At 47.4% G+C, this 72,089-nt stretch overlaps 1 protein-coding gene across 1 annotated transcript; it reads right to left on the reverse strand.

The window, feature by feature from the left end:
• Positions 1-3,775: 3,775 nt before the first annotated feature.
• Positions 3,776-16,742, reverse strand: OPRL1 (opioid related nociceptin receptor 1). The gene is made up of 3 exons (XM_051803407.1): positions 16,498-16,742; positions 7,210-7,565; positions 3,776-6,872 (listed from the first exon to the last, which is right to left on the reverse strand). Exons 1-3 carry the CDS (start codon positions 16,722-16,724, stop codon positions 6,349-6,351), a joined length of 1,107 nt encoding a protein of 368 aa, XP_051659367.1. The 5' UTR covers positions 16,725-16,742; the 3' UTR covers positions 3,776-6,348.
• Between the last annotated feature and the right edge of the window lie 55,347 nt (positions 16,743-72,089).

Raw genomic sequence — 72,089 nt, forward strand, 5'->3', positions numbered from 1 at the left:
TTTTTTTTGTAGCACTTGCTGCACATGGCAGACTGAAAACACACAGAGAAATCAATGTTTATAGAGTGGACAGAGCCAGCTCAGGCTTTGCCTCTGCTCCTCTCTGTGGCCAGGAGAAAGGTGATCTGATGCAGCCAAAACCAGACTATGGGAAGGTGCTGATTTTGTTTCCTTGGAAAAAAATCAAATTTCCTGCTTGATTTCTGTCAGATTCATCCTTCATCTCAGTATGCTGAAAATCTACTGTTTGGCAGGGCTGGTTCTGCAAGGCTCCAGGCTCCAGCCCATCCTGCCTGGCTTCATGCCCAAAGGGAAGGGAAGCAGTGATGCTCTCCCTGACCACTGCAGGGAGGCAAGAGACTCCATCAGCACCAGAGCTACATCCTCTCACAGCAACAACATATTCCGGATGAAAAACACCCCTTGCTGCAAGAGTGGGCTGGGTTGGTTGCATAGGATATGAGACCTCCCACTAACAGCTGCCTGCATGGGCTCTGCAGGTGGGATTTCCCTCCTGGCACCCATATACTGCAACAGGAGCAAGGATTTGAGAGCAAAGCAGCAGGGAGAAGCAAGGACATGTATACAACACGTAATCCACAAATGATCCAGTCTGCTCATTACTCAGGAAGATCCCAAGTGATGCCACATACCATGGGGAGCTGGTGTTTCCTCCCAGAGGCCCTTCCAGTAGTTTAATCACAGGAGGACCAAATTCCCAAGAATCCTACACATGGCAAGGAGGTTGGAACTAGATGATCTTTGAGGTCCCTTCCAACCCAAACCATTCTAGGACTGGGTGATTCTATGAATCCAAACATGAGAGATGTTGTCCAGGGGTCTGAAGATGATCCCAGCTCAGTCTGGATATTACTGTGCACTTTCTACCCCAGGGAGTATTTAGGGAGTTTTTGGGCTTCTGAAGCAGAAACCTTGAGTTGGAGGAAGGAAGGCATCAGGTGGGGGAAGGATCTGCCCCAGCACTGCAGGCATCACTCCTTCACTGCAGACAGGCAGGATTTCTCTGCATTAAGGGAGAGACAGCAAAGTCAGTTTACATGGTTGATTAGCATCATCGTTGCCAAGATACAAAACCATGTTGCTCTATGTATTGATTATTTCATTCTGTGATTCAATCTATCCAGGCTCCAGGGTACTGAAAACAGGAACAAAGGGAGTTTGTGAGATGTGGCACCCACCCCAATAGCAGTCCCTTTGCTTAGAAAAATCCTAAAACTCCTTTCAAAATGAGCTGTGACCTTAGTACCTTTGTTACCACGTGTTTTGAGCAAAAGTGGCATGGATCCCCAGTCTGAATGGGCAAGAGGGCAGGTGCATGGAGTCAGCATGGGCCACTCAAAATAGGTGTGCATCAGCTCAGATGTGGCAAGGAGGGGCTGCAGACCCTTTAACATCTCATCCCCATACCAAAAAAACCTGTACCAAAGACCCATTAGCATCACACAGCACATGCTCTACTTTCTTATAGTCTATCTCTTGGGTTATGGACTGATGCTGCCATCTCAGGTCCACCTTCCTTTCATAGAATTCAGAATCACAGAGTGGTTTGAGTGAGAAGGAACCTTAAAGACCAATTCATTCCAGCTCCCTGCCCTGGGCATGGACACCTTCCACTAGATCAGGTTCCAGCCTCCCCACATCACAAGCCATTCTCCCCACAGAGCTGGGACAGCTTTCCCTCCTACAGCCATTGCTGCAGGATTCTACCCTCTATCCCTCCCACCTCAGCTTTGTGGTTCTCCTCAGAAAAGGAGAAGGTGGGGAAGTAAGATCTGGTCCTTCGGACAGCCCTGGTCAGGGCTTGGGAGGTGAGGATCAAGGATGTGATTTACCAGCTGATTCTGCAAAGTCACAGTGAAGAAGCTCTGCTGCCACAGAGATTCACACACGGCGTGAAACCATGAATGCACAATCAGGGCTGAGGCTCAGGATGTGTCCGAAGGAGATTCTCCTGTTGAGGGAAGGAGAAATTTGCTTATGCATAAATACCCACAAAAATAGCTGAGGGGAAGCACAGGGAAATGAGTGGGAAAGCAAACTGGAGTTTTTTTGGTGGAGCCTGCTTTGCTGCCAGTCTGAGAGATTCTCTTTTGAGCACATAGCAAAGGCTGCACCCACACCAGCTGCTGCTGGAGATCCTTTTCATTTAAAATAGAGGCTCTAACTATAGAGAGCAGCCACTTGCCCTATAAAGCATTGCAGGGTGAGAAGCATCCTTCTCTGGGCACACATTGTCCTACCTGGAATTGATATCCCAAAGTACCCAGAGAGAGATCAGAGCCCAGTGACAGCTCTTTAAAGAGTTAACAAATCTTCCTTTGGGTGGAAAAAAAAAAGGGGGGGGGGGGAAGAGACATTTACAGTCTAGTTACTCATGAAAACACCTTGGAAAAACAGACATGGCACCTGCTCAGCATCAGGCAGCATCTTCATCAGGGCAAGTCCTGAGCTGCAGTGTTGGGATCGCAAGGGGCCAACCCAGCTTTGGTCTTTCTGCAGTCAGGGTTTCTCCCATCTGCAAAAGTTGTCTTCAGGACTGAGGGCCAGGCTTTTTGGGGGGCAGAGGCATTCAGAGCAGGGGAAAGGCTTCATGGCTCCTATGGGCAGTGGGCATGAGGAGAGGGATTTCAACTGAATAATTGCCCAAACCAACTAACTGCTGTCTGACCTGCAGTTCAGTAAAGGGTAGCTCAGCACCTCCCTGGCTAAGCTCTTCCCATGGCATAAAGCCATAAATCATAGAATATCCAGAGTTAGGAGGGACCCACAGGGATCACTGAGTCCAACTCCTGGCCCCGCACAGGATAACTTTGAGAATCCCACATGTGCCTGAGGGTGTTGTCCATCCAAACTTTAGTAAAAGTGTAAATTCTGCTCCTTATTTCTGCTGTTAGAAATTGTAATTGATGGGGACGGAAGTTGCTGGCTGAGGGAGAGGAAGGGAAATGTGGCATTTCCAAAGCCAGATTTGCTGCAAACCAAGTAGTTCCTCAGGAGAAAGCTCAGTCACTGGCTCATCCATTCCTCAGCCTTTTCCAGCACTTGACTTCAGCCAGCAGCAGCAGAAAGAACACTTAGTACATTAATAAATCCCATAATACTGAGTAAAGCACTTTGGTTTATGCTTTTGCTATGAGAACTCACCCCTGGACACTTATAATTAACTGAACTAGAAGAGAAATAAAGATTTCCATTTTTGTTCTCACCAATTTTTATTTTTTTTTTTGAGAAGAAAATCACCCCTGCTAATAAAAAACCCTCTCCTGATATTTACCTGCTTGGGTAGGAATATTGATCTCAGTGCAGAAAGCACTTCCCTGATCACACATCTCACTGGCTATTCTTTCTTGGAGAATATGGCCTTGGCTTTATTTTCAGAGCAGCACTGTAATTTATTATTCTCCATGATCATGCCTAACCCTATAACTCCTTGGAATTGTGGATAGAGTATGTGGGAAGAGCTTGTTTTCATCCTGTATCAGACTTCACCTCTTAGAGCAGGCAGCTGCCTGCACACCAGAGCTGCCTGTTGCAAAACCCAGGGACCCTGTGGAGGCTGGCAGTGTGCAGGCAACTCACACTCATCTCCAACCACCAATTTTCCAGCATTTTCACATCCTCTGTTCCTGTGTTAACTACAGACAGAGTTGCCTGTGACATGAAAGTTCCCACTGATCTCACTAAAAAAGGATCAGGCTGAGACATCCCTGACCCACACAGCTAAATCTTGCAGATCATCATTCAGTGCACAAGAGGTTTTATTTTCCTTTATTAAAGCACACAAATAGCCACCTAGGAAATTGTCATTTACATTGCAGCAGTTGTAAAATCACACCAACACAACCATTTCCAAAGAGAATTACAGAGCCAGTGCTGCAGCCAACTAGCTGACCACAAGCCTGTAACTCCATAGGCACAGTACAATGAAGTTCTGCTTTCAGGTTTTTGTTGCTCTTCTTATAACAAACTCCACTGAGCATTGAACAGAATGTCTAAACACAGTCACTGCAAGGGCCATGGAAATATCCAAAAGCTTAGTAAACACACATTTATTGGTACTTGATTATGTAAGATCGTTGCAGCATAGTCATTATAACAAAATCTGTATTAAAAAAATGCCAAACACAGGTATATTTTTTTCAGAGGACATAAATCTATTTAAAAACTCAACCAAGAATGGCAAAGGGAGAGTGGCTGTTCCCTAGCCAGCCACTAAGGAATGCTCTCCTGCTCCCTAACAGCAAGAACAGCAGTCGGTTCCCAGCTTCAGGCCCAACCATACCCAGACCCCATCAGATCATCTGACAGCTGAGGGGCTGAGCAAACCCAAGGTCACTCACTGCCCAACACTGTTATTGCATCCACAACCACAACATCCCACCAAACTCAGCTTTTCCAAGGGCATGGATGCAGCTTGCCAGCAGCACAGTTCTCAGGGAGTTGTTCTTCCCATGCCTGGGGGCTGTGTGGGATTTCCTGGTGAGTGCTTGGGGATAAACATCCATTGCAAAGTGCTTAAAGTGCCCAGATTTCCTCCTCCCCCAGATTAGTCAGGGGAAATGATAATTGCAAAGTTTGCTCTGGTATCCCTCCAGATTCCCAATCAAATGCTAATCACAGCACCAAAATCCTCTCAGCTCGAGCAGTTTACAAGGGATCTGGGTCCTATACATGGGACACTGGAATTTCATCTATATTTTAAGCCCAACCATAAGGGAAACACTCTACATAGAAATATAACATTCAATTCTTTTATACAGCATATGTAAAGAACATGACAGCATTAAAATATTGGCAAATCAATACATTAAAAATACAGAATTTCCTAGACCAGAGCACAAGAAATATATTCACAAGAAATCTGTACAGTCTGGACAACGCTGCCAGTTCTCAGGTTGAAGTTGACCTCCCATCTCCACATGGGGGTCTTTGCTTTGCTTCCCCATCAGCACCACTGGCCACCACTGCCCAGATTTCCCCAGGCTATTGTGCTACAGGGAGAATACCAGTCTGCTGTCCCCTCCAGCACAGAGAGCACTCGGTGGTTAAACTCTTTGGGGAAGCTTTCATTATTGAATGAAATGACACGACATTTCATTTTCCACAAACCTCTGACCTACTGAGAGAGGAAAAATCAATCCACAGCTGGCAGGAGGAGTGGTACCTGGGCAGCATTTCCCACATGCTCTCAGCATCGTGGATCTCATCGCAGTTAAAAAAAAAAAAAAACAAAACAACAAAACAAACCCCAAAACCCCACCTTTTATATGGTTTGTGCCCCACTTATCCCATGCAGAGCAGATGGGACTGTTTTAGGCTGCCACATGCTACCAGGAAGGTCCATGTCTTCTGGAGGAGCTGCCATTCTGACTTCTCCAAAATGGCTTTCCCCTATACATAAATACATTTATATATAGGCCACTTCATTCCTTCCTCCTCTCACTGAGGAAGATCCCCAAGGCATGCTTGGCAAGGTGAAATCCTACCATATATCTGTACCTAGAGCACTGCAGACGTGTATGTATAGACACAATCTGTCCACTGTCACACTGGAAATACAGAGTTTAAAAAAAAAAGAAAAAGCAGTAGCAGCATGTAAACGAGGAACTGTGTTCATTTCCTCCTCTTCAGAGCCACACTCAACATTTTTTACAGTCCCTTCTCACCCCCCTGCTCCCCTCTGAGAGGAGGGTTTTACTGCAGACCCTGTCTGCAGGAGCTGGCGTTGTCCTCTAAGGCAGTTTGAATTTCTCTTTCCGCCAGCTCCCTCCTCTCCCTCCCCGCATCCTTCCCTGCACGATGACTCATCCTGGAGATGATCTTAGGTTTTGTCTGATGGCTCCTGCCCACTTTGGCTGCAGCGAAGTCTAATTTCAGAGTGGTGGCACGGGAATAAAACCCGCACGCGAGCGTCTGCTGAGCCACACGAGCTGTTAACATCTCAACTCGAGGAGGCAAAAAGCAATGGAAGAGTTTACATTCTGTCTGTCTCCCAGCAGCAAAAGTGCAAGTCCCAGGAATGATGCCTATTTTAAATCCTTGATTCCTGAACTCTCAGTAATGTTGCAAACCCCCAGGGTTTCGCAGGAATCAAAGGGCTGATTTCAAACACGTTCTTTAGTGCAGGATGCACTAGAATTAAAAATGCATCAAATGGGCTCACTTCTTCTGCATGCTCTTGCAGTATCCAGTTTTCCCAACCCCCAGAATTATTTCTCGCCTCTCAGTTTTGAGGTCCTGCTAAAGAGCTGTTATCTGAGTTAGTTCTGACGTGGGGGTGGTTGGACTCTGCTGGGCGACAGCCACCATGGGAATTTCCATGCCTAGTCAGGCCGGATTGTTAGTCCCCTCCGAGTTCTTGCAGGCATAGGCCACATCCTTGGCGATGCTGCACATCCTGTTGGACATCTGGAGCTCGGTCCTGAAGGCGGTGGGGAAGCAGAACTTCTTGAAGCACGCCTTGAAATTCTCATCCAAGAAGGCGTAGAGCACGGGGTTCAGGCTGCTGTTGGCGTACCCCAGCGCGGTGCAGAAGCAGGAGATGGCCAGCTCGAGCTCACTTTCTGCCTTGGCACCCAAGCACTGGACCAGCACAAAAATCTGGATGGGAGTCCAGCAAACAATGAAGACTGCCACGACCACCAGGACCATTCGGGTGATGCGCCTCAGGTTTCGGTCCTTCTCCTTGGAGCCTGAGAGGACACGGACGTTCTTGAGCCGTCTGATCATGAGACTGTAGCAAATGGTGATGATCAACACGGGGATCATAAAGGAGAAGAGAAAGACGCAGATGCCGAACACCGGATCCCAGTAGTCCACTGGCGAAGGGAGTTTAATTAGACAATCAATTTCTGCAAGTGAAAAAAGTGAAAAAAATCAAATGGAAAAGAAGATCAACAAACACAGAGCAAGCAAAAAGGCATCTGCACATTGAGATTAGTTTAGACTAGTTAGAGAAGTGGTTGGAGTTAATGTTCTTCGAAGTCTTTCCCAACCTTAATGATTCTGTGATTCTACGTTTAATACTGGGAAGGCAGTAGCAGTGATACAGGGAAGCAAGGGCAGAAAGGAGAGAGTTAAGACAACCTTACAGCAGAGCCCTCACCCCGCTGATGAAACTGGCACCCCGAGCCCATGGGCTCTCCTGGCCATCACCACCTCCCACCCACTGGGTGCAGCTTTACTGACCGTTGTTCTCGTTCTCCGCGGATCCCATCACCATCGCTGGGATGCCGAAGACAGAAGCCAGTGCCCAGATGCAGACATTCACCACCTTGGCCTTGTGGGGAGTGCGGATGTCCAGGGCCTTGATGGGGTGGCAGATGGCGATGTAGCGGTCCACGCTCATCATCGTCAGCGTGAAGGTGCTGGTGAACATGTTGTAGTAGTCGATGGAGATGGCGATCTTGCAGAGGACGTTGCCAAAGGGCCAGAAGCCCAGGAACGTGTCTGTACCCTGGAAGGGTAAGGTCATCAGGCACAGGGTGTCAGCCAGAGCGAGGTTAAAGATGTAAATGTTTGTTGCTGTCTTCATCTTGGTGAATCTGAAATGCAGGAATGAGCAACTGTTAGAGCTCCACCTGATGAGGGGTAAGACATTAAACGCTACTGAAGAGGCCACTCTGCCACTTTAGGATGGAGATGCAGTATTTTCTTATATGAGACTGACCACCCTTCACTTTTCTATCTCCTACAGGTTTATCAACACACAGCTCAACCCAGCTCCTAAAAGATCACACACGGTATCTTCATAATCAGTTCCATGGGCAGGAGAAGTTTATTCCCTCAGACTGCCAGGGAGGACCATGAAAGCCTGAGCCTGTCAACTCACAGTGGTTCTTGAAAAATGACTTCAATAAGGCTAACCTAGGATTTTATCACATATGGCTTCATTATTATAAACGTTGGTGAAAGTTTTACCCAATATGATGATTTGAAAGATCCAGGGCTAAGCTGATAAGCCATTTTGTAAGGGCTCACATTCAAAGGGTGTGGCTAATGTGAGCTGTCAGATCAGAACAGGTGGGATGGCCAGCCCTGGCCAGCTAAAAACTGGTGAGGAGTGAGGTTTGAATCAGAAATCGAAATATCACAATGGATCTTTCTCAAGAAAGAGGTAAAGTCACAAGTCAATTCTACTTCAAAGAATTTTTGTCATTTCGATATTACTTTCATCATATGAACTGGCTGCCCAAAAGAGAGATTCACCTTGCTCTAATGGCAATCATCTCCTTTTCACACATGGGAAATGATGCAGAGCAAACCATAATCACCTACCCATGAGACATGCAGAGTCTGCAGAAATGGAAGCTCAACAGTGCCCCCCTGTCCCAGGGTCACCTAACATTTCAGCTCCAGGATGTTCCTCTCATGGGCAAAACAGGAGCTCAAATAGGTATAATTTTAAAACTATAGCTCATCCATCATTTACTATACTAAAGGCCTTTGCAGAAACGTGGCCAAAAATGGCAGACAGGGATGTGTGTTATTAACAGAGTGCAAGATCATTTGAGGGTTAGACTTCTACTTATAAACTGCCACCCTATTTCACTCTATGTTAGAATAGTATAGGGTCTGATTTGAACTAAAAAGCTCTTTTTGTCAATTTGATTCAGAACAGCAAGCCCACAACTGCCCTTCTCAGCTCTGTGTCCTCCCCTCAGGGTCTGAACTTCAGTTCTTGAGAGATTATTTGAATGCTTGGCAGAACATTATCAGTGGCACACTCTGAACTCTGCTGAGACACACGGTGACATGGTCAGGTTTGCAAGAATAGGAGCCAGGGGAGCCACAATCCAGACTATAAAGTCTATCTTTCTACCTGCTTTGGAGCTTTAAGCTGGGCTTGTATTAGAAATCTGAAAGTGGCTTCAGAAAGGAAGACCGAATGTTCCATTTGACCTTCAAAGCCAAGGAAAGCTTTTGGAGGTGAGCACTGATGGAAACATGGTTGGAAACACTGAGGTCCCTAAAAAAGCCTGTGTCAGACTCTTCTTGCCCCAGAAATCACAGGTTCTTAGAAAGGCAGCCCAGATAAACTTATGTAACCAGGAGTAGTAGAAGAAAAATGCCAGTGCCTTTCCTTTTGTGGTAGGATGAACAAGCAAAACACTTTGCAAATCCAACTCAACAGGCAGCTGCCAGGGCTTTAAGCTTTGGAGTTTCCTGAGCAGGATTACCACAGATTCCAGTACCCTGAACCCCAGAGCAGCATCTCAGGGTAGGCAAGTTTTCTTTTTGTGTTTGAACACTTGCAGTTGGGCCAAGCATGGCAAAGTACTCAGGGGGATGAGGTAGGTCTGTTAAGTGGGTTCAGTCACCTTTCCCTCTCGGTCAGCAGAGGGGAATTAAAATGAAGAAAATCAAATCACTGTTTTTTATCAGCCCCCATAAAAATAAGTATTGTCAGCTCAGGCTTTAGGAAATGATTCAGTCACCTAAGACTGTGCTAGCAAAGGTCTCCTGGGAGCTGTGGCCTTCTCTGCATACCACAGACTGGCTGAGCTGGCTCAAGCTTCCCAAAGGTCAAGGTTGTTGCAGTCCATCCTTTCAGGAGGACTGGAGCTGGAGGCAATTCATCAAAATGCCTCTAACACTGACTGCCCTTACTGACGTTATAACTCAAGGGAATAGCAATTTGGAGCAATGATGAGTGACTTGACAGCAAAACAGAAAAAAATTAAAGGTTGTTTGAGTTTGGTTTTCTAATTGACCAGTGGGAGAAACAAGTAGAATTCACCTATTTCCAGCCCCCTTCCAAAATCCATGGGGGACAAAGCTGCCTCCATGAAAACTCCCGTTTCCTCAGCACTGTGAGAATTTTGGGACATCTCAACCAGCCCTGAGCTCAGGGTGTGAAGATCACAAACCTTCAGCTCCCTCCCACACCCCTCCACCCCTACCAGCCCTTCTCAGCAAGAATTCAGAGTCCAGCTGCAATTGTTCAGCCTGGCCCTGCAAAATCTGCTCCCTCTCAATGCACAGATCCCTCTCTGCTGCTTCCTTCCTCACCACCTCCTCAAGGTGATGGCAGAGCCACCTTCCCTCGCTCCCTCCAACATGGGGATGCTGAGGTGACTGGCCCTTACCTCCTTCAACTCATCTTCTAGTGGATTTTAAGCTGATTTTGTGCTCTTGAAAGGTAGGGAAATTAATTTACACCTAATTAATTACTTCTACTCCACTTTCTCTGCATGCTGAGAGCCAACAGCCATTACCCCAACCAAACAATGTTCCCAAACATTTCCAGAACGTTCAGTACACAAAAAAAAAAATCAATTAATCGCTTCTCTGTGGATTAATCTCTTTTTCTTTTCCTCCAGGAACTGAGAGTGTTCTTTTTCTTAATCTGCGCCAAAAAAAAAAAGACAAATTAAACTCTTGGGCTTTAGGAGGCACCTCAGTTTCCTCCCCCTGTGGCACAGCTCTGCTGCAGATAAGCCTGTGGCCTCCACGGAGGACATTAGTTCCCTGCTGAGCCACTTTCTTCCACTCTGTCATGGAAGTAATTTCCTAATGGAGCATCTCCCACAGAGTGGTTCTTAGCTCTTCATCCAGCTCCACCTTTGTCACAACAGTAATTGCTCTGCAGTCCTGTTCTCTCGGATGCTGAAGCCTAAGAGAAAAAATGCCTGGATGTCATCTCAGCACATGTCTTCCCTCTCCTTTTTTGATGAGTGGACCTCAAGCAACAGTACCTGGAACAAAGCTGGACTTCAGCAAAGGGAAGATGCGATCTGGGAGTGAAGATGGGTAGGACACAGCTCTCTGGGCTTTAAGGTCCTGTTTCTCACAAGGATGGATTCTGTCCCTGGCTGAGACTCAGGGGAGCTGCAGACCTGTTTTTCCTACTTTCCCTCTTCCACCCAGCCATGGCAAGGCTGCAGGACAGTGAGCCACTCTGGATGCCCCAAGGCTAAGAACCAGCTGGCTGCAGCAAAACTGCAACCCAAAATGGGGCAGCAGACACTGGGACAGAGGGACCAGAGCAAAGCCTGCAGCCACAGGGAACCCTGAGCATTATCTCCAGGAGCTCTCTGCCTCCTGGAGTCTCTTGATTTTCATATTCATAGCTCCAGCTAATTGGGATGCAGACAGTGCTGTTCACCTTGAGCAGCTCCCTCCATCCCCACCTCACACCCTGGCAGCAGTGCCAGCCTTTGCCCTAGTCCCTGAACATGCACCTGGGAGCAAAACAGCTCAGGTGAGCAAAAGGCTCAGGGAGAATTTTTCCTGAGCTACTCCCACCCTGTGATGGTAGAAATCAGCCCTGGTTCTCTCACATCTCTGCTCCCAGCCTGCTCCCTGCCCACAGGTTGTGTGAACCTGCTATTTGATCTGGCACGCACCATCGTGCTTTGTGTCCCCCCAGCCATACACCCACACTGTGCTCCCCACATCCCTGCTGCTCTGGTCACCATTTCAGAGCCCCCTCAGCCTCAAACTTCTAACCAGTTCAAGATGATTTATTCTTAATGGTTCAACAGGCCCTGAAAAAATCCAGAGAGTTTGAGAAGGACAAATTTAAATCACTTTGGGCTCTGAGGCCAGACACTACAGCAAAAGCAGCCACCAACACAGCACCTAAAAGCCTATAAATTACGCAGCAGGACAGGGACTGGCTAGCAGGGGTTAGTTAAGGAGTTTGCTGCCAGACAGGGTGAGCACACACTTTGGGACAGATGATTTTTTTGCCCTTGAATCTCACCACTGTGTCCAGTGACAACTATAAAAAACAAACACTGCCCTCCTCTTCTGGGTGCTCTCTGGGGACCAGTGTGGATAGGGACATCACATGGCTCCGACTGCTGCCATGCCAAGGGAGGAGGCTGGGTGGCTGCAAAAGCCTCAGTAGCTCAGCCAGGGGCTCACAGGGATGCTCCCACATCCCTGAGCAGGTGCTTGGCCACCAGGAATGGTGCTCTGGTGTGAGGAGGGCATTCATCAGCCTCCACCCTGCAGCAAGATGCTCTTGTCCCAGTTCATGGGTCAGATCTGCCTCTGCTGAGTTGCTCATATCCAACACGCTGCTGGGAATTGCCCAGTCCATGAAAAACACTGGGAACTGAGTCCCACACTAAACATCACAGAATTACTGCTGCACATGGGCAACTCTCTTTCACCCATCTCACCAAAGCCAGGTGAAACAAAGAGCCCTCTTAACTGGAGCCACAGGATCTGTATTAGCAGGGACCAGACATGGTTCCTATGAGTCATGTAGCTGAGCCCAGCTCACCTGGGCTCGTGGGGACCCAGAAATCAGGGATCTGCAGACCTGTCCTGTGCAGCCACTATCACAGCAGGTTCCTCTCCCGCTCACCTCACCATCCTCTCCAGGGCACAGAGCCCTCAGTGTGGCTTTCACTTCTATATAAATTGCAAGAATTGTCTGTTTATTTTATACTTTTTCCTAGGAAAAACTAAGCAGGACTCAGATGGCTCCACCATCACACTGGGTCCCCTTCGCATTAAGCTCAATTTCAGCTCTGAGACACTCAGCTGGTCGAGGCTTTTCCCTTAGAAAGCTTTCTGTTAAGAAATCAGCATCTCTGCAATGTCATAATTAACTTCATTTTCCCTGTCTCATCACAGCCAGCTGCCCTCACCCCTGTTCTCAGGGACTGTGGCAGTTTTCAAGCAGAATAACAGCTGGCACAGCATCCCCAGGCAAGATCGTGGTGCAGGCACCCCCCCATCACATCCTTCCTTCTTCACCTGGAAGCAGCAAATGAAAGTCTAGGAGCCTGTCAGCCCTCATCTGCCTGAAATATTGCTTAAAATGCTCTGAAAAGTGTTCTTCAACAGAGAGAGCTGAGCATCCCCAGTACTTTGCTGGGCTCCCAACAGAGAACAACCATAGTAAAGAGTGCCCAAGAAATGAGGCATCATCATTCCCATGGGGGCCTGAGCTGGAGGAAAGGAGTCCTCCAGGCCATCACTGCTGAGCATTGTAGCAGCTGGGGACAACAGAGGAGTCCCTAGACCAGAAGCTGCATGTTGTCCCTTCCCTGGCACAGGAGTGGCTGGCAGCAGTTCAGGGGTCTCTGTCACAGCCCTATAACAACACCTGGGTCAGCATCACCTCCGGCCCCGTGAGTCACCCACCCCCAGAGCCACTGAAAGAACAATCCATCCTCCTTCTCCTTTGCTTTCCTTCCTAAAAACAAAGCTCTTGGGCAAGCAGCCTTGCAGAATTCAGTTAATAGCTAAGAAGGATCTCAGCAGCCTTCACTCTCCCCCCAAACCCTCTGTTCAGCTCCTCGTTTCACATTCATTAAAAAGAAGAACAGGAAATATATGCAGAAGAGAGCAAACAGCAGAAGGAGGAGGGAGGGGAGGCATCATCCCTGCTGGCAAGGAGCTCCACGATGAGCCAGCAGAACAAAGCCACAGATGAGGCAGGTTCCCACAATAGGCCCTTTACTGTCTAGGAAATTGTGCTCCTGACGAGAGCCCTTCTCCATCTTACCCAATTAGTGCTGCTCAGCACTGGAAGGGACTGACAGCCACATGATGACTGTCTCTAAATTAATCATTCCAAATTTTAAATCACTCCAAATATAATAGAGATGTAGGCTGGGTTCTATAACACAGGGGAAAACCTAGAGGAGGCTTTGAATTTCTACTTTCGTGTGAAGTACTGGGAGATTTTAAAACTTTTCCCTCAGTGCTGCAGAAGACTCATTCAAAAGGAACAAAAAATGAGCCTTTCTGATGCCTCCAATTTCCTCGAGTGCAGGTATTAGAGTCTTCTTATTTCCCAGCTCCCTCAAAACCAGGAAACAATTACTGTTTATGACATTGTACCATTCTTTTTGTGGAAGATAATACACGATTTTCTTATGGGCTGTGTAATATGTTGAAGCCTGGTTATCCTTGCTGAAGCATGGAAAAAAAAAACAAACCAACCAGCTTTCATAGGCTGCACCATATCTGCAGGTGACAGGGGTGCAGCACAGAGGGTTTGCCAACCATTTTTCCATTAATGGAAGAGGTATATCATTAAGAGTTCCAAAAGCCCATGTTGACTTACCAGCAGCCAATTTTCAACCTACTGAAAAACAGATGCTACTCAAGGCATGAAGCCTCAATGCCCCAATCTGGGGAGAAAAACCTGTGTTTGAGAAGTTCATCAGCATCTTGTATGGCCACTGATGTGGCAGTTCTGCATCAATCCACATACATGGCAAGGGTAAGAATCTGGGATACTGAGCTCAGTTTATCCCCACACCTGCTCCTGACCTCAGCATACAGAACAAGGAGAGAAGAATCCTGAGCAGAGATAACCAGAAGTTGTAGTTACTCACCAACCTAAGAAGGGTCATTTCCTTGGGTATAACTCCGCTCCATACTGAGCTCCCAGGGGACACAGATGGGGAGAACCAGTGGGAACAGCAGGTTCTACACCTGCCCCAGCTCAGTTATAACTTCCCCAGCACACGCTTTTCAGGGGGGCACTCCAGACTCACATTGAAGGTTTTTGTTTTGTTTGTTTGTTTTTTTTAAAAAAAAAAAAAGGTGAATTTCCCAAAAGGAGTACCCAAATAATCAAAATGTCTGTAAGCATCCTTTTTTTTTTTTTTTAATATATAGGGGTTTCTAGATAAAGGGAAATAGAGAAATGGAAAATGGCTGGGGGAGATGGGGGTGGCACCTTTCTTCAGTTTTCAATTGCTTAAACCAAGTAAAACCAGAGGACACACAAACCAGTTAAGTTCCAGGGGAAATTCCAGTGCTGAAATCCCACTTTCTTTTCCTGAGTGCCATTTATCCAACTGGAAGGTATCAAAGTCAAAAAGATGTGGAACAGAAGCCACCATTCTGCACACATGGCCACGGCACAGGTCCACCCTGACCAGGATGCTGTCTTGGGACACTGATGTTATTTGTGATACCCAGTCACAGCCCTGGGCTGGGGCCAGCAGGATCCAGCTGCTCACATCCCACAAGACTTCTGCAGACAGGGAGATTTCTGCCAAGATTTCTTGTTACACACATCTAAGGCTCATGCACGGGGTAAGGACTCCTTTCCTCTGCACACACGCTGGCTGGCATTCCCATGGAGCTGCATCACTGTCAGACAATGACTTCTAACTCCCAGAGCCTCACTACTCACCACACTTGGACACACCCACAAACTACTCAAATGACTGCTACTACACTGAACAGGAACACGAGCTCTCCAGACATGTCATTAGTTTACTGCAAACCTGCTCTCTGCATCTGCAGCTCACCAGGGCTAATGGGATCCCTTCTCTCTGCCATGAACTCCTCTGCAAAGAGAGCACAGATAGGCAGCCTGATGAACAGTTACCTCACTCTGCCCTTGTAGTAGAGATTTAGCCACCCTTCACTGACCTCTGATACCAGAGACTTGAATTTTGCAGCATCTCCTGCAACCAAGTTGTGTGTGTTCAGGGGAAAGATGCTTTGGAAGCACTTGGGCTCCTGGTAGGAGCAAGACAATCTCATCAGTGTCTGAATACCTGCTAAATATTTGCATTTTCTGTTGGAGGATTCAACCTGTCTTTTTTGTGCTGGCAGCATCCACCTGCACCAGGAATCTGCTCCAAGACATGGATAAAATGGAAGTTCCCTCCTTAACATGAAGGATGCAGAGATCAGAAGGGAGGTACTGGGATTTAGCACAATCACAGCCCTAATAGCTGCATCAACTTATTTTGTACTTACAAGGGGAACAAGGTTTCTGATTCCCAGAAATAAGGGGGGGGTTGAACCACAACAGTGTCGGACAGGGACTCCTAAAATGCCAGCAGTGTGCAGGGAGGCTGGACTGGTTCATGGTCCGTGCTCTGTTCCTCTGCAAAGGTCCCCCCACTCTCCTGACTTCAGCACAAGAAGTCAGAGAAGTTACCTTCAACTCTGCAGCATCCTGTCACATCTTATTCATGTCTACAGCTTCCAAAGGGTTGAAAGACTTACATTCCTGACTTTTCCCCTGTACAATTAAGGCAGAGCCTCTGCACATGCCATTCCCCTTACAACAAGGTTCAGCTTTGGAAAGAGCCAGCTCCCAGATGGAACAGCACCTGCAAACACAGCTGGGGTGCCGGACACAGCCCAGGAAAGGAAAGGTCCCATTAAGGAGCCAGCACAGCCTGGCAGCAAAACCCTTCCAGCTCACTGCCCTCTTTAGGGACATCCAGATTGCTCCAAAAAAAACCACAAAACATTTTTTTTCTTTTGAGCAGCTCTGCTCTCTCTGTTCCATTCTCTGAGTTAAACTTTAGGAGGCACCAGAGGGCAGCTGAAAACTGGTGGAAACCTTCATCACAGCCTAGGAAGGGTTAAAAAAACAAATAAAACCAAAACAATGTAACAAATGCTACATCATTACCACTAAAGCACATCACAAACACCAGGGAAGCACCTGCCTGCTTCACCTGCAGCAGGGACTGAGGGAGGGAAGGTCTGCCCCTCTCCCAGCCTTCCCTGGAACCTCCCTGCGTGTCCTACCTGACGATCACATACATGACGGAGCAGTTGCCCACCAGCCCCACAATGCACACGATGGAATAGACAACCACGATGGTGATCTTGATGCTGAGCGGCAGGAAGCTGTCCCCCGTGCTGTTGTTAAACCAGTTGCTGGGGAGAAAGCTCAGGTTGAGCATGGAGGAGTCATTCAGCAGCTTTCTCAGGTCAGGGTCTTCAAAAATATGGGCGGGGAAGAGCGGGTCCATCCTGAAGCACCAGCCTGCGCCAAGAGACAGTTTTAAGATCTGCTGATCAAACGGGTAGCACGGGACTGTGGCAAAGCCTGTGCGTGAGAAGCGCTGGGGAAGGATGATTTATTACCAGGGAGAAGGATGATATATTGCCGGGGAACACAGCCCCCCCCCCGAGCCTTCCCAGGAGCATTCTGATGGTCTGCAACCCTGAGAGCCCGGCGCATCCCGGGCACACCGGGATCGCGCATATCTCCACACGGCCGGCTCAGGGGACGCGCGGGCTGCGCACGCCATCCCTCCCAAGGGCTGGATGCTCCCACCTGCCTCTCCCATCCCTGCGGGCCGGTGAGTCCCCACACGCGGCTTTGTGCCCCCAAACCTTCCACTGCCCCCCCGTTGTCCCCCGAGAGCCACCGCAGCCTCCCACTGGGGCTGGGGTACAACCTCTCCCCCCCCATCCTGGTCCATATCCTAATAAAACGGCAGGAAAACCCCGAAGTTGGAAATAAACCCCAGTTGGCTCCGTACCTGTGGCGGGTCCACTCTAGCGCAGCTCCGGACCAGGCTCCGCTCCCCGCGGCCGCATCCAGCACCCCCGGGCCGGGGGACGAGGGGGGACACGGGACAAAGCCGGGGGCTCCGCAGGTGGAGGAGGGGAAGGGGCTGCTCTCCCAGGCAGGGATGCTGCCAGCGCAGGGGGCTGCACCCCGGATCCCACGTTTTTAAGGAAAAGGGAGGGATGAGAGAGAGGGAGGGAGGGAGGACGGAGGGCGGCTGGGCAGAGCCAGGCTGCTCCCACTGCGTAAGAGAAAAGCGGGAGGGGGAAGGAGGAAAAGAAGGGGGGGGGAAGAAATAATAAATTACCAAACGCGGCAAAGGGAAGGCGAGCCCACACCTGCGAGACACGGGCAGCGTCCTCCCCCCGCCCCGCAGGCGCCGGGAGCTGCGGTGGCCTCCCCGTCCCACCCCCGGCACGGGCAGGGGGGGTCAGCACCCCCCAACCTCCCCAAACCCTTCCTGCCGCAGCCCTCGACCCGCAGCCTACCTGGGATGGGCTCCCAGCCGTAGACGCTGGGAAGAAGGGAAGAATCGTGGAAGGGTGCTGAGGAGATAGGGATTCGGGAAGCAGATTCCTCCCTCCTCTGCGATTGTGCAACCTGATCGCTGTGCTAGCGCAGGAGCAGCGGAATGGGGAATCTGACCTAGAAATTGGCGAAAAAATACAAGGAGGAATGAGAATTAGGGGGAGAAAATTGTTATTATTTAGTAATCTTCTAGCAGCATTAACTAAAGGTCATTTTTTGCAGCGCAAACCATCCTGCACTTCACATCAGAGTTAGAGTAACACATATATTCCAAGAAGCTGCAGTGGTAAATTCATTACCTCAAGGTGAGGTGAGCCACAAAGACCCCACAGGTTCCTGCAGTTCCCAGTCTGGCTGTGAGATATTGACCCTCATAAACTTGGTGCCTGAGAGCTGCAGAGTCCCCCAGGTATGCCACCCCTCAGACAGGTTGCACAGAGGCATTTGGGGTCCACCCCCAGTTTAATCCCAGATCAGAGGTGGATTGACTACCGAGAACTAGAGCCTCATGGTCTGGTGCCTCTGGCCATCTACAGTGTTTCTCCAAAGAAGCCATTTCCCAGCAATCTGAGGAAATCTCCCAGTGTTGGGGACATAAGCAGAGACACACAGGTCAGATTCAATCCGGGGCACACTGTTATTGCCCAGGAGATGGAGAAAAGGGACATGAGCTCTTGCAGCAAGTGCTTTTTCTCTTCCCAAGCCCAACACAGAACTCCTGGGGCCCAGCAGGCAGTCAGGGCTATACCTTTCTGCCCCAGTTCTGCTTCAATGGATGTTTGGGGATATTTAGCACAAAAGCTGCATCTCCTTCACAAGGAGCACAATGCCAAGGTATGGTGTTGCATGGTAATTTTCCTGAATGCTTCCACAGGAGCAGATCTCAGCTCTAATGGGGAACAAGGGGAAAAGTACGACCCAGAGATACAGCCCCCCTGTGGAACAGAGCAGTCCTACTGCTTGAAAAAGTGAGGGGTTTGTCAGTCCGCTAATGAGAGTGTGAAATAAACACTAGACTAGACATTACCTTAATTGTTAATGGATTGATTTTCAAAGGCTGAAGGAAGGACAGCAGTAAATCAGTGCAAGAGCTCCCAGCTGGACAGCCCAGGAGCTGACGGGAAGAACGTTTGCAAATTCAGCTCTGCTCCTCTCTGCTGGCTCTCACCCCATAAATGCTCTCAACCCTTCCCACACTCCCTTTTATGTTAATTCAGTGCAGCAAATGCATCAAGTTCACCTATTTATCTTGTTGTGGTGCTCATTTTCACCTAACAGCTGTGTTCGGAATGGCTGCTGTAAAAGGGATCAGGGTTGCCACCTTGAACTACTGACAGCCAAGATATGCCTTGTGTCTGGGACAAACCTTCTTCCAAAAATTCTCCTCATCCATTCATCCAGTATCTTCTCAGTGTTCATATCCTTTTTGCATGGGAAAAAAATGCAGGATATTCATGCTGCACCTTCAGTCCCAATCACATGATTCCACCCCAATTCCAATTCAGTAATGGAGAGATCTGTCCTTCCAGAACATCTCATGGTATCCTAACACCTGCTCTTCTCAGGATCCCTGGGATGAGCAGAGAACAGTCATCTCAAGAGTAGGACTCTTGCCAGATTTCTTCCTCATCAGAAGTCTTCACCCTGTCTATTGGGGCCTATGCACCAAGGCTGGGAAGGAAGGCCACCAAAATTTTATTTGCATGACCCAAAAGGACTTCTCCCAGCCTGTTTTTTGAAAATCCAGATCCACTCTTCAGCTTGAAGGTTTCTCTGCAGACAGGATGTTAACAAAAGTCAAATAAAAAAAAAAAAAAAAAAAAAAGAACAAGCCAAAAAGACCACCCTTCTTCCAGGCAATGGTTGCCCAGAAAGCACACACAGAAGCATTAGGACACACCATGAACAGAGGCTGGATTTACAAGAGTCCAGAGCATCAACATGCAAGTGAAAAAACACATTCACAGTACAAATGCTTTTTTTTTTTCCCCACCCCACTTTCCACTGAATATCTGCAAAATAAGATTCAAACCAAGTGTATACAAAAGGGTTCTGATGCATTTGGTAAATAATTACGATGCCCATTAACAAATTAAAAAGTGTCTGGAAAATGAGCTGTGTGCATATTTGGAGTATATTTGCAGGCTTTCAGAGGCTTATATTAAAAAGAGCCACAGCTGGGTCCCAAACAGGCTTGTTCTCTGCTCAGTTAATGGACATATGTTGGCAGAGGAAAGAGTCTGGGCTTTTCCCACGTAGAATCATGGCATGGTTTGGGTTGGAAGGGACCTTAAAGATCATCTTGTTGCAAACCCCTTCCATGGGCAGGGACACCTTCTACTTCCACTAGACCAGGTTGCTCCAAGCCCCATCCAACCTGGCCTTGCACACTTCCAGGGACAGGGCAGCCACACATATCTATACCATTTGTACCTCCAAACTCCTGGAGCATCAGTACAGTCTACAGTTGTGGATGAAAACTCCTCATTTTTTTCAGGATAATCTAGTTCAAGTGCCAGTAGTTACATCTTCTGCTATTTCAACCAGTTTAACTTTACAGACACTGTTCCTAAATGTGGACAATTTTTGCTGATTCTGCAGCAAACAGCCCACAGCCACCTGCACATCTCATAATAGCAACAGCCCACAGGGTTTGGGGTTTTTTTGCCTTTCCTTTTAGAAGGAGAAACGTCTGTGTGTCAGAACTGTTTTGTCACCTTTAGCACAGTTTGGCAATCTGTTTAATCAAGGCCATCATGAGCAGAGAATTAATTTTGCAAGAAATGAAATCATTTCTTGTGCAGGAAAAAAGTGCCTGGGCTGGAGAGGAGAGGGAGAAAGGCTGGGGGGTGAAGTGGAGAAGTGGAGCGTGCTTGAAAGGCTGCAAAACAAAGCTTCAAAAATGCAAGTGTCACTCCTGGGATGGTGGGCACCTGGCTAATTACTTGCCAAATGCCAATTAGCTAAATTTGTACCATAGCCACTGGTGGTGGCTGGAATTTGTTCTCAGGACAATGACCACAGAAATTCAGCAACCATGCACCCCAGTCCATGGCAGAGGGGATTGGAACTAGATGATTTTTACACATCTATGGTCATCAGCTAGAGCATCGAAGAATCTGGCAGGAAGAAATGAAAAGTCATAACAAAACGAAAATGCTGTCTCTTGATCCCCAAAAGCCACTTTCCCAGAGCCACCCCTACAAGGGAACTCAATGGTACTTCTCAGAGACAGCACTGACAAGTTCTGTTCCTTTCATGATGTTATAAATCACATAGCACAAGGCAGAAAAGTAGATTCCACAAGTGGATTATCTGCCCTCTATTGCCAACAGACTCATTCAAAGAATGAGAAATAACATCTATTAGGAAGGGGACATTGGCTTCTTCAATATTTGCAATAATACATATTCATGGTAGCTTCTGTATTTGGCTCCATCAGACTCCTTTTAGAGATGGCAGAAATCTGTGCAGATGCTTTTCTGCACTGCTGAGCATCAGAACAGAAAGGAAAACAGAGTAACTCTTCCCAAGGAGTAAAGAGGGGCCTGGGAACAAACACACACTGGGAAAAAGAATCCTGCTGACTTCAGCTTGCATTGGGATGGTACCTCAAACCCAGACCTTCTGAGGGGAATGGAGTCAGAAGGATGTCACAGGCCATGTCCCAACTCCTTCAAGATCCCTATTCCCCTTCCATGATCAAACTTCTTAGGAAAAGTAGATTTGAGGCAAGATCTCAAGATGCACATGGCAGGGTGATGGTGAGGGTCCAGTCCATATCAAAGGTGACTGATCCCACCACTCTTGATGCTTGTTGTCCCAGAGATGTGGGGTCAGTACCTGTTTCCCTCTGTACCCTGAAACCCCACCTCGCTGCTGTCTGGGGACCTCCCTGCCCATTCCCAAGAGTGCAAGAAGCTGATCCATAGGAACAGGCATATTATATAATAAAACAATTTCCTGCAAGAGAGAGCTGACCCCCAGGGCCACCGAGCTAACAAAGCTGGAGTCAATGGGTTCCTCTTTCTAAAACAACAGGACAGCAGAACAAGTCTAATTCATGCCTATTGCAAGCACAAACACAAAGGAAATTTCTCCATTTCTCTTCTACCCATCTACAAGGTGCAGGGTAAGGAGGATAACCAGGATTAGTGCCAGCAGCATTCTGAAGAATAATGTGTGTGGTGCTGGGCCTGATCCTCACTACTTACAAATAATAACAGTTGATCCTGCTTTCACCAAAAATTCATTTAGAGCAAAATCCCTCAAACTCTAACAGGAAAAAGATAGCACATGATGCTACCTCCTTCATTGAAATTTTAATGTTTGCCATCATTATTTGCAATTTCCAAGGGACTGATCTTTTCAGGTGACTGTGGATGAGGCCATTAATCTTCACTGCAACATTAAATTATGTTTTACAGTTTTATTCCTCTTTGCATCTCAAACCCAAATGAGTCCCTTTACTCTTACAGGATGAAAATCCCTCCTTCCCCTTTCATTATTCCTTCCCTAGGACACTGATTTTTTTTCCCCGTTCTGGGAATGGGCCCCCAGCATCCAAGGCTCACTATTTGGGCATCCCAGATGCTGAGAAAGGAGATAGCTCTGGTTTAGGGAAAGGCAACAGTGGTTACAGGATTTACACTGGTAAATCCTCAGTAAGAAACAGCAGCAGATGATGAAATCAGATCTTCTGAGCTCCATCCCAGCACTTTAACCTCTTATCCCTTAGGGAGGAAAACATCTCTGTGCTCAGATGGCGATTTTCACAGAAGCCTTTCAAAGTAAAGATCTGTTTATCACCTCTGTGCTGCAGTCATTTTACATAGCCAACAGCTTGGAGAGCAACAAAATCACTGCAAGAAAAAAGTCTGACACCAAGATATCCAGCGTCCATTTGCTGTCTGCTTCCCTCTGAACTTGCTTTCCCCAAAGAGGGGTCTCTCAAGATCTCACTGTTATGTGGATCAATAGCAGCTGATGCCTGATAAACCACCAACAAAGCAGGTTGTTTTCACAGCTTTAACCCACCTGAACTCAGCCTCAGAAGCCTTCCCTTGCTCCATTTTCTAGCAAGAGGAAACAATAGATGTTTACTGAAAATTTCAAGTAACTGTAGAGGGAAATGTATTCCCATCAGTTTGTCAAAGGCTTGACTATCTACCTTGAAAAGACTCCAGTCTAGCAAATCTATAACTAGGAATAACCACCAGTTAGGTAGAGGATATGTAAATAATATGCAACAAGCAGAAGATACCTACTGTCTCCTCACATATGCTATTTATGTGGCTGTCACGCTCACTCTGGAGATGTCACACAAAGAGCCATTCCAGCAGCACCACACATGCACTCCAGCTCCCCATAATTTTATGTGGGATGGAGAGTCAACAGCCCTGCTGGGATAAGTTGGTTCCAGCAAATCTGTGCTGAGTCACAGAAGCCAAAAACCAGTGCCTGAAGGTTTGACAGGATGGAAAAAAACACTTCTAAATGTGTGTCACAGAGATGTCAGTGGCTGCATCCAGCCATGCCTGCCCCCAGAACCACAAGCACACGTGCACTGAGCATGCAGAGGTGCACTAGTGACAATGAGAGGGGCTTTCCAGCCCCCTTGGATGCTCAGAGTTCACTCCCAGCTGGGGAAGTTACACCATTACCCTTCAAAAATTATATTTAACCCCCGTCAAGAACCTCTCTCACCTTGCCTCAAGCCAGAGCCTTACTTGAGAAGCTGCTTCATCCCACAGGCTGATCAACTTCCACATGCTCCTCACCCTCCACACCACCAAACCTCCTTCCCCAGCCCCATGGAGCCCTTTTATCCCTTACCCATCCAACCCACATCACTCATCATGGCATGAAACCCTGTCACCTGAGGCTGCTCCTCTCCGTGGGCTCTTCCAGCCTCAGCAAAGGCTTGTTACACAAATGTGGCAGGGGCAGCCTGGGAACTGGGAGAGGTTTTCAGACCCAGTTCAGCAGAACCACCAATGCTGAGACTGGGTGTGTGTGACTGAGCCAGGCTTTTGAATGTGAAAAACTGTGTGAAAAGACCCTGAGAAAAATGTATCTTACTGAAATTGCCTCATCTGAATGTGAAAAATTGTGTGAAAGGTCTTTAGGAAATAGAAACCCTGCCACAGCTTTCAGTACTGGGTCCTCAGAAACACATTTGGGGCTGTTATTTCCATGTTTTCCAACCAGGAGGCATAAAGCAGGATACAGCTGCCCTTTGGCACCACATCCTCTCCTTCACGCACAGGGAGATGCTCCTCCAGGCCTGACCCCAGCTCTGTCCCAGTTTCTGAAGCTCATTACTTCCCTCAAATTGCCCTCAAGACCGTTTAGCTTCATTTCTTCTGCTTTTTCCAGGCTCACACCCTCCATCACCTTGGCTGAGCCGGTGTCGGGCTGAGTCCGTCTCTGGAGCAGCGTGAGCTCAGTGCCAGAGGCAGAATCTGCCAGCTACACTCATCACAGAAACAAGGATTGACTTTTTGCACCGTGCTGCTCCTGCAGGCACTCAGAGAGTGCTTCAAACTCTTCAAACTCATTTAGGAGATGGAGGGAGGGGGAGAGATACCAGGAGCCTGGGGCTAAAATGCAGGAGGTCAGAGTAAAGGAGCATCCTGGAGAGGTGAAGATCCATGCCAGAGGAGCTGCAGGTGTCAGAGAAATCCAGACTGAGGGCACCATCATCTGAAAGCAACATCCCATCAGTGAGCCAGGCAGAGACACTGATGGCTTTCCCACCCACCCCAGCACCAGCACAGCCGTGCTGTCCCTTCCCGTTGATCACATCCCTGCTCAGTTCACACCACAACCTCTCACGGCACTTTTGTTTACTCTGCTCCAGATAGTCCATCTCCAGTACAAACCAGACCAGATTTCCCCTGGAAACTATCCCAGATTGCTGAGAAACTCTGACTGCACCCACAGGTGTCACAGCTTCCAGAGACTATGGACGTGTCCGGGGATCCCATTGCTCAGACCTCAGCAGCATCAAAGGGTGGAGCAGCTGTGGCACCTGAAACTGGGAAATTTCCTGTGCTTTTGTGAAACCTTACTATTAATTTGGGGAATTTTGCACTAGAAATGTCTCAGATCCAATCCAGTAACTAAGGGAGGTTTTTTAATCGTTCAGCACACTATGTAGGACAGAAACTTATTCCTTCCCCAGGCCTCATTTTGTCATCTGAGCACCAAACCTCCACATTTTGAAGTGATAAAATAGTGACAGAAATGCCTTGGAGAACGCAGAAACAGTCTTAGACATCTAATTCCTTTAGGATTTCACTGAATTAATTTCTGAGGGAACTTTGGGAGACCATTGCCACATATCTTTACTTTTTATTATTATTATATGTGCTGAATGCTTCCAGTTACCATCACTGATGTGTGACTGAAGCTTTCTAGTTCTAGCATAACAAAATGCTGCAAAGGCCAGGGAAAATGCCAGGAACAATTTTCCTCCCTGTCCTGACACCCTCTGTATCATGACCTCTGGATCAGGCAACACGTGCTGTTCCAGAAAGATGTTTCTACAAGTACTTGTAGGAGGTTTCTCCATTGCTGAGGTTTGGTGCAGGTGGATTAGGCCCCAATTCTGCATTGAGGGTCAGTCCAGGAGAGAAAACAGAGCCAGGAGGAAAAAAGAAAAAAAACAACCTCTCTCAGAGTTTTCAGAAACTCTCTTCTTGAAATAAAAATTTTCAAAAGTCCAGAAATTATAGAGCTCCATTGAGATCTTATCTTTGTATGAGATCACCCTACAAACTGGGGCATCATCTCATGCTATCCATTGGTCTCAAGAAAATCTGAATGAGGGCTGAGGAAAAGGGAAAGAAAGGGAAATGGCACCTTTAAAATTGCTCCTGGAGCTGAGGGGCAATTATACTTTTGGAGGTTTAGATTTGTGCTTTCCTGCAGACTTCGATCTTTCAGACAAGATGGATTAGATTTTGCAATATACTTGGACTTGCTTTTACTAACTTTAAACTAGCTATTAAAGCAGTTCAGTGCCACAGTCACCAAGGATGGTTGTTGAATTTTGCCCAGGGATGCCTTTTATTGCCACCTCATTGTGAATCTCAGAGCATGACAGTAAAATTTAAATGATTTAACCAGCTGCCTTATTACTGTCCTCTTTGCCCTTATTTTCTTCATTTAATCCTTCAGGTAGTGAATTATTCCAAAGAAGCACCCACACATCCCATTACAAATCCCAAAGCCTGAAAAATGGGCTGGTGGACACCTCCTGCCCAACAGTTCTTGAGCTCTTCCATGAGTTTGCAAATCCCGCTGGAACCAGCAGGTGATGCTGAAGCAGAAAACATGGAGTTCATTCTGCCTCCTATTAGGCTTTTATTTTCCTCCCATAAAATTCACAAGTGAGAAAAATACTGCGATCTTGGTGGGGGATTTAGAAAGTGTAGGATAGGAATGATGACATGTAACATATGGCTTTGTTCTCGCTGTCTTAAGTCAGCTCTTCAATCCCAGGGAATACTCACGGCCTTTTTCACACCCAGGATGGACCACTGAACTCATGGCAACTTCACTCTAGTGGAAGGTTAGTGGGGTCTGAGCTTTCCTTGAGCTGACCTTCCTGCAGCACTTGCAAAGCCCCAAAGCTGCAGCTCCGCTGACCTCGCTGTGACATTCCCAGTGTGTGACAGACACCACGTGTCCCTTTGCAGGTCTGCAGGTGCTGGAGTGAACACTGTGGGAAGCAGCTGTGCTGGGAGAGGAGACTCGTGCTCAGCGTCTTGCTAACTTCTAGTGTGCTCCTCTGCAAACATGGTAAATGACCCTGTCCAAAGTGAGGAGATGCTTTTCCTTTTCCAAGGCTTCATCAGCAGGTTAGGGAAGTCACACTCTTTCCAAGTCTTCCTGAAAAATCATCTTGATGGTCTTTCCTCAAAGCTGGAACATTGCAAGGGTTAGCAGCACTACAGATGTGCCTCTCTGGGCTGTTTTTTTGCTTTTAGTCCTTGAGCTAATTCTGCATCTAAATGTTTTGGCTGAGATCTCTGCCTGTGAGAGAGATCACATTTATTAAATAAAGAGAAGAAGGAGAAATGGGTATGTCACCACTCAATACCAACAGAATAGAATCCCTTTCTGTTGCCAGTGTTCTGTGAGAGATGTAAATTCCCCACCAGTCTTCTCCAGCACCACCATGGCTTGGGGGGACCAGGTGCCTGCATGAGCCCCTGCTCACCTCCCATCTCCAGCCAGCCATGGCACACAGCTGGTCAGTCCCAGCCCCATCCAGATGTGCAGCCACCACCTCATCTGCTCCATTTCCACAACAGCTGGTGCTCTCCAGCTGCCACCAAGGGCAGGGACAGCCCAGCCCATGCTGTGGCACCCTCACCCTACAAACATTCCCTCCTAATTGGGGCAGAACCTGTCCACTGCCCTACTTGTCATCACCTTCTGTCTCTGTCATCCCTGTGATGTGAAAAGTAGGATCACATGGACTTTTGCCATCTGGGCTTTGTGTGCTGATGCAGCCCCAGGAGGGACAACTTGTTTCATTCCCCTGATCATTCCTTGGCTTTTCCCTTAACTGGCAGCCACAATGTGTGATATGTGCTAATTCTGTTCAGACAAAATCTAAAAATCAAATCAGTAGTTTTACCAGAAACATTAAACTATGTAAAAGAGACACTTGATAGGCAGCCTCCACTCCAGGGGATGGGGAATGCAAAAGATCTTCCTGACAGGCACTGACACGTGCAAGTGTTGCCAAACTTCAGCAGCCGAAGGGGAAACAATAATCTTCAATATGTCAAGGGAGAAGTTTGATGCCTTCAGTCCTTCCCCACTCACCACAGGGACCAAGGCTCAAACATCCTATTTGGATGATTGGGCCTGCTGGAAAAGTCTAGAGGAGGCCACAAATGCTCCAAGGGTTGGAGCACCTCTGCTATAGAGACAGGCTGAGGGAGCTGGGGTTGTTCAACCTGGAGAAGGGAAAGCTCCAGGGAGACCTTATAGCCTCTTTCAGTGCCTAAAGGGGATCCAAGAGAGCTGGAGAGGGACTTTGGAGAAGGGCATGGAGTGATAAAACAAGGAAGGAATGGCTTCAGACCGACTAGATTGGATATGAGGAAGGATTTCTTCCCTGTGAGGGTGGGGAGACACTGGCACAGGTTTTGTCTGCACAGATCCCATACACCTCTTCCAAGGAACTTCACCACTCGACCCAGGTGCCTTCCACATAAAACTGCAGTAAACTCTAGTGGTCTGGGGGACTGTAGGAGGCGTTTTTTTTCTAGAATGGAAATGTACCAGGCTTAAAAGTTTTGCTTGATGAATATTTCTGTAAAAAAAAGCTTTTAGTTTCTTTTATTTCCCTCCCCCTGAGGATTTAGTTCAGTTGATGTGCAGTGATCTCTCTGAAGGCACACACAACACGAGGATCCAAAAAGAACAAACAAAGATCACAAGTTCAAAGCAAACTTTCATATCCCTTTTTAATTTCTGACTCAATCCTAGATTAATTTCATCCAAATTTTCAGGCATTTCAGTCCACCTTGTACGGTGATTTTCCCAGAAAGAAACGATGCCACTAACATTTTCTTGAAAGCTCCAGCTGAAGTAAGAGCCAGGCCCTGGGTAAGAGGCAGGGTGAACTTGATGGAAAATAAACAAAAGAAATGTGAAACAGAAACAGAGTCCTCCACAGCATCAACCTGTGACATCAGTCACTTCATCTCTGGAAAATGTCACCAGATGGCATGGCTGAAAATTTCTAGGAAAAAGGAAGAAACAAAGAAACAAAAAAGATTTGCTTTCATTCTGAGAAACACCAGGTGCAGCTGCTGTCCTCAAGGAGAGGATTGAAAAATCATTTCCTAGTTACCTGGGGGGCTCTTGGTTTTTTATTCCTTAATGAGACATGACAAAACCTGATGAGGGAAAGGGAGGAGTCACATGCAGCCCCCTGAAGCTGGAGGAGAGCACTGCTCCTTCAACCCCTGGGACATGGGGCTGGCAGCTGCCTGCACTCGGAGGACATCTCAGCCCATGCAATGGAAAAGGGCTCTCGAGAGCCAGCCCAAATTCGGGAGAGCTGAAAATGTTTATGGCAGTGGCAGAATCCAGCAGTAAATTCGTGCTGCCATAAATGTGAGCCCTGCTGGCACCACCATAAACATCCACAGCCATGACTTCCAACTTCTTCCCATTGCCAGTCCATCCACCTTCTCCGAACCTGTCTGTAGTTCATCATCTACCTTGGGCAGGAGTGTTCCCCTTCTCCCTCTGTGCAGGTCTGTCAGCACCATCTTCTTCCTCCCACCCTAAAATGACACAGGGACCTTTTCCACCCTCAGCAACCCCTTTGGTACTGCTGAGCCTACACAGTGGGTGCACTAAAGCACCAGCCAGACCTCTGCTTCATCACAGCCCTAGATGATGGGCTATATTGTAAAAGCATGGGAAAGCCCTTAGGAAGTCATTTAGGAGACAATATTTGTCAGTTCTCAGGTCATCCCTCAGGCTGTGGATCAGTGCCGGGAGAAGGGGCTGTGTCCTTCCCAACTCTGAGCATCTTCAGAAGGGTGCAGCTCTCTGCAGATGCCAAATGAAGCCTATTCCCTGCTGTGGCACTTCGTGTTGGGATGAGACACAACAGTTGCAGAACCCTGCAGGAACAGAAAAAGTCTCAGGGGCATCAGGGTCCAGATATGGGTGTGTCTCTTCCAACCCAAACTGTTCTGTGATTCTGTGATTGCCCCAGACCCAGTTCAGGACCCCAGGATGACCCCAGTGATGGCTCTGGCCCCATTCCAAGCTCTGCTGTCCTGGGAACCCACTTACCCTTGGAGAAGAGCAGGGCTGTGGCACTGATTTACCTGGGACTCTACCAGGGGATTCAGACAGGGGAGGGAGATGCCCAAGGTCACTTCTCCTGGGATCAGACATTACTCACAGCCCTGCTGAGGGACATCTCTGAGCTCTTCCCAGCCCAGCTGAGCAGCGGCTGCTCCCGCTCCGTTTGCCTTCCATCCCCTCAAGGGCACCATGAGCTTGAAATGTGCTACATGGCTTTTTTCCTGGTTCATTCCTGGTTTTGTCTTCTATGTGTGAAGTGAATCTTGCTCAGCTCTGAATCACAGACTCATGCTCCTTTTCCCAAGTTCCTGTCTCTCAGCAAGGCCAGTGCACACGTCTCAAGGTTGCTCTGCAAATCATGCATTTATGTGGCTTTGGGCTGAATATTTAAATGGGCTGTTTGGTGATTTCATCCTTAGATGTTAAGATGCAGCTGCATAAACATAGCTCTTAAATTTTCTTTTTTTTTAATGTGAAAACATTAATGTGTCTGAGGGCAGCTGCTTCTCCCTATGACTGACCCATTTTGAGAGTACAGCTATATTTTTCTGGCCCATCTTCTTTCTGCCTCCTCGTGCAGTATTTTTTTCCTGAGAGAAAACAACAGATCAATTTTGCTTCATTATGTTCAATGCACATTTTTAGAGATTCCTTATAAAATTCACTGTACTGTTCCACCCTGTTTATCTGAAGGGTTGTAGGAACTTGAAGCATCATTAGATCCTTGACAGGAATTATTTCTGCCTACAGTTTACAATCCCTGCTTGGAGAAAAGCCTCAAATCAAAGGCAGGCCAGCTGCCCTGGAGCTTGTTAGCTGTGTGAGGCTATGCCCTTTGTGCAGATCACATCAACAGCTCACCCAGGGCTTCTGAAACCTCCTAATGCTTTCTGGAAGAAACCCCCACGCAGGGCAGTCCTCACTTTTCTTCCCACATTCTGCTCCCAGATCACAACTCCCAGCTCAAAGTGCAGCAACTTTATTCAACACCAAAATCCTAGAGGCTAAAAATCATTCACCTCTTAGTCTGTGTTTATTCCATGTTCTACACAAAAGCTTTCCAAACCCAGTGGGACACAAGCATGTTCAATATCACTGATAACAATAATGGCTCCTATTTGGCCCCTGATTTCTCCTGCTCTCCCACTCCTCTCCCTTTAATCACAAATTCTTCAAAACACATCCTGCTCTTCAGTTTGTGTCTGTGCAGCATCTACCATGGTGTGGTCTGGGACTGGGCTTCTGGATGCTGCTGCTATCCAGCATGTGCTGGGAGCTGTATCCCAACACTGCTGCAACCACCACTTCACCCCCCCAGTGCCAGAACTGAGGGGGAACAGCTCGAAGGCATGACAGTTTATAATTTTGTCAACTTGGCCAGAGAAATTCACCAAAACAAGTTTCCTTTTACTTTGTAACATGTTCTTAAGAGATAACACTCAGGCATTAAAAACACTGGCTACCCTGGACCAACATATCTCTTGTTTGTCCTCTTGGAAGAAGTGACCTTAGAAGACTTGTTCATCAATCCACCCCCTATTATCATTGGGCCACTGCCAAAACAGCTTTTAACCTGAAATCACATCTTACATGTGAAACCAGAGGGAAGATAAGCAGAGCAGCTTTATGTTAGCCTGTAAATGTCCTTAACTTGGGAAATTAATCAAAAACCTTGGAAGTTCACAGAAATGTCACAAGCATTTGCTTGCACACCAATGCTGAGCCCTCATCATGGCCAGTCCCCCAGCAAAGCTCCCACCAAGGAGGAGTGGATCCCCCATCCCTGCATCTCCCTGCTCCCACCACTGCTTCGCTGTGCCCCTTGGGTGGCTTAATCCAAATTCCATGTGAAATGATGTCAAACACTTTGCAAAACCTCAGGAATATTAGACCTACCTAATAACCATGACTAAGCTAATGAATTCAGACTTCTAAAGATCTATGTTTCATAAATCCATTTATTCCTAGCCTTTAATTCTTCATCATTTGAATTCCCTTTCACCTATACCATTATTTTGTCCAGGATTACTGGCTTTTAGTTTTCTGGGACATAATGACAGCCTTTTTAAAATCCAAACTAGCTTTCCCAACTTTTCTGTTGTTGATTAAAAGTGAACATCTGCAGACCTCAGTTTTCTGAGACACTCAAATACAAGTTATATGGACGCTGATTTCTAAGTGTACCCCCTGACAACACAGACATAATTTACTACACTGTTGATTAGAGATGGAACAGGAACGATTTTATCTCACATTAGGGAGATAAAGCACATCATTCTGTCTTTCTAAATGCCACAAAGAAATACTGGCCAGATATTATTGTACTGATTGAACCATGTCATCCAGTGATGAACCCACCAGCTGGCACTATTTTTTTTCTGCTTAATTATATTTAAAGTTTTTCTTCTTACTCTTGATAGTCACAGATTTCAAGCTCCTTTAATAATTGTCCCTCATCAGCAGGCTAAGCTTCATAATTTCTGATACATGTCATTTGTTATCCAGCTTTTTTTACAATCTACCCAGTTTTGTTTTTTTTTAAATATCTTCTCTGACCTGAACTTGTAAGATCCTCAAGGCAAATCCAACATCTCTTTAAAACGAATTCCAGGGGCCTGTCCACATGACAGTCTCCACCTAAAACTTTCCAACATTCATTCACCACTTTGTGTTTATATTTTGGCTTTCAGACAATTCCAAGCACAATTTTCCCTCACGTTGGAGAATCAGCCCTTTGGAAGATGCCATAGGACCATATGGCCATAAACAATGATGATATTGATGAAAATGCCCTTTGTCAGCCCATATTGGAGGTGATCAGGCTCTGATCACTGGTTACTAGGCAACCACAAAATTTCTGTCCAGCAACCAAGTCCAGAACAGGCTTTGGGTTTGTTTTGGCCAAAATATCTTTTATGTTATAAAATTATTAGCTGTCATTATGAGAAACCCTTAGTGTTTTAATTACTGGCTGCACAGGGCTTCCAGCAGAAGTCAACCTCAGTAATGACAGCAGTTTTCTTCCTGCAGGTCATCAGCTGGAGCAGCAGAATCCAGCCTGTTCTAGGATGCAGCATCTCCTCAGGCAAAGGATCCCTCTTCCACCTCCCCAAGGTTCATTAGGTAATGTGCTCATCCACACTCATTCTTCACTCCTCCAGCAAGAAGCCAAAGGTCTCACAGAGCTACAGGCAAAAGCAATCCCTGCTCCTGGAGATGGCAATTTCCCTTCCCAGACTGGTGATTCCCAAATTTTCAGCTTCCCAGCATTTCCAATCACATTTCTGAGCAAGTGGTTATTTGCTGGAGCTGAATCTCTCCAAGTTTCTGCTCCTATCTGCTTGTCTTAAGCCACTTCTAATTTCACCCTGGGCAGAAATTAAATCTGAATAAGGAAATTCTTCATGGAAAATAACATTCTCTCTCCAAAGAATATATTATTTTTATTTCAGTTAATTAAAAAGTGAACTAGACTCATCCTTTTCCACGCTTTCTTGAGGTCTTAACTAGTCTAGAGGCTGTGGGTAACTGAAAAGCAGCACCAAAGAATCAAAAGAGCATGAAACATCTCTCTGCAGCAAGAGATGAAAGAGTCAACACAAAAAAAAAACTCCAACCAACCTCTTGGCACATTTCAAAGGACCTGACTGTCGGCAGCCAACCATCAGGACGGCAACACTGAGACAGAGATCATGGGGAGGGTTTGTCATCTGGATCTGCTCTCAGATCCCAGCAGGGCCCCAGGAGAGTGGTGTCCTGATATAGAAATGCTCCAGACACTGCTCAGTTGAAAAACTACTGAGAGCCACTGTGCCAGGTCTCCTCTGTGACCTCTGCAGAGGGCACGTGGCCACCACAGGCAGATCACGGGCAGGCAGAGTTCACAGCCACCCACAACAATCAAACACCAAACCAACCTCCCTCTCCCTCCATCCTCAAGTTTTTCCAGGCTCAGTTTTAGGGCAGCCATCCATGCTGCATTCTGAGCTCCCTCCTGGCTTTCAGTACATGTAAGGCTCTCTCCAAATCTCCCTGTCCTTCTTCCTCTCAATCCTCTCATGTATCAGAGATTTCCCAGACTTGCTGGACTATGAGCATCAACCCTCATGAGCAACACGTTGGGAAGCTCAGCTCATACTTGCTTCTCTCTGTTGTCCTGATTTTGGGGGCAAGGAAAACTGTCCTACAAGAACATTTCATATCACAGTGATACATCTGCTTTCAGAGCTCCTGAGCCATTCTTTGGGCTGTGTGAAACCCAAAGACTCTGTATGTCCACTGAATTGGAGATTCAACCCCTACTTCCTTCAGAAAAGGGCTTTTTCAGCCCAGCAGGTAAAAAGCAAGGCAAAGTATCTCTGTTGAAAACCCACTTCATAAAAACTCAGCTTTTACTGTGGTATTCCAGGTAGGTGACAACTCCTCAAGTTATTCTCACCCAAAACACGCAGTAGCTTTTCTTACATATAAATGATTCAGCTTCAAAAGTGGAGATTTAAAGACTTCTCTGCAACACCTCCGAGGTCTTCCCACCTGTTAGAGCTGTGCTTCCCCAGAGTGGTGCATCTGGAAGAAAAAAGCCAGGATGCAATACCCTGAATTCAGCACAACGTTGTTTACCCAAGTGGAGAGCAACAATAACACAGCAGAGATTTCATTTCCTTTCAGCACATAAGAAACGCAGTGAGGGAAGGTGAGATTAAATAATACAACAGACAGAAAGAGAGCAAGGCAAAGGAACATTTTCAAGTCCTTTTACTTTGCCAGGAGGTATGAAAACCTTACAGTAGCCTTCACATCTGCATCTCCCTGGTTATCTTCAGCCTCTTAACAAAGGTGGCCCAAATACTCCCCATCCAGATTCACTACACACCTTCCCAGTTGGCTCCAGAAGGACCCAACTTCCCAGCTAACAGGGTTTAATATGTACTGGTTTGGGTTTTGCCACTCAAACCATCGACCCAGCTCCTTCCTTACATTTCAGGGAAAAGGCACTGCTTATTTCTGGAGGACAATGAGAAGTATAAAGGAATCTAAGGTCCTGATACTTTTGTTCCCAGCAAAACATTACAGGTGTGTTGATGTGGGCTTTGCAGACATACCACAGGGCCCTCAGGCCTCAGTTCAATGAAACACTTGGATATGTGTTGAAGTCCATCCTTATCCAGGAAAAAAAATTAAAATAATATATATTTATACATATTTGAGATTTAAGTAGGGGCTTAAACATGTACAGTTTAAACACTGACAGAAAGGGTGGGCAGCTGAGCTCACCCAGAGCTGACAAACTGTGAAGCAACTGATGCTCACAGAAGTGGAGAGAATATACAAACAAGATGCACAGAAGGAGGAGTGACATCTTGGCACTTTATTGTAATCAGAAACCCGGGTTTTGGCAGTGCCTCATGGCTTTACTTTCAGCCAATACAACAGAAAATGTCGTGCCTCCTGTGCAAGTGATTGCAAGGATCCATCAGTCTCATTTGAAGCCAAAATACTCCTTTATCACCAAAGATTTCTCAAGATCTGAATGTGAGCCAAGGACTGCAATGAAATGTAGGACTTAATTATGTTTGACAAAAGCAAGTCAATTAAAGGCTGTTTCACATCTGTGCCATTTGATTGGAGCTCCTGCTTTATCAACTACTCTCTGCTCCCTTACAGAAATTTAATATTTATGGCCAGAAATTAGGTCAAAGCCCAGGAATGAAGAAATGTTTGCAGCTCTATGCAGACCAGAAAATTTTCAGATTGCTGAACATGAAGGAAAAACCACTTTAATTCCCCAAATGGTCAGATAAAGCCTCCATCAGTAGGGAAGGAGCCTCACCTGAGCATCTGCCTTATCTGGGCAACCTGAGCACTGCCCTCCTGGTGGGGCTGGACCAGGGGATGCACAGAGAGAGGCTGATCCACAGAGCCATTGCCCAACTTCGGGTGTTTCATTTCTCTGGCATCCATTAGATTTGCTTTTAAAATTGATGGCAGAAATAACCCTTTTAGAAGAGCTCAGGTACTCTGCAGTTCACTGGTTTTTAAGTGCCCTGCTTCAGACTTCAGGGATCTGAGTCTGGAGTGCTGCTTTGGGAAGTGATGTTCCCACAGTGAAGCTCTTCCCGGCTGTAGGGCTTGCATGCAACAAAATCCCTTGGCTCCCGCCCCTCCACCCCCTTCCTGAGACCTTCTACTTGCACTTCAAGATCCTTGAACCCCATCAGCTGCTCAAAGGAACAGGAAACTGCACAATTTAATTATTTACCAGGCAGGGCTATGTGCTCCAAAACAGCCAGACCAAGTTTGAAGGCATGGGGAGGGTAAAACCTGTGTGCTTGGTGCAGCAGCACAGCACTGACAGCATCACTACACCTTCAAATACAACTGCTACTCCTCTGGGTTCAGCATCCAGTAAAGTAAAATGGATAAAAGTTACTGGTTACTTGTAAAAACTCAGAAGCAAAAAGTGGAAAAACAACAGTTTTCTTTATGATGATTGGTAGCAATTATTTCCCCATATACTGAAATGTAAGGTCTGAATTAAACTTGGCAGAATCCTTTTAAGTGAATTTATTGAAATGCAATGTTTACCTATTCCTCCTTAGACCATTCAGGGATTGTTTCTCTTATATACTTCCCCTTGACAGTTTAATATTTATACCTATATTAAACTACTCACTCTGCTTTCAACACATCTTCTGCCATCATTCAATTGTTGATAACTTGACTGCAACAAAATCCAGTATACTTTTTAATCCTACAGCAATACCTGTGGTGCAAGGTACTAAAAGCTGACACTAATGGTTGAAGGTTTGGACCCAGAAATCCAACAGAAAGGTTTGTCACGCTCCAGAGGAACTTGAAGACACAACATAAATATGGATCAAAAACCCCAAATCACATTCTGCCTTCTGGCTTTTACCTTCTGTGAGAGGATGATGGAACAAAACTTGTAGGTTGTGTTGCTGCCAAATAACTCTCTGAGTTCAGTGCTTGGTTTCCCAGCATTTTGGAGGACAAAGTGTTGAACCAGCTCAGGGATGCTGGTGGTTACCTCAAAGGGGAGAAGAGCAGCATCTTCCAAAGCCTCAGCCCACACAGGAACTGAAAGATAATTGTTTTAAATTAGATATTAGGAAGAAATTCTTCCCTGTGAGGGTGGTGAGGCACTGGCACAGGTTGCCCAGAGAAGCTGTGTCTGCCCCATCCCTGGAAGTGTTCAAGGCCAGGTTGGACAGGGCCTGGAGCAACCTGGGCTAGTGGAAGGTGTCCCTGCCCATTGCAGGGGGTGGGAACAAAGTGAGCTTTCCCTTCTAACCTGGGCCATTCTAGGATCCAAAGAACTGTCCATTAAACTTCCCTATTTTTACAATAAAACAACATACTTGCAGCAAGTGTCTCAAACACCCCGCCAAAATTTCAACACTGGTAGGGTTTATAACGGACACAAGGTCGTGGCTTTTCAAAGCCATCACCTTGCTGATGTTATTCTTTCATACTACAGCAGGAAAAAATGGCCTAAACTTAGGGAAAAAATATCTTTGTAAATTAAACCTAAATGAAATTAGCACTTGATTCTCCCAGATCCACCCACAAAGGCAGGAAAACAATCCATTATTCGCCTGGCTTTAATTCCAACTTCTCTGGAGCTGAGGTCACCCTCTATTAATCACAAGTGCTCTCTGTATTACACAGTGGGCAAAGAGGTAAAAGCTTTGCTGCCTGCTATTTATTCTGTCTTCCTTTTGAAATGGCAAATCCAAAGATAAACAGAAACCATTTACCCTCCCTCCAGCACCAACCACAGCCATGTCCTGAGGAGCTGGGAGCCTGCAGCAACCGGCCTCTGCTCCAGAGGGAAATGTGCTTCAGGCACTCAGGGACAGGCACTTCAGAGCTGCCTCTCACATTTCCCACTGAGTGCTTTAAAGCATATCTATTCTGCTGTATTTTTTAAAATCGTATTTATTTGCTCAGTAAACAGCTCACTCACTGCAGCAGAAAGAAACAAAGTGCTGGGGGATTAAATACAAATGTCCTCGGTGCTGGAGGCACTGGGGTGAACCAGAGCATCCTCCCGAGCTGCACTGGGACCCACTGGTAGAGTTAGCTTATATTAATTTATTGGTTTAAGAGCTTTCCTTTCCCACCCAATTTTTCATTCCTGTGTATCCCATCTCCACTGAGGTTTTGCTGACCCAAAAGGGGATCACCAGCCCCCCAGGGACATCTTCTGATGGAGAGGGTGAAAATGGGACAGCAGGGCATGAACCACAACTATGCAATTACTGCAGGAAAGAACAGTAGGGACTCATTTTGCAATGCTTTATTCTTTCCATGCAAGAAAAAGTCCAGCAAAACCTTTCCAGACCTGCAGTGTGAACATTGGCACAGTCAGATTAGACATGGACCAAGGTTTTAATCACATTCCAGATAATTCAACAGTAAAACAAGGCATTGAGAGAGATAGCACATTCATGAATATTTTATGTTTCTAAGACCAGATTAGATGTCTTACAAAACAAACACCCTAGTTCTCCTAAAGCAAGTGACCTTTTCTGTTAGTGATGTCCAAGCTGCATCCACTCCCTTTCAACACATGCCCCCCCCCCCCCAACCATAATCCAGAGTTGGCACAAGGCTGGGAGTAGTCTCACCTGGAAGTGGGGCAGGGAAGGCTTCAGAGCACTAAATGCTGCCTCCACTCCCACAGCATCCCAAGCCTGGGAAATTATTTCTGCTGCAGAAAGTTCCCAGTTATCTGTCTTTCCAGCTGGGCTTCCATCAGGGGCTATTCATGGGCCAAAAGCCATCAGAATACATTAGGCCAGCCCAGCTGGAAAGCTGAACTCTTCCCTTAGTGTTGTGAGGCTCATTAATATAATGGGCTGTCCATCACCTTCACACTCCTGCCCCTTCCCCTCTCCCCACAGTCTTTGCATCAGGGAAATTTCAGCCTCACGGAAGCGATCATCCTGCTGGAATAATTATATCTGTGTTGAGCTAATTCCTCTCCTAAAGAGCCTGGCAAGCATTAAGCAAAGGCAACGCAGCGTGCTTTGTCACCCAAGTGCATCAGGCCAGGCTCACACTAACACAAACCAGTGCTGACAGCATCAATCTCTGTTTCACAGGTGTTTCTCTTTCCGTTTGTTTTTCAAAGTGCCAAATGGAGTGGGATTTTATTTACAGGCAGGAGTGTTTCTGACACCCTGCCAGTGAGAGTGAGCCAGGCTGTACCTGGGGAGGCACAGAGACACGAGCGAGCAGTGCCTTGTTTCCAAGCCACTGGTCCCAGGTACAAAGGCAGTTTCCTGATCCAGCCATGGGAACAGGGCCATCTCCCCAGTCTGGTCCCAGTGTAGCTCCTCGATAGAGCCCCCAGTAAAATCCACCACCAAATGGAAGCTCTACCCTACGTCAGACACAAAGGAATCAACAAGGGAGTGAAATGCTGCAAACATCCCAGACATGGCAGGCAAAGCTGGTATTCCTTGGCAGCTCCCAGCTCCACAGGAGATGATGTCCTTTCTGCTCTGCTGTCCCCTGACAGCCCCATTTTATATCCACCTTGATCCTCCTTGAGGCTTCCTGCAAATAACCTACAGGTAGGGCAGCTGATTAATGAGCTAATCCTACAGAGAAGTCAGGGAAACCAGTTACACCAGAAAGGAACTGGGAGGGTGAAAATAAAGGCAGAAGGGTTTTTTTTCTCCTTTCTCAAGTGTATATCAATAATAAGCAACATCTACTTTGTTTGTGACAACAGTAAGAGAACCCTCTAGAAATTCAAGATACTTGGTCCTTCTTCAGCTCAGAACTATTTTATATCAAGAAACATTTCAAGGAAGAAAAACATTTTTTCCCTCTATTGATCTCTCTATTGTGGCATTTTCCACCCTTTGTAATTCACAGCTTTCTCCATCCCAGCGGGGTGGAAAATTAGCTCTGCCACCTTGGCCATCCAAAAGCACTGTACAGCTGGCAGCACCACCAATTGCCCAATTTTCTTCAACAGTTAACTCCCCTGCCAAGAGGAACAAAACAATTTGCAGCCACGTGGCCTATGTATCTCTTTGTTTTATGAGGTTTTCTGTCCTTGCCTTACACTATCTGAAACAAGGAAGGGCTGGTTCGTAACCAGTGGTGCTGTCTCCTGCAAGAAGTGCTCCACAGTCCTGCAGTGACACTGGGAAAAAATATGGTGTGAAAAGGGCCAGTCTGTGAGAAGGAAACTTCCCCTCTGGGGAGAGAATCACAGTATTGTTAAGGTTGAAGAAGTCCTCTAAGATCGTCAAGAGGATTCACTCCTTCAGGGCCAACTGGGAGCCCCCAGGATGAGCTGGGATCATTCACCCCACAGTACGATATCTGGGGGGGGGGAAAACTGGCCAAGTGGACTCAGATAACCACTGGTACCAGACTGCTTCTATCTGGGGCTCCCTCCTGTTCCCAAAGCTGTCAGACACCTCCCTGGAGCCAGAAGCATTGCACCCAGAAGGCTGTCATCAACTCTCATACAGTAAAGCCATTTCAGCTAATGAATCCCCTCTAGAATCTGAATTAGCATCTCTCAGTAATAACAAGTCACCCCTGATTTCTGATTGCCTATAAATAACCTACCAGTGACCTCAGGAGCTTTAAGACAAGACTCAGGAGTGACACAGCCCCAACAAACTGCCGAATTCCTCTTCATCCCATGGGACTTGCTGGTCCCTGGACGCCACTCAGTCAGGCTGGATCATCAGCCACAGGAAAATCTATTCAGCTTCTTATCTTGTTGCTGGTAAGAGAGAAAACAAGACCTTTTTAATCCCCAGGAGGCTAGCAGAAATATTTATGGCCCTACCTAATAATTAAACTATTTATGATTTATCCCAGCTTCCTCTTCCATACCTTTGACAGTTCTTTATAGCCTGACGAGTTAAATGGATGTAACAGATCTAGTGCTCTGGTACATTTACATCGTGGCACCTCCTGGCTGGGCTGACAGCAAAGGGCACCCAGCACCATCCAGGACTGACCTCCCACACTGCTTCCTCCCCCTTCACAGAAAATAAGGCTTTTTGTCTAAACCTTTTAATTTCTCTGTCCTGCTGCCTTAATTTAATTCCCTTATTCTTATTTAATTCTAAAAACTGCTTTTTGAAGTCTTCATATGTAAAAAGTTAAGTTAAATTCTCTTCTGGTCAGTGAGATATAAAACAATATACATATATATATATATACACAAAAATCATTCATCCTTTTATATTTGAAGGGACTGAGGGGCATTGCCTCAAGATGAGCTGGGGAGCAAGGACATGACAATGGTGTCAGAAAAATCAATTTTTAATGCTTGTATTTAGTAGTTCCTGGCACTGCACCACAATCTGTCACCTAGAGGAACAGAATTGTTTCATCAATGTGCATTAATGAGGCTCCACATCCTGCTGGGACCCCCAGTTTCTACATCATAACACAGGGCTGGGCTTCACTTGGGTCTTCTCTGCTTGCCCATCATCACCAGTGGGGTTCTTTTTTTAAGTAAACCAGTGTCTGCAACTGGATTCCTTTTGTTTTATAAAAGGCAGTAAACAGTAGCACAAAACCTAGCTCTGTAATTACAGAAACACTCGACTGTTAATCACAGCTTAATTGTTTTGTACCTTTTGTCAAGTCCTGAACTACTCAGACTGTGATAATTCCTGTCATTAGTGTATGAACCTTGGGGCAACATTATTCTAACATCTTAACATTTGCACTCTCTCACTAGAGAATGGCATCAAATATGCAGAACAGCAGCCAGGGTGGAAATGAAAGGCCTTGCTGGAATTGCAAATGTTCTAATCAGAGTTAACGACCTCCCTCCCACCGCAGTGGAGGAGAACTTCAGAGCCGGGATCGGCATCACTTTTCACACCGGTGCTTATCCGAGTAGCATCTGTGCCTCCTCTCCCCAAAAATGTTGTATCCTCCATCCTCCAGCACCAGCCCATCCACAAGAGGAGAAAAAAAGGGTATCTCATACCCAGCTGCAGCACTGAGAGAGAATCACCACCCTGAAATAACAGCATTTCAATTACGCTGCCCCGGGGTACATCCACACCAAGGTATGGCACTGGATCAGCACTGAGGCAGAGCAGGTGAGCTGGGACCCGGGACATGCAGATGCCTCATGAGACTAGAGAGCCATAGAGTCAAATGCCAAGTAGTTTCAGCTCCCCAGGAAGGCCTGTTATCTATCTGATTCCACTTGGTTTGATGTAGTGTCTTTCATAAGCTGTCTCTCAGAACAATTTGCAGCCAGAGAGGAAAATAACAACTTCAGGCTTTGGTGAATCGCATCCAGCAGCCCTCTGGATAAGCAGCAGAGCTTTTTATCCAGCTCTTGTTACGTTTTTGTAATGATTGGGTAACACATCTCAGCCCGTGTGGTTGCACAGATCACTCCATCCACACAAACTCAGCAGCTGGATGAGGCAGGATTTCTCCCTGTTAAAATGTGCAAGTGGTAATACCCTTGAACTAAAGCTGGCAACAGCTTGTTTAAAATGCATGGGCTAAACAACCAGCTCTGGGCTGACTAGGGCTCTGCATTTGATTAGAAAACGTGCTGGTGGTGTTCACAATGTGCTGTGAGCTCCATCCGCAGAGCTCTGAGACACAGAGAGGGCATCTGTGCACAGACAGTCAGCAGGTCCACGTTACAGAGGTTGGGAGGTGTGGTGCCAGCCTGTCTCATGTTCATCAGTGGTCCAGCACCTCCTTCCAGGGTAGGAAAGCATCAGGTAGTTAGTTATTCAGCTGCCCATCAGCATCACAGAGTTTGGGTTGGGAAGGTTCAAAGAGGAAAGACAAGCTGCTGAAGAGCCAGCAGGGAGGTGGGAAGGGCACGGCACTGCTGGACAGACAGCACTACAGATTCCTTCCTCCCGGGCCACCACACTGTGCCTTCTCTCCTTTTAAGATGACAAAAAAAAGTATCCAGGTGAGAATTAGCTACTCTTTCCCCCCTAGTGCAGCTGCAGTCATCTTCATCCCCCTCACCCTGCTGACCTCTGCCTCAGCACCCTCCTCCGGAGCAGCTCTCCCGCTTATCGCCCTTTTCCCAGAGTGACTCTGACACGAGCCCTCCACACACCATCTCACAGCTCAGCACAGGTGTTGAGTTATTCAGAAAGCTTTAAGGTCACACCGTTCTCATCTAATTCCACTTCCTGTAGACAAGAGCCATCTATGAATCCACAGCTCTCCTCGGGAGCCTGGTGTCCTCACACACCTCGAGACATGTCAGCGACAAAGGACATCACTGACGTCTGAAGGTGCTTTTCCAACTTCACCCACTCTTCCCAGGAATAATTTCAGACTTGGCCTGTATTTAATCTTCCTTTCTCTAAAGCAATAGGCTTTTATCAGAAAAATCTGCAGGGCATGTATGGTCAATGGCTTCTTAATAACATTTTTAGCATTATGTTCCCAAAGGCTCATGTGACAGAAAAAATTAAACAAAATAAAAAGGGTGGAAAAAACAGATCAAAACAAATGGCTTGTGCATGGTCTCCTGGAACTGTTTAATAATCCACCCAGTGAAAAGCACTGGAGGGGAGAGGCAGGAGCATCACTCCCAATTACACCCCCTCTAGTTGAATAAACCAGAAAAATCATTTGATTGCTGGTAGCTGCCAAACCCTAATACTTCTTAACTACCTGCATTTACTCTGTTTGGTTATTATTGTGTTTTGAAGGCAGGCCCCTGTCTCACAAAGGTCAGCTGGTAAAGCGAATCCCTCCCATGCCACAATTCCATTTGGCTTTTCTGTTCCTGGCAGGAGCACTCAGAAAAATAGAAGGCTGAACTCAAGCTCCTGAGATTTTGCCAAAGGAAAATCTGAATATTTCACCTATTGGTGAAATTTGGAGCTTGTCCTGTGCTGACTGAGCTCACAAACACATCAAGTGAGGACAGAGCTATGGTAGGCTATGTTCCCAGCAAACCCCAAAAAACTGAACTTGCTCAAAACTGGAGGAAAACTACTGGGATATACGTGAATTCCACCACAGGGACTCCAATCCAATGTCAAAATGCCCCAAACTTTGTGGCAGGAACATCACTACAGCCACAATAGCTCAGCAAGAGTGAGGCACTTTCAAGCCTAGGTAGACCCAAAGAGTTTGTTGTCATTTTACAGGACCTGGAGGGGACATTGAAATTTTCATTGCTCTTCTGATTCATAGCACGGCTTCCATAGGGAGGCCATGCACCAATAAAGTTTATTTCAGCTGATTTCTCCCCGGATTACCATAAAACTCCTGCAGACACACACAACTGGCCACTCCCCATATCCTGGGGCCACTTCTGCCTGCGTCTTGCAACTTTTAATGTTTCGAATATTTCAAGTTTAGCATCCCTTAGCCTGGAATCAGAGATAAGAGACTAAGGAATAATGAAGAGAAAAGCCAATTTGTTGGAAAACATCTTTAAGCTTTCCTTGGCAAGGAGTTATCTGTCGTTCATACTGTGCTGAGAGAACCAGGCATTGTGTTACATGGACCTTTTAGGAAAATTAAAATGCTATTGCTACTCCAACTCCACTGAAAGCCAACACCATTACTCACTAATAAGCTTAAGGGATTTCACAATTTCACTGCAATTCCCTCAGTATCTGGACATTACCCTGGTCTCAGTCACAGGTACATGCCAGAGTCACTTCATGCAATTCAGAATGGTAAAATTAATTTGCAAATTGAATGAAAGCCCAGAAACATGTCAGGAATATCTTCCTCAGGCCAGGCTGCTGGTGACACTCAGCAGAGGAGCCTTCTCCATCCCTGCTTCCCACTCTGCCCATTTTGTCAGCTCCTCACCACTGTGTGCAAACAGGGACATATAACAAAAAATGGTACATTTTTTTTACAGTCTGCCCTGGCATTGCACCTCTCTCCACATGGGACCATCGGGATGATGTCTTGCTTTCCTCCCCAGAGCCACTGCAGATGGGAGAAGGACAAAGGAGAACTGATTTTCCACAGAACATAACTTGTTTTTACAGCTACTCACAGTGTTTTATGTTATAGTCACCCTGGAGAGGGTGGAAACCACTTTCTTCAGTGAAGAGAAATTGGAAAAAAGCCTCTGTATTAAAACCAGAAAATTTGGTTCTATACAGCCAGGAACAGCAGAAATTCCCCATCACCAGCTGGGTTTAGGGAAAAAGACAGCACAGAAGAGCACAGATCCATTTTTACCAGCAACCCCCCAACTCCCAGGGCTCTCCTGTGGTCCAGCATGATGCCATGGGATACGGTCCTCCTTGGGCAGGACCTGTCCCACCCACACTGCCAATCTAGGAGTAAGTCCAGAGGGTCTAGACCAGGCCCTTATTTGTCCACGGGAAATTTTTCCAGCTGTCTTTCTCCAAAGAGCCAGTGAGTGCCACCTTTTTGTGATCCTCTCAAGCTTTGTTCCCACTCTCCTTAGAAACACCAGGTGTCCTAATTCCCCATGGATCTGAGCAGGGGAGTGGCTTTCTGTAAACAACCCCTAACTGGAACCTCTGCAGCCTGGAGCTTTCATTAGAGGCTGGGAGCTGCCAGGATGGAGCCAAATCAGGATGAGTTACATTCCAGTGCCAGTGGATAGTGCAGAGGAAACCATTGCAGGTGAGGTGAGACACTGGGTTACCTGCACACCCTCCTCCCTCCCCAGTGCTGGGGGAGTCCAGCAGCATGGGCATCCATGAGCCCCCCATGGACCATGCTCCTTCCCTCTCCTCAACTCTTTCCCCAAACTCAGACAGGGCTCAGGGCTCCCCCTGGGGCAGGCACAACCATCTGAAAAGGCAATTTCACGTTGAGATATGAAGGGAGATGCCCTCTGGGTTCAAAGTCGCAGCAGAAGCTGTGCTATGTCTCGGATGTGGCCCCCACAGACTTATCACTGTCTCCTGCTTGTTCAGGCCATTCATTAAACATTCCAAAACACTTCTCTGTCATCATTTCACCCTGATGTCCAGACTGAGCCAAGCCAGCAACACACAGCAAGCTGCAGGAGGTCCAGGAGGCTCTGCCACACTCATCCCTCCATATCATGTCCGTGCTGGACAGCTCTGCCTCCCTCTGCAGAGAAACCACGTCTATGGATCGGGATTCACTCCGCTCGGAGTCATCCAGAGGGGTCTCCAGCTGAAGCCCCAGCATGTGAGCACAGCAGGGCCCAGGACAGCCTCGTGCTCACAGCCAGGAACCCAACACCTCAGCTTGCACAATTTCCCTGGTTCTGGCAATTTGCCTGCAAGGTGCCAGACAAGTTATCAGCACTCCCAGATAACCAGGCAGTTTTGCTTTCGCCACAGTAATTGCACATAGAGATCAGAACCTTAATTGAATGTCTGCTCTTCTCCATGCAGGTGTAAGCTGGGGGAGGGTTTGGTTGTTTTGCCTTTTTTAAATAAGGACTCCTCATGAGCTGACAGATATTAACATCTGCTGAGCATCTCTCATCACTTCTAAGACGCCTCCGGACTCAAAGCAGGACAGATCCTGCAGGATGCTCTCAACCACCCGTGCCTGGGGCTGCTAATTGCAGGACAGAGCAGAGTGCTTGCCTAATTAGTTAATTCTGTTAATTTAAAACAGCTCAGCAAGGCATTCGATAACATGTAATTTGACCTGCCCTCAGTGCAGTGAGTAATTTTGCAGACTCATTGATTTGTTGTTCAGGACAATATGAAATAAGAACTATTAGAGAAAAACAGGAGGCGCATTCCCTTTGGAGAGGGGATTCCCCCATAGGGCAGCACCTCCAACTGGAGGTGTGGAGCACACCAGGACCATCTCAGGGATTCCTGCTGGTTCCAACAAAATACACTTGGCCATTGCCTTAAACACTGGTGAGGTCTGAAACATCAGAAAAACAGGCGAAACTTGAGAAAAATCGCTTTTTGGTGTCTCTGTACCATTTTGTGACATCCTTATTTCCATCTCAGGTACACGTTCTGGCACTGCTTTAAATGGTAATTGTTTCACAGTGTTGTGTCCCTGCAGCATGCAGGTATCTCAGCAGGGGAGTTCCCACAGATACATCAAGCACTAATGGGAGATGTTAATGCTGGCTAGACTTACTGGACTTCAGACAGAACTTCTACATACCACCCACAAGAGGCTTTTTCTATTGTCATCTATCTCCTCCATCTCCAGTTTTCTAAAGAACCACATGCATAAGCTCTAGTTATTTTTTTAGTGAAAGCAGCAATAAATAAATATATTCATTTAGCAGCAGCAGCTGAGATGCTGAAGGTTTCCAGGAGCACATCTGTTCCTGCCTGGAGCTGAGTCCCTGTTGCAGCAGCTGGAGGAGGAAGGTTGGGGAGCACACACACAGAGCTGGTGTGCACAGCTGGAGCGTGGGCAAATCACCCATCTTGCTTATGGACCTTTTAAAAAGATGAAGGATGAAATAAGCAGGAAAAGCCAAACAGAAGATGATAGTCTATCATTGGTTTATCTACAAATCATGTTTCAACCATAAGTTATTTCCTCCAGAATGGGCATAGAGGTAATTGTCCACCAAACATCTCCTGATGAGGCTTTTCCTTTCAGCTTCAGAGTAGAACTAACCAGCCTCATACCCTATCCATCTTTCTGGCTTTCTGCTGCCCTTAGGTAACTCAGGAAGTGACCTCCATGTAGCTTTGCTAGCTGGCACAATTGACACTTGCCCAGGAGCAAAACAACACTCATTTCATCAACCTGTCTATCCCTCGCTCAGCAGCAGCACTTGATGTTTTTCAACTGCAGTGAAGTAGCAAGAAGACTAAAAAAATCCCACTAAAAAAACCCACAAGGCAGCCTCGAGCTGGGAGCGTGGTGATATCATCCAGCCAAGGAGCAAATCTGAGATCCTGCACTGATAACAGAGAAAAAACTCAGAGCCAGCAGCTATCCAAGGGACTGCTTTCATCTGTCTCGCAGTAGGCTTGGAATTTAAATCAGGTATTCCAGCCCGCTCCTGCTTCGGAGCTGTAATTGCATCAAAGAGCACCTCACGCCTGCTGCATCAAACACCAAGCATGAAAAATTGCCAAAGGAAAATTAAGGTAGAATTAGAGTGGTAAGCCAAGGCACATAAAAATGGCTCAAGCAAAGGCAGCTTTTCCACGCTCACATTTCTCACACTGGAGCCATATCATACCTGTGTGGTGAGCAACGTCTCGAGGGATGGAACATTCCCTTGGGCCACCCAACCCATCTCCTTCCCAGCACCAGCTTTTCACATTTATTATAATTATTTCCAGGTTCATCAATTCAGAAGAGCAACAAGAATTTGTCACAGGTGGGGCAGACTGAGCCTTCCTTCCTCTTGGTTTGCCAACTGGTCCCACATAACTGACCCTTTTTTCCTTAGCATTTCAGATGTTTCAAGTTCTGTTCAAGAAACAGCCAGTGGCTTTCTTGCTGTCTGAATAGGAATATGAGATTCAGGTTGGGCTGTTATTTATTTCTGTAGCTTTACAGAAATGTTATTTAATTCACAAGTCCATGTTAAGAAAAAACTCTCAGAGGATCAGACCTTGCTTGAATGTGTGAAAATATTCATGTTATGAACTGTTTATCAGCCCTTGTAAAGAAAACACTTTTCTTGTGATGAATTCATCCCTCCCACATCAGCCAGGAACACTTAGTGCCATTTCACTTAAATTCCTAGTGGCTTCAGAATAAAATCCTTTTTAAAGAAAATGTCATTAATTAATTCATCTTTCAATTTGAAGGAAGAATCAACTGAAAGGTGAGAAAACAGCCACAGCATCTCCTCAGGGTCCCATGTCACAAATAGGATCTGATTTATCCCATTGATTTATCCCATAGGAAGCTCCCTGCCTGGGAGCACCACTAGTTCAAAACAACATTTCCACACAGCAGTCAGGGAGGAGATAAAGCATTAATGACAGTCAACAGATTCCATCATTTTTAAGTGCTTTCCCTTCCCAACTGCTGCTCCTGGCAGAGGGGAGCATTTGGGGGTGTTTCCAGCTCGTTCATAGTAAATAAAACCCTCTTCTCTCCATCTGCTGTGCTGGAGGCAGCATGACGGGGTCCCCCTCTTTGCTGGAGAGCTGGAAACCCCTGAAACACCGTCAAAGGCAAGGACATGATGCAGGCTGGCTGTGGATTATAAATATTCCTACCCATGGATCAAACACATCTGGGGAACCACGGCCACACCCCCCTCACTGGGGGCATAAATCTACTCTTCCTCCCAGACCGGTGCCAAAAGCAATGTCACACTCTCAGAAATGAGAATATGTGAAGAAATAATTAGAGAAACTAAAACTAAACCCCTTAAATACCTCCTGGGTAGGTGCATTGCTCTCCCTCCCCTTCCCCTCCACTCTCAGCCTTTGCTGCAGCGACAAATACTCTGCCCAGACCACTTGAAAATAGAAGAGCAGAAAGCAGTTTTCCACCTTAAGTGGATAAAGGGATGATTGGAAGAGGCCAGGGTGTGATCATCATGCCACACACAGTCACCATTTCCCCACCACCTCCATCTCCTCCCTGTTTTCTCTTGGTCCCAACACCAGACACCAACATTGTGCCCCCAGGAGAGCGCAGTGATTTCCATCTCCTTGAGGGAAAACCTTGGGAATCCTGGAGAAAGGAAGCCTCAGAATAGACCCTAGAGCACCTTCCAGCACCTAAAGGGGCTCCTACCCAGAGAGGGACTTTATACAAGGGCATGGAGTGTCTGTGCCACCGGCAGAAATAGCTTTGACATTCCCAAAAACATGGATCCAGCTGTACTTGCCTCTGGGCAGGCTCAAGGCTGCAGGTTTAGTTGAAGCACCACCATTTCCACAAGGTTCTTCCCTCAGAAGAGCCCATCTCTGTTTCCACACCACTCTTCTGATACAAAGGGCACTGCTGGGCTTCACATGGCCCTTGGCATTTGATCTGAGCAGCGTGTGGGTTGGGGCAATTAACTGTCCCCATATGAGAGCAATTACTAAGTGCTCTTGGACAGGAATAATTAGTAAAAATTCAAGTCTAAGAGGATTTAAGCACAATGTCTTTGAAGAACAAGGCAGAAGACCTTTATCCACGAAGATACACAGTGTTTGTTCAGCATCCCTAGGAACTCTTGCATGGAAATTAAATGTCATTCTTTTTTATTGTTTCTTACAGAGATGCAGCAGAAATATAAAATTTTGAGGACATAGGAGTGATTAAAAACAACAAAATATTAGAGCTACGAAGTTCAAAACACATTTTGTTCCTTGCTGTTCTTTGTGCAATAAAAAAAGGCAGCAGCAGAGCTTGTGCAAGAGGTGGAAAGACCTTCATCTTGACAGCCCTGGGGACCACAAAGACTTTCTGACAGAGAACAAAGAGAAGGGTTTTCCTCCCCAGACCTCTTATAAGGGGCAGCAGAGGGGGCAGGACCACAGATCCCATGCCAGGGGCAGCAGCAAGGAGCCCAGTAGCAGGACAAACATGGCAATGCTGTCATAGCTGTGCTTTGCCAAGGCACTGCTCCATCACACAGTGCTTAAACCAACATTTTTTCTTTCCAGTGAGCCTGCACAGCCCCACCTGGACAATCTGCCTCCTCCTCCCCACACTCACTCTAAAGTCTTCCAAGGAAAAGCAGCAGAGAGGCACCAAGGGTTTTCCAAGGTGTGGGAGGGCACAGGGCTGTCCTAGCCCCAGCCTGGTGCCCGTGTCCCATCACTGCCCCACCACCTGCTCACACGTGCCCGTCCCATCTCCCTTCCTCCTCCACCAGCTCCCACCTGCGACGTGCTTGCGGGGAACTATTTTCTGCAATCTGTCTGCCACTCCAGAGCCATTAACATCCTCCCACAATTTGGGCTGTCATTTTCCCCTAATGATATATTTAAAGAAAATGATACCACAGGCGAAGCGTTTCTCGGTGATTATAACACATGGCAAGTAACACCACCAGGCGTGACTCAGCCCGCCGGGGCTGTGTTTGTGCTCGGCGCTCCAGCTGCCGTCTGCTCCTCCCTGCAGGCACTGCCAAGAGCTGCAGGAGCCGCCTGGGGCTCCAGCCCCACATCCCAACACGACGTCCAGCACATGGGACAGCCCACAGACAGATGTTCCCCCCCTTAAAAGCCACCAAGCTGTGGGTTTCTGTCCCGCACAGGGCTTCTCCACGCTCCCAGGGGTGTAGTCAACCTGTATCTCTGAAGGGGTGATGAGAAGGTGTAGCTCGAGGCCAGGTGGGACAGGGTTTTCAGGGAACCCCTGGGTGTTTAAACTAGGGCAGGGCTTATGTAGGGTTTTTTATACAGAACTACAACTGGTGCACTTACTGGCTAGACATGGTTTAGTGGGCACAGTGGTATTCAGCCACAGGCTGGACTTGATGACCTTGGAAGTCTTTTCCAAACTTAATGATTCTATTCCACTATTCTATTTTTTTTCCTCCTTTTAAGCTGAGCTATAACACCTGCACAGAAAATCTCAGGAACCATGCAGCATTCCTAACCTATCCAGCCCCAGAGCTGCAGGGCAAACAGGCTATTTTCAAAGTCTGATCACCAAAAATAAAGAAAATAAGAGATAAACATGGCTACCCAAGCAATTCCCAAGCACAGGGACATCCCAAAGACACTGTTAAGACCACCTGGGAATTCATTTACTGCCATTAAGTTGATAAGCAGCTGTATAAAACCCAGAGACAGGCAGCTGTCATGTGTACATCTTGTTCCAAACTGGGTTTTCTCAATGGCAGGTCCCCTCAAGAGAGTTGGCAGCAGTTCCAGATTTGGCTTGTGTGTCTCAAATAAAACTACAGGAGGTGAGAGAAATGCTAGATCTCATTTTAATAGCAATGACTGAGCCCACCAGGGCAGACAGCTCCATGTGGAAAGCCCAGCACATCCCCTGACTGGCCACCCAGCCTTCTGGCTTGGTTCACCATCTCCAGCCCCACACATACCCACAGTTCCTCTCCAGCAGCACGTTCCTTTCTCTGGCATCTCCTAGTGCAGCTCCTGCTGAGATCAATACATTGGGCTTGTCCAGCCAAGCTTTTTCATTGCAATGCCACGAGTAGACTTTCAGCCTCTGACTGTTTGCCTATTGATGGCTCTGAGCTGACAAATTCTGGAGCACTAATTCAGAAAGTGATGGGCATGAAAATAAGGGTGACATCCCAGTGCAAATAAATAAGTTAAATAGAGGAAATTTATTTTTCTTGGCCTGTTTTCAGTTGATCTTGTGAGGTTCCCACAGTACCAGCAAGGTGGATCACTGCACCAAGGACTCCCCAGCATCTATTGAGCACCAAGTTATCCCGTAGTTTCTAAAAACTCCACATGGCAGGCACATGTTTGGGTGAAAACCCCTCAACTTTGATTAGAAAGGACCCTGCTCAGCAGAGGTGAGGACATGGGATGGGTTGCCATCCCTGCCTCAGGCTAGATCTACTTCTAGAGAGGAAAAAAGTAATGGAAGTGGTTAAAATTCACTTTAGGAAATTGTACTGATGAACCCAACACACAGCGAGTCATTTGTTGCCTGTTTTCCAGCACAGCTCCAAGCAGCCTTCTCCGTGATTAATTTTCCCTTCTGTTGCTTTGGCAAGTTTGAGGAGACACATTGTCAGCAAAATCTGGGAAGAGACCCCGCCGGTTCCCACCCAGCACAGATGGAGGAGGGCTCTGGGCTGCCTCTGTGCCCACTGCCAGCCCCGTGCCCACCAGACACCCACGCTGCAAAAGTCACCATGTCCCAACGATCAAAGTGTTTTTTCTCTGTGCACACTCCCCTGGGGCCTCCCAGCATGGGGGAGGGCAACGCATCACTCAAGGTTTTCCTGCACTCCCCTTCCCATGATTCCACCAAATTCCTAATTACTGAAGGGGGTGGCAGTGAACCCTCAGTCTGTCAGCACACTGAGTGTTTGCCCTTCTTTAGTATTAATTTCCAATAGGCAAGTAATTTAGAAATATCAAAAGCACGAGCTGTGCAATTTGGAGCAGTGTGTCACTAAATAAGAAGCTCGTCACCACGTGGATTTCAATCAAAGCAGAGCAATTTAACTTGCAAAATACAGGTTGCAGTTTTAGAAGGAAAGGAAATGTCTCCTTTTGTGTGAAACACCACATTTGTCTCTCTCAGCGGGAGGTGCTGTTGTCAGTCACTCCCATTGCAGAAGGAATTATTATTGCTAAACACTGTCCTCTCCTATTTTGGGAAGTAAAAGCAGAATTTCCATAGGACACTGCAGTTGCCCGGTAGCTCTGCTTTGCTTTGTTTAGGAAGCGGGGCTGGACTGTGCAGTGTGACTGTGGTTTGCACCACACAGCAGCAACGGAGGCAACGCTGCTCAGGGTCTCCAAAAATCATAATGTTGGGTCCCTGGGGCTTGGGAGGGGAAGCAGCAGGAAGGAAGCTGCAGATCCCCCAAAACAGGATCAAAACACACAGATTCCATGAGGACGGCAGAGAGCTTGGGAGGGGTATTTTCCTCCTTCATTTCCATATTATTTTCAGCAAGCAGAATGCCATGAGAAAGAAAGTAGAGGAAGCAAGCACAGGGGAGCACAGTACGAAAGGAGTCAGCCCTCCCCTCCCACGCAGATCCATCTCAAGGCATCACCAGAGACAGAAGCAGTGTCACAAATGCACAGTAACACCATAACTGACTTCACACCCGTCCCAACTCCATTGCAAAGTAAAACCCTGACTATAATTTAAGATTCACCCAAAAACAAGCCCTGGGGCCTTATCTCCTGCCGGGACCAAAGCACCACACATATCCCCCACAGGATCCAGGGGAGGTGCTGCTGCCCCTGAGAGCAGCACAGGCAGGTTTGGAGAATGCTAATGAGGTATGAGACAGCTGATCTGCACCTCTATGGCCTTGTTGGGATCAACATAAATTATATACAGCGAGTTTATGCTGAGGAGCGTGCGCCTGCACCCATGCATGACTAACACTCTGTCTCTCCTTGGAGTCCCTCAATCAAGCTGGCTGAGAGACAAAGCCAAGCTCCAAGCACTCCCAATGATATCCAGAAACAGCACTCAGTCCAGTTTGTTAGGGGCTAAGGAAAGCAGCCACCAGAGAGATGAATGGCAGAAGCCAAGGGCTTCCCAGTGCATGGCTCCAGGACCTTGGGGGTGACTGTTGGCTCAAGGAAAAGTCACTTCTTCACCAAGTCCTGGGAGCTCGATCCCATCATCATCCAGACCAGCCCTGCACTGAGGTCAGCCTGCCATTGCCATATTATCCTATTTCTCTGCCTCATTGTTTCCCAAAGAATCCCTGTGCATGCAGCAACCACTTTCAGAAAATGTTGTATTCATTTAGGTGAGAAGGTATTTCCAGCCCCTGGATCAGAGAATCCTAGAATGGTTTGGGTTGGAAGGGACCTTAAAGCTCATCTCATCCCAACACCCCTGCCGTTGGCAGGGATATCTTCCACTAGACCAGGGTGCTTCAAGCCCCATCCAGCCTGATCCTGAACACTTCCAGGGACAGGGCATCCCCAATGGATGCTGTTCAAGCCAGATGGCCACTGAAATATTTCCAGCATAGGCAGGAGCTCCCAGCAGACACAGCAGGCAGGACATCCAAGCTGCACCACAGCACATCACACATCCACTGACCTCCACCAGCTATCAGAGGGTGCTTACAGCATCAACTCCCCTTTCAGCACAGCATTTGCACCTTCAGCATCCCCCTGATCTGGCAGCACCAGGAGAGCAGGAAGTTATGCCAATTCCCTGGCACAAGTGGCAGCTCTTTCCCCTGAGGGCACAGGCCATGTGTGCACAGCAGCACATGCATGGGATCACAGTCAACTCCCAGGGGAAAAGTTCTGTGTGCTTTCCCCTTCCATAAATGCTTGCTCCTTTTCTTCTTGTGGAAAGGGTAACAGATACAGCAAGGTTTTCTCGTCAACATTATGAGCCAGGCACAACGCTGCTAAAAAGACTGAAACAGTGGGTACAACACCCTGGAGCAAGAATTCTGTGAATATTCCTCTTCGGTATCTCTTATTTCTGTCTCCAGGCTGTCCAAGCAGCCCCTTTTCCCACCTACTAGAAAGAGCTATAAAGCCAGACCTCTTTATTGCAGGAGATCTTCTTCAGAGCTAATAACTGCCTTCCACCCTCAAGCCCACCGTGAATATTTTACTGCCACTTAAATCCACTCTTAGCCCTGATTTTGTTGTTGGCACAGGATTTAGGTTGCTCTGGATAATCACCAGGCAAGTGACACGTCCTGTTCTCATTTTTGTTTGACTACAAGGTTGACTACAGAAGTAAAATCATGTCACTGTCATGCCTAATGCAGACAGGTTTCATACAAGTGCTTCCCCACAGAGCTCTGCCAGTGCAGCTCATTTCTAATCCTTCCCATCCTCGCAGCTCCCTGGGGATGCAGGGCAGCTTTCAGAGCCAAGGCGACCAGCAGGGCAGAATTAAATCCCTGCCTCCAGGAGACCCTTCCCTGCTATGCCAGAATTGGGTGGAATAATATCTTTTGACTTTGATATCCTTGGCTTTGAGGATACCCATTACCAGAGCCATCTGCCTGCTGAAATCTCTGTTGCTGTGCAGAACAGGGCACCTTGACCTCACCTCCAGCACCCACCTCCTGGCCTCTGAGCTCATGCTCCACTGCTAGAGCCACATTTTCACTCAAATACGCTGTTATAGGTGCTAGGAAGATCAGATGGCAAGGAGGAAAAAAATTCAATTCCCTTGAGTATTTAATATTAATTGAGGAAGTGGATGGGAAAGTCGGGTACACTCTGCGCAAACACTTAATATGCCAGATGGGTTGGAGTAATTCTAAGCAGTAGTTTAGTAAATGTCTTAAGAAGAAAATGAACTCAGGCACAGAGCTGCATAAGTGGCATCCAATAAATACTTCAATCAACGTGCATTAAAGACCAGAATAAAGGCTATTTACAAAATTTCAGTAGGTAAAAAAACCACTATGATTTTAATGAGATACGAAGGCTAATTAGTAACTGGTACTTCACAAAACAGCAACAGCTGATGAAAAAAGTAGAAAGCACCCATTTGAAAGCATCACTTCTGTGCAACTGCCTTTTTTTTTTTTTTTTTTTTTTTTTTACAGCATTGTTCCTGAACAGTTTTCACCAGAGAAACTGGCAGGCAGATGGTGTTTACTCACTGCAGTGGTGACAAGGAGAATGGCAAAACCGAGGCCTTACATCCATGCCCACCCTCAGCATCCTCCTGCCCAGCAAGGACAGTCAGACACAGAGGGATATACCCACAGCCCGATGGGCAAACTCATCCTTTCCACTGCACAAAGCAAATGTGGACTGACATCTCTAATCTAGAGACACATTTCTTTCTCCCATGGTAGACAACCTGCTTTTTTGCAGCCTTCACTCCCTCTGAAAGTCAGAGGAAGAAATGTCATGTGTCAGAGGGCTTAAGTGGGTGCTGAGAACTGAGTGTTTCCAGACAAATGGGTTTCTTGCCATTTCACATCATTTTCTGCATTCATCTGTGCAAACAACAGTTCTATCCTTATTAATATTTTGAACCATATGTTGCCATGCTAAAACATTACTCCATGGCAGTGCTCCCTGCTAAAGAGAAGCCACCCATGGCACTAGGAGCTGATGCTTATCCTGCTCTTACTAGTTATAAAAAGCCTTAAAGGGAAAAGTAATTCCAAAAGACTACAGGCCCCCGTATTTCTTCAAGCAAAACCTTGTGCACCTTCTCTTCAGGGGGTCCTGTCCTCACAACACTGAACACTGGGAAAACCTCATGCTCTCCCCTCACCAAGGGTCACCCCAGGCTCTTTTAGTGTTGCAGGAGAAGGACACCACTGAAAAAACCTCTCAGAGAAATAGTAAAGGCAAAATCCCAGAAAAACCCCCTGGGAAACAAACAAGTCATCTACATTACAGGAACAAAACCTGCAAAAGCTGTCACTTAAGCAAACCTGTGATCTAACCCCCTGAGTCACAGCAGCAGAGCCTGGAAAGCAGCACAAGTTCTGCCTTGGCAGCTCTTCCCTTCTATCCCATTGACTTCCCAAAATCCTGGTAAAGCCCTGGGAGATTCACTCTCATCCCTCCCACCCTTCTCTCCAGAAATGGGTACTGGCAGCAGGCAAGGCACGTTTTCACAGGGGTGAATCACTACCTGCATCCTTCCCACACACACCCTGATACCCAGCACATCACCCAGCTTTCCCCCAGTGATGTGACGTGATGCTACAGGAGAGGTGTTCCACCAGCAATAGCAGCTGCCCACCCACATTATCCCTCTTTGAATGATGCAGTTTCCAGCTGATAGATACTATTATTAATTATTAATTCCAGCACATAGAAAAGTTATTCAGCCAGCACCAGAATTTGAGTTGGCACCGTTAGAAGGAAGTAACACAACGGAACTGCAAAAACACAGGAAAGTCTGAAGGGAGAAAAACATTCAGGTCCAGGGAATGCCCACGGGGTGTCAGCGGTTCTGGGAGTTAAGCGGGGTGGAACATAATCCTTCAAGAAAAGGTTAAAATTAACATCCTGATTAAGTTGCAGCTCACAGAAATCAGTTTATAGAAACAGGGCAAAAAGGAGGATTTGAGCATGAAGGAGCCCTAGGGAAGGCTTGAGTGTAGAGGTTACACGTCTCTAATCTTCAACCACTTCCAGGAGGGAAACTACAGCAGCACCCAGCTGACAGCAGTCCTGGATCCCCAGCCAGTTGGCTGGGTGAGTATCCTCCAAGCTGGGAAACACAGAGAGAAAAATGCTCTTGAGCAGATGGAAGCAGAGGAACACGCAACATGACGTTACTCCACTTCTGCAGGCTTTGCTCTTCGGAAGCCTTCTACATTTATTTATAATGCGACGATTTTGAGTCAGGTTATACAGTAAACCTGTCCTGGACTGTGTCAGAGACATCCTTTGGGACTGAAAACTCCCTAAAACAGGGACAGTCCTGGCTTTGCTCTGTGTCCATGTGGAGCAAAGCATCTCACCTTGCCTGAGCTATGAGCAGGGCTCCAAGGGGCAGCTACAAGTCATCACCATCATCAACCTGTGCACCACCCTGCCTCACACGTGGGGATGAGCTCAACACAGGATGATACATCAGTGCCATTAAAGTCTCAGCTCTTCGGAGTAATTGGCCTCATGAACTTTGGGAGATTTGTAGAAAACAAATATGACTTCAGCAGAATTAAATCACCTCCTTCAGTGGGACATCAATTATGGAAAATCACATCTCAGAGTCTGCAGAAATCCCTCAGCAGAAATCTCAATGAGGGAACATTACAAATTTAAAGCAGGGATCGTTATGGGATGTGTAAGATGCGGGATTGCTTTACAAATAACTTAGGATATTCTAGCAAGGAGCAATTCTTCAGTGGCGTTCATGATCAGCACACAGAATAGGGATGCTGCCCAGGAGGGAGGAGGAACTGTGGAAGACAGAAAGGAATAAAGAGAAGGAGAAATGATTTAAAGCCAAGCACAGTTATCTATGATGGAAACAATTAGCACAGTGAACACATCATACAGTGGGTTCTTTCCACAAAAGCACTAAAGGGCACACAGTGAAATTTAATTGAAAATTGCAGTGTGGAAAAAAAACCCAACAGCTAAACATATAGGCCAAGGAAGAAGTGCCAGAGGTCCTAGATATTAAATAAGCCTGTGGAAACAGTATGAAGGGCTCTGAGTAGTAAATCCTGGAGCAAAGCATACATGGCAAGAATGAAAAATGAGATTAAGAAAGAAAAAACCTGCTTCAGCCTACTTCTCGAGCACAAGGACAAGCACTTACACTTGGCTTTTTTTTTTTTTTTTTGCATCATCTCAAAGCCTCTGCCACCTTTCCCCTTGTCTAGACACCTGCACTCTGCATGCAAAGTAGGAGCAGTGCTTATGGCAGAGAGCTCTGACTTGCATTTCCCACCCCAGTTTGCAGAGAAATAAGTGATGACGCATGCTGCAGCCAGGGAGGAGGCTCAGGGCTTGCTTCACCTTCTGCTGCATGGACATGCTCTGAAATCACTCCAGTGGTTACAAGAACATTTGCAGGTCTCCAGGCAAAGCCCTGCTTGGCAGGGAGAGGTCCTGAGCCCCACGGTCTCACATCCTCAGCTCTGCTGTGACACATGGGGAGAGGAACCAGCACCATACCTGGGGAATAACATAAGACATCCCCAAGGATGCATCTTCCCCTTGCAAGTTGGTCTACAAAGGTGGATGCTGCCAATAAGAAATCTGGGAGGTTAAAGGGTCACACATCCTCTGAGCTCCAAGTTTTCCTTGCCAGGACTAAGAGCAGCCAGAGCAGATCATCACCTCCTCTCAGGACAGTGCAAGTGCCTGTTCAACTCCCTTTTCCTCATTTATCCTACTCTGAGCAGTCAAAATTAATTGACTCCATCCAGCAGTCTCCACTAGGGAGGTTCCCTGTTCCACTCACTTTTTTTAAGAACAATGCAAGTTGCCATTTATTCGATGGGAAAATAACTTGGTTTAGCTTCGTCCTCTGTCATTAGTGGGCATCACATTAAGGACACAGCAAATCACTGAAGAAAACACCTGTGCTAATCAGATTTAAAGAGCTGAGACCACAGTGCATCAAACTGAGTTACAGCAGCGAGTAATGGATGGCACTCCCCCCTGCCTGGTGGAAAACCCCAGCATCCCTATGGGCACACAGTTTTCTCACCACCCAAATGCAAATTCCTTTCCACAGCAGCCCAAGCTCCTGCCCTCGTCCATGACAGTTTGGGTTAAATAAGAATTAATAACAAAGTGTGAGCTGGCAGCGAATGCAGTTCGTCCTTGAGTGACAGGAGGGGACCACAGAGCTCCATCCTGCTGAGGCCAGTGCTTGTGCCCTGAAAGCACAGCAGGGGAAAACACTTAATGAGGGTCTCACAGGGGTTCAGATTTTCCCACAATTTTAGCACAGTGCCCTTCTCACACCCCAGGCACCTCCCTGGGGACAAGTCTCCACTCCTCACGGCTACTGCTGTCCTTGTAATCAGCTGGTGAGAGAAAGCAGAACATCACCTCTGATCTCAGCAATCCCCCATCCTCAAGCCTGCCCGGCATCCCAGCAGTGCTCATCTGCCCCAGGAAGAAAATGGGTGGGTGGCAAAGGCCCATGCTGGGCTGTGACAGACACCAGCAGCCTCAGTTCCTTGTAGTAGCACTGTCAAAGACCAGAGATCAATCAAGGCACTAGTATGGCCATGTAACAGCTCTAACGAGGTGGGGAAAATGCAGATGGAAAAGCAAAGCAGACTTAAGTGAGCAGGAGCTGGCTGAGCCTTTGCACAAATCCAGGACATTTGCAAAGTCCAGTATCATCAACTTGATGAAGTGAGATCTGTGAAATAAGAATAAAGCTCCTGCCTCAGGCCTCAGTTATTTCGTACACCCCCTCAGCATCCACTCCTACCTGTCGCCTTCCTAAAGCAGCCTGTGAATCCCAATTAGTTGCCCATACCATCCAGTCATCCCTCTGGGACAGCCCTGCCTGGTGCTCCCCTGATAACATCTATTTTTTAATGCAGCAGGGAAAGCCATAATGAACTTCTGGCACTGGAAACTGAAGTGAAGTAGCTGTGAGAAACAAGACAGTTTTTAATTGCAAGGGTAATTTCCAAACTTAACGAGGTCTTTCAGGGTTTGCTATCACACATCACTCAGCCTTAAAGTTAAGATGCAGCACATGCAAGAGCTCAGGCAGAACTGTGGGCTTGTGAAACGAGGGAAAGCTTTACACCTTGCTGGAGGTCAGAGTAAATAATCAAAGTGATCCCTTCCAGCTCCAAAGGCAGCGAGCTCCCCATAGCAACCAAGTCTCAGAGAGCACAGAACCCCTTGAAATTAAACCAGAGCAAGGGTTTCCAAAAAGTAATGTTTTAACCTTAATTTGACACAAACTGCCCTTCTGTACATATCTGCAGTCTGCACGTGTAACCCCCAGTGCTGATTTACCACTCTTGGAAGATCAGAGCCCAGCAGACGAAGCACAAAGCCCCAAACAACCCACTTTGACTGGCAGACTGCAGTAGCAAATGTTAGAAGACATAGCCAGATGCATCAAGCATCCTGAATAATGGCAGAAATGCAATATGGGACTTGCTTTCCAACAGAAAAGTTTCCAGGAATATAAAGAAGCATACAAGTACTCCCAGGCCGGCTACCCGGGAGGACACCACACAGGTATTTTAGCTGATGAAGCCCCAACCCAGCAGTACACAGAACTGCCAGACCTTGGAGCACCTTCCAGTGCCTAAAGGGGTTCCAAGAGAGCTGGAAAGGGACTTTGGACAACAGTACGGAGTGACAGGACAAGGGGTTACAGGGTCAAGCTGCCTGAGGGCAGGGCTAGGTTAGATATAAGGAAGAAATTCTTTCCTGTGAGGGTGGGGAGGCCCTCACACAGGTTGCCCAGACAAGCTGTGGCTGCCCCAGCCCTGCAAGTGTCCAAGGACAGGTTGGACAAGACCTGGAGCAACCTGGGATAGTGGAAGGTGTCCTTACCCATGGCAGGGAGGGTGGAATGAGATGACCAGCCTAGGTATTTTTCCCATGGTTTTATAAACAATTTTTCGAGTTAATTCATTACATATCTTCCTGGTCACTTGGGGACACAAGACTTGCCCAGCTCAGCAATATAATTTCCTTTGTTTCCTTTATTCAGGGCCTGCAAGTACATTTTATACATTAACCTGAGACTTTCAGCAGCACAATTAATTCGACAGGCGAGGCTATTCATAGGGCCATCGTTACTGAAAGATTTGCAATGTGAGCTAATAAAATAAACAACAACATATGGGATTGCAGGGTGGATCAGCAGAATGTAATTGAGTGAACTGGAAACTGGCCAGGATAGTAAAATTAATTATTTTATTTGGATTTTTTTTTTTTTTGATGACCAGAGGTGGTCTGGGTTTTGCATCCCACACAGCTCTGGGTATGAGCTGTGGGGACGATCCCTGCTTGTGAGAAGACAGCAAGCACAGCTGACAAAGGGGAACAGAGGGCATGGACAGATTGGATAGGGAGGAGAAATTCTTCCCTGTGAGGGTGGTGAGGCCCTGGCACATGGTGCCCAGAGAAGCTGTGGCTGCCCCATCCCTGGAAGTGTTCAAGGCCAGGTTGAGCTTTAACATCCCTTCCAACACAAACCATTCTGTGATTATGACTTGGCACAAGCAAAGGGACCCCACTGACTATTCCGCACACGAGCTGAGGTCTCCTTGGTTAACTGCCCACATGAAGAAAAAAATCTCACCTGGATTCCCATCCCTTCCCAGAGGGGTATATCACCTCTGACACCCCTGCACCGGGCAGAGCACCACCTTTTAATCCCTTCCCCCTTGAAAGATCACAAGCAGAGGACTCAAACAGTTTGTACATACAGCAGGCAGTGCAGCTGGATGCAGGTGTCAGCTGAGGTCTCTGGAAGAACAGAGGACAGGATCTATAACAGCTGGTTCAGGTGCTGGCATTTCCATTTTTGCTAATTCTTGCAGCCTCAGGCTCCTGTAGGACATCTTTCAGCATATCCCCACCACGAGCTCTGACCTCAGAGCTGCACCTGGACTGGCTCCTTTTGAGCTGCTCCACTAAAGCCTCCACTAACCTTGGATGGAAGATCTCAAGAGCTCCTGCAGCATCTCCTGGGCTCTGGTGATCAGGACTCCAAGTCTCTTCTTCACACCCCAAAACATATCCAAGGAGAGCCAGTATCAAAGCTGCTGCCTGCTCTGCCCAGAAGAGACCCACACACTCCCAAACCAGCTTCTGTGTCCCATCTGGCCCTTATTAAGGGGCAGATGGTGCCTGATTGGGCTTCTGTGGCTCCACCTTCCCAGGGCAGCCCCACAGCTGCACCTGCCCTCACCTGAGAACTGGGGTTAATTAGCCCTTAGAAGATCTTTTCCTCCCCACCATAAGCCCCACTTTCCCTACCCCACAGCTATGCTGGACCGTGCTGCAGCACATCTTCCCTGGCCTCTTCCCCTTCTCTATCACCCTGCACAGCCAACTGCTCTCACAGCTCCATCCTGACCCAAAATTGTCCCCATCCTGACTCAAAATATTCCCTATTCTGATCCAAAATGCTCCCTGTCCTGACCCAAAATACTCCCCACTTCTTCCAGCCCTCTTCAGAGCATCTGCAATAATTACCTGGGGAGAGGGGAAAGCAAACTACACAAGCTACATCTCAGGAGGCCAAAATGCCCAGAAACTATTTCTGTGAGAAATAAACAGCTGGAAAGAGCAATGAGGTCATAATGAAAGGCAGAGCCAGGGAAAGCAAAGCTCTCCTTGACTTCTTCTGCCTCTAGAGAGCATTGTTGCATTTTCTTCCCAGTAAGAGACAGGAACAGAGGCATCTCCCGACACTCCAAGCAGAGCACTTGAAACGCTGCAGTGGTACATGGCAATCTCACGTTAACCCCCCCAAAATCCCTTCTGTGAGCTCTGAGGGTGAACAAAGCCTTGCAGAGGAGGGCACTGGAGTCTTGGATCCAGCTCACCTTCCATCAAATGCTTTTTGCTGGCTCACAGCAGAACATTTCTGAGGAAGGGGCAACAGTTCTTTCTTGAAGACACAAAATGGCTCCACACCACCCCAGGGTGTGGGCAAAGAACCCAGAGGAAGCTGCCAAAAAGGCTGGCAGAGGGAAGATGAAAGCCCTTACACGCAGATGCAATGCTCACCAAAGATCTGTGTGGACACAGCCCTTGCACAGGCTCCTAGAAATTGCCCCTGGCAATTCTTTTCAAGACTGACGAGTCCAGCAGTGTTGCTCTCCCTCTGCTCATGTCTCAGAGACTGGCTGGCTGTTCCCTGCCTGTGCCCTGTCTGCAGCTTTAGGCCTCCTGTACCCTCTGTATGGGACACTCCAGCCATTTCCACTTGCTATTCCCTATCCACCCATTCCTCATCCCTCCGCTACCCACTCCCTGCTAAGCCAAATTCATTATCCAAAATCAATTAAAATATATTTTTGAAGGAGCATCATTGCTGTTACGGAGAGAAAGGTTATTACGGCTCCAATTTGCCATGGCTGGAACAATTACTTTCTCCCACACAGTGTGAGTCAGGCTGCAGCTCCCAAGGCTCGGACTGCGGAGGTGCAGCAGGGTCTAGTGGGAGCTGAAGGGTGATCTGGTTCAGCTGATGGGCTGATAACAGGGCAGCAGAAATTTGTGAGAACGCTCTGTAATGAGCTGAATTCGCTGCTCTGGCAGAACATTTCTTCCATCATTATCTCCTTCACACCAGGAGCAGGTCAGCTTCCCCTGCAGGGCAGGAGAAAAGGAGCGATGGAGCAGGACCAGCGCAGGGACAGGATGGAACCAGAGGCACAAGGGCAAGGGGAGGCATGTGGAGGGCAAAGTAAAAACACTATTTTGTATCAGCTCAGCTCCTGCAAAAGCATTTAGAAAACTCCATCTGCACATCCAGCATGTCTCAGGGGAGGACAAGAGCTTCAGCTTCTCCAGGTCACAGCCACCGGGATGGATCGGAGGCGAGCTGGGTTGAACAAGGTTTTGCACTCACAGCTGGATACCTGTGCAGCCGAGAGCTGAACACAAACTGCTTGACTCTGCTGGACAGTGAACGTGTTAAGCTTCAAAGCTGCTCCTCAAATTGTCCCCCTGCCCCCTGGATGTTTCCCTGATGTGTCTGGCAGAGCAAGCCCCACGCTCACTCAGTGGTTGTAACTTCAGGGCAGTGTTTGATGTTGGTTCTCCCCCAGCCTCTCTCCCTGCCACCCTGCAGGAGAAAAGAGCTGAGATCCTTTGGGAACAATGTGCTGACTCTAAGAGTACCTTCCCTGGACTTCACTGATCCAGTCAAGGAGCTGAGACCAACCTCACACCAGTTCTATGGCGCCAGGAGCAACTTTTTCCCTTGTAAGAGTTAAGCATCTTCCAAAAACCCTGTGGAGTTCCAGGAGTGGAAATTACTTGGAGCATGGCTGAGTGACCCCTCTGTTGCAGTTAAATTTCAGAGAGCATCTTCCCAGCCCCTGGAGAGGAGGGACCTGCAGCGAGCAGGTAATGAAAATCAACTCCCCAGAACATTTGAATACTTGGAAAACATTCAGCTCAAATTGAGAGCTGCTGTCTCTCACACACGGCCATCCAGCAGGACACGGAGCTCACAGGTGTCACACAGCAGCTCCTAAGTGCCTCTCCCTGCTTTTTCCCCTGCAATCTGCTGAGTGGATTTCTTTGCCAGCTGAGACCTCAATCACTGTGCAAACCCTGACCTCGAGTGTGGCAGCCACTGTCCTCCTGTCACCATGCGAGTGTGTCCCTCCAGGATGATTGAATGTTTGCTTCAGGGGCTCTGGGCATAGAAGACAGGGATGCTTGGGTTTTGGCTACAAGTTTGCCTTTCTTTGAGGGATTTATTTGGTTTCATTCCTCCCCAGAGCCCTGCTGTCTCCCTCTACCTCACTGTTGAAGCAGAAGACCAGTTACCCTGATCCCAAAGGTGGGGATGCTGACAGCACTCATGTCATTAGCTTCCCCTTCCATGGATGCAGCACTCATTTACGAGCACTCTGCTCATTGCATCACTTCACACTTCCCATCACAATCTAATTATAATGTGGTAAAGGAGTAAACACCTTTTTTTTCCCCCTTTCCCAGCTCCACATTTTTTTCCCACTAAAAAAGCCACATTTTTGGCCTGATACTGTAAATTGAAAATGGCTTTGAAGGCACAGTGCTGGGTGCTGGGGCCGCAGGGGTTTGAGCCACGGTTCCTCATGCTCCAAAGGTTTTCAGTCTTTTCATCCATAAAGTGGATTAATGACCTTGGCATCCTCCAAGGTGAGAGGCAGGTCCCCAGGGTGTGCTGCCATCAGAGACTCAGGGTGCCAGGGATGGGCAGAGCACATCAGCTCTGCTCAGCAGCTGGCCAGACCTGCAGGAGTAAAACAAGCTGGCAGCTGGGCAGGAGATGGAACATCAAATACCTGTTAGAGATGGCACAGTGAATCTCAGGGTGGAGTGTGTGCTTTTCCCAGGCCAGAAGCAGCTGCCACTGAGCACAGTGGAGGTGGCAGGGTGCCAGGGTGCTCAAATCTCCTTTTCCTGGGGCCTCTGGAGCTGGGAGCTGTCAATCCATGAAGAAAATGAGCATCCAGGAGCCTGTGGGTCCCTCTGATGGGCTGACAGCACCCTGTGCCCAGGACACCAGGGAGACTGTCCTGAGGCTTTTCTATCCCACTCACCACAGGCACAGCTAACCGTGATCATGCCCCCACTCGGGGCAGACCCCAGCAGGCAGCAAGAGCTCTGACATGAACAAAACCATCCAGCCTCACCCCAGCAGAGCTGGAAACACAAGCAAGCCCCTCCAGCTCCCTCCAGGAATGGCATCAGGGCATTCCCATGCTTTTCCATGTTGCATCAGGAGTGGGGATGCAGGACCCAGGGGGACAGTGGTCCTGCACAAGCCAGCCTGGCTGTACAGCTCGTTCACTCCTGCAGGCAGTCACTATTCCTCGTTTCTCCCTCAAAATGAAAGGCATTGCCTCAGTAGCACTGGAAAAGCTCTGGAAAACCAATAAACTTGTCAGAAGGAGACAGGCTCTGAGTCAGAGACCTCGCAGGAGGGAGGCAGGGGAACGGGCAATGCCAGCAGTAACAGCGATCCTGCAAGCCAAGGTCTGTGATGGCAGAAGGCTGAAAACCCCCAGACACAAATCTGTGGGGATTCTCCCTGCAGGAAATCACCATTTCCCAAAATCCATGCTCACGGTGGGCAATCATGCAGGGGCATTTTACCTTATAGAAAAGCATAAAGAACTTACTCTTGTTTGGGGGAAGCCCATCACTGCAGCCCCTGGCCACAGGCAGCCCCAGGGCCAGCAGTTATTGCTTCCAGCAGATCTGCCTGGGCACTGCTGGAAACCACCCCCCCCCCCGTGCCAAAACACGGGCAGAGAGAGGGGAATTCGTAGGTTGTTTTTGTGACTTTTGTTCTGTTATTTTTTACAATGGCTGTTCTCCAAGAATGAAACCATCAGCTGAGGGACACCACCACGAGGTCAGGAGTTACACTGATGTTTCAGTTTTCCCAGCAAGGCTGGGATTCACCGCGGAAGTGGGAAGGATTAGACACCTCTTTCCCAGAGGAGTCCATAAGGAGCAGAGATGTTCCCCATTTCACAGCCAGACCAAATACACCCAGTGAAGCTGTGTCTGTACAGAAATCAGTGCACAGCCCAAGTGCTACAGCAGGCAGATTTGGTTGCTTTATGAATAAAGGAAGCCAGAAAATCATCCAAGGCCACAAATCACCTGGCCACACACTAGAAAATGGTTATTTTCAGATAGAGAATGGAAGACATTTCCCTTGTTAAATTGCTGTCTGGTCAGTATTCAAAGCCCCGTGGCCCCTGCGAGCAGAACAGAAGTTGGAGAGTGAAGCCTTTGTCCTGTGGCTCCTTTGGATGCCGGGCTCAGCGGGACAGCCTTCCTCGGCACTCACAGGGTTTTGGCAAGAGCTCGGTTTTCACACCCACTCAAGCAAAAGTGTATTTTCTAGCAAAGGAAAGTATGTCAGGGCATTGATTTCTTGGGCAACTCCACCGTAGAATAGATGGAGCTAAACTCAGTGATGCATTAGGCTGTTGGCTGCAAACCAAAAACCTTGTAAAAATGCTTTAAAAACAAATTTTTTTGTTTGTTTTTTTTTTTTTTCTGGTGCATTTGGAAAATAGCCTGCCTGCTCTTAGGCCTTCCCTTCTGTTCTTGGCTACCCCATGCCAAATAGGAGGGAGGTGTCACTCAGGCTCCGTCAGCATCAGTTTATGGGGGGGGGTATGCTTCCATTGAAAATTAGGCAAATAGGAGAGAAAAAACCAAAATTATGTGACCCTTTGGGAAGTAGTATTCCCAGCCAGTGGGAAGGGAGAAATGTTCCCCAGAGGTACAGCCTGGCTTGCCCGACATCAACACCACTGCTGAGAGAACATCAGCAACCCACCGGTGCGGGGCCAGGGGGAGCCGGAATGGGAGGATGCACCAGGACGTGTCCTCCTCCTCACCACGTACCATCACCACCTGCCTGGGGTCATGCCATGGTCGTTCACGGGCTGATGAGCAGAAGCCCATGTCCCCCTGTGCCAAGGAGCTCAGTGCAGGATTCTGGCAGCCGAAAGCGCTGCAGAAGGCGGCAGACGGCTGCTGACACCTTTGTCCGGAAGGATTTCCGAGCTGGCTCTCAGCAGCAGCTCTATGAATATCCAAAGAGGATAACGTCAGCCCTGGCTCTGGGAAGCAGGAGGATCAATAGAGAGACATGGCATTTAATCACCTGCCTTAATAGCTTTGCATCTGACAGAGGCATACCATGAAAAGCGCAATCCCTGAACACCGGCAGCCGCTATGAGCCGCCGAGCAAAGAGCCAACTCCTCCTCTTAGGGAGGGCAGAGTCCTGCCAACAGGCTAACGAGAGCAGCCCACCCTTCCATAGGGACAACGAGAGCTGAACAACACCCCACTTTTCATTTTACACAGTATTTAACTGGCAGGTGTTCGCCGTGTAGGGCTCTGCCGTGACTCCGAGGGAGGATGAGGCTTGGCTGCGTTCCGAGCAGGAGCAGCAGGCACAGCGAATGTCTGAAGCCTCCCCAAAATTTTTCTCTCTTGTGTTCCCTGTAGCTTGTGATGTTCTGGGATTTCAGATGCCTTGATGATGAGCATGGTGAGTTTTTCCTTCTAGCCTCCAAGCCTTCTCAGCAGGTTTGGCCAGATGGAAACACGAGATCAAGTGTTGGCACTGCTTCTGCATCCATCCCGCTTTGGTTTGCAAATGCTGAATAACATGAAGCTGTTGGCTGGAAAGATTTGGCCATCATGGGCTCCATCCACAAACAGAGGCATCTGACATGCACCCATCCACCCAAAGAAGGCAGGGCAGGCTCCCCGGCAGCCCCCAACCCTCAGCTCTCATGCTTGATAAAACCAGTCAACTGCAGCCAGCAGATTGACTTCAGTCAAGGGAAGGTTTGGATTGGATATTAGGGAAAATTTCTTCACAGGAAGGATTGTCCATCATCAGAACACCAGGACAGTGGTGGAGTCACCATACCTGGAGGGATTTAAAAGGCACTTGGGCATGGGTTAGTGGTGGTCTTGGCTGTCCTGGGGGAATGGTTGAAGATCTTATAGGGTTTTTCCAACCTGAACCTGTGATTCTGTGGTCTAGCAGGTCCTCAAGGATTTGCCCAGCTCTGAACTATATCCCTGAACCACTTAGCCACCCTCTGACCTCACAGTTAGATGATGGTCCACACATCCAGCCCATGCCATCACTGCCCAGCTCCAGGTTTCTACCCTCCCCAGGTCGTCTCCCAAAATCCCAGTGCATCCCAGCACCACTGGCTTGCACACAGAGGGGAAACCACTTCACTGAAAGGGCTAAAGGAAGGTTCTCCAGCACCAGCAGGCAGCACTGCTATATATGTTTTAAAACAGCCATAATTTCTTTAGGGAACATTTCCAGGCATGCCTGGATAAATAATTCACAAAGAATAAGAGATGAACCCATCTGGATAAAAGGAGAAAAGGCCATTGGGATCAGGCCAGCAGTTTTTTTCCTGTAATGCTGTTGCCACTTGCAACATTCCTGTTTCTTCTGTGAAAGTATATAGCAATTATTTATATTGGTTTAATGGAAAGGGGTTTCATCACATGAAATAACACACAGGCAAGTCCTGAAGCAGAGAATAATGTGGTACCTCTGGACAAGCAGGGCAGGGGGAAACCCACCCACCATGGCAATAAGAAAGAAATGACCATCACAGAACCATCCCAGCTAATTTTTGCTCCATTTCCATGTTAGCACTAAGAACAGTAAAATTCTGTTGCCATTTTTAGAGAAGAAAACGTATTTCAGTAATGTTTGTTGGAAATATCATTAGGATAACAGTCACCCCCACAATGTTTTATTGCAAGCAGTTACTTCCATGCTGCCATTCGCAGCGATTACTCTCCAAATTACTTCTAAACATCCAAATTGCAAAGGGAAGGAGTTAGTCTAGCACTGGGATTGATTGCTGTAGTTTCTCTTGCAAGACTAATAAGAATATATCTATCTCTTCTGCAGTATTTTGCTTAAAGTGGTTGTGGATGAGGGAGGGTAAAGGCTTCTCTGAGGCAGCAGAGCTGCCTGCAAAGACATGACCCATCACCTGTCCAGTGAAGTCAAGCAAATCAAAGCAAATCAGAAGGATGACCCACTAATCGGCTCTTAAAAATCCATTTTCCTGGCATAAATGGACTTGGAAGCTGGGAAAAACTCCTAAAAAATAAAATCTAAGGAGACAGTTAAAGAGTGCAGCTCACAGCAGTGTTAGAAAACAAACACCTGGGATTAAGACTTCTTTAATCAACATTTAGTGCAGGTTTAATAACATGTATTAAAAGCAGGCAGGCAAATGGTTTTTAGGAAGCGACAGGAAAATAAAGTAGATAAATGCACTAATTGCAGCTTATCTGACAGCTCTGTATTCTCTGCTGCAGCTGAGACTCCAAATCTGATATTTATACATTAGGCAGGATTGATTCCCTGGGATCAAGTAAGACTCAGGGTAGGGTGACAGCAGCTGATGGACGGGCACAGTGTCTCACCAAATCCTGGCAGGTTGCTTTGTCCAGGTATTGCAAATTGAAAAAGGAAGTGTTTTGCAGCTGACACCATCCATTTACAGCAGGGAAGATTTGATCTACCCATTTTTGCAACACATTGGTGCAGGGCTGCTTTACAGTCTGAAGCAGCAACAGGTTTTATATGTATTTGTGTGTTTAGTAGGGGATAGGTGGGCTCCATCCTTTTGGGAAGCTCCCACCCAAACAATCTGGATATAGATAAGAGGACCCTGAAAATCTGTATCTCAACCACATCTCATGAAGAATAAAAGAGATCAAGATGGAGAAGCTCCATGGGGCTGATGGATGCAGCCCCATGGAGGTCAGGGGGCTCAGCTTTGCCTTGCCTAGAGTGAGGACAAGTGGCAAAGCCCGCCCAGCTCATCCCAGGAGCAACCATTGCCCCAGGGTCTGGGGGCACACACCCTGAGGTTTTTACCATCCAGCATCACAGCTTTACTCATCCAGGGCTCCCCTCATCGAGGGTCTGGAGATCACCATCTCTGCAGTTCCTTTTTTTTTATTTTTTGATGGCTCCATCAATTCCAACACTATTGAGCCAGGAGAGGTCTGACCAAAGCCTGTCTCCCTGCATGTAGCAGCCAATGTGCATTTTGTCTTTCCTGCCCTGTTTCCCACTGAGCAGATTGTCTGAAGGGGCTTGCTAAAATCCTTGCTTCCATTTAGTGTTTGTGCAAAGAAACAGCCAAATCTGGGGTGGCCTCAACTGGTTTTGCAACTTGAAGGGAAGGCCTTGGGGGGGGCTTTTCCTGAGGCAAATCCCAGGCAGATAGCATCTCCCTCAACCACAGAAACCAGCTCCCTGTTGTTATGTGTAACCACAGCATCTGCAGCCCCTTTCTGGCTGTAATCAATCACAGCAGACGTGGTGGCAGGGCCCTGGCAGGGCCCAGGGTGTCAGAGTTCCTGAGCTCACGCATTTCCGCACAAGGCAGGATTTAACGAGGGGAAAAAGCACCAATTGAAATAACCAGCAGCAGCCAAAGAGCTGACCCAGCAAATTCAAAGGGAAGCTCTTTTGGATTTTTTTTTCTTTGGGAAAAGAATGTGTGTAGAAATAATTGTTCCCAAAGCTCATCACTGACAAGTTCTTCATGGGTGCTTCCATGGACACTGATAGAAAGGAGATGGAAATGCAGGAGTGGAATTGCTTTGCTCCTCTGGGTTTTGGGCTGTGCTTGACAGTGGATTTCTTCCCCTTGAGAGCCATCGAGGACACTCATGGGTTAATTCTCTCACTCGGCTCCTCGCAGAGCGCAGTTGTTACAAACACACTCTCCCTGGTGGCTGCCAATAAACCTGAGCTGCCTAAAACCAGGAGAAACCCAGGAATAAGCCAGCCTCTCCTCTCTGAGTGATTTCCCCTGCAATTTGTGCCAATATTTCAGAAAGAAATCCTCCCAGCCAGCTCCGGAGCCAGCTTTGGAGAGAGCAGCATCCTTCTGCACTCCTGCTTTCTTTCCTCTGCCTGGAGCACAGTTCCACCCACTCCCCTGGGAACGGGAGCCAGATGCCCACAGTGGGCTGAGCACAGTGGGTATGCGGGGCACTGCCAAAAGCACTGAGCACATCAGCTCCAGCTTTTTGATATCTCCACTCTCTGAATTAACCAAGAAGCTTGCTGTGCTCCCAGCTGACGCTCTTCTCCTCCTAAAGCCACAGGGAGACTCTTGCTGGGAGGCTGCGGAGCCTGGTGGGGCAGTGGGACGTGTCCCATGGCAGAGCTGGCCGAGGTCACATGGCAGCC

Source organism: Manacus candei, unplaced genomic scaffold (genome assembly GCF_025592945.1).
Source record: "Manacus candei isolate 608988 ecotype Guabito, Panama unplaced genomic scaffold, ASM2559294v1 h1tg000057l, whole genome shotgun sequence".
Taxonomy (NCBI): Eukaryota; Metazoa; Chordata; class Aves; order Passeriformes; family Pipridae; genus Manacus; species Manacus candei.

What these genes read in the sequence shown, in the direction of transcription:
- OPRL1 (XM_051803407.1), bottom strand. Translation starts at nt 16,724, where the DNA reads ATGGACCCGCTCTTCCCCGCCCATATTTTTGAAGACCCTGACCTGAGA. An exon ending in GTCATGTATGTGATCGTCAG is followed by an intron (nt 7,566 to 16,497) that starts GTAGGACACGCA and finishes CCTGCATTTCAG; the next exon opens with ATTCACCAAGATGAAGACAG. An exon ending in CGCGGAGAACGAGAACAACG is followed by an intron (nt 6,873 to 7,209) that starts GTCAGTAAAGCT and finishes TTTCACTTGCAG; the next exon opens with AAATTGATTGTCTAATTAAA.